The sequence below is a fragment of the Gorilla gorilla genome, chromosome 12 (genome assembly GCF_029281585.2).
Source record: "Gorilla gorilla gorilla isolate KB3781 chromosome 12, NHGRI_mGorGor1-v2.1_pri, whole genome shotgun sequence".
Lineage (NCBI taxonomy): Eukaryota > Metazoa > Chordata > Mammalia > Primates > Hominidae > Gorilla > Gorilla gorilla.
This window is the reverse complement of record NC_073236.2, coordinates 140639680-140711768: the sequence shown is the minus strand read 5'-3', so window position 1 is coordinate 140711768 and position 72089 is coordinate 140639680. Positions and strand designations below refer to the sequence as shown.

Sequence of the window (72089 nt, the reverse complement as noted above, 5' to 3'; positions counted from 1 at the left end):
TCATATCCAACTGCTAACACATTATTTACTAGAGGATCTCATTGTACTTAATCGATATCTTTTATGTTTCTGGTCATCAGTGTTGTCTATCTCAGATTTAAAACTTAGGCTGGGTGCAGTAGCTCACACCTCTAATCCCAGCACTTTGGGAGGCCAAGGTGGGTGGATCACTTGAGGCCAGGAGTTAAAAACCAGCCTGGCCAACATGGCAAAACCTTGTCTCTAGTAAAAATACAAAAAAAATTAGCCAGGCATTTTGTCACATGCCTGTAATCCCAGCTACTCGGGAGGCTGAGGCATGAGAATTGCTTGAACCTAGGAGGCAGAGGTTGCAGTGAGCCGAGACTGCACCACTGCACTCCAGCCTGGGCAACACAGCAAGACTTCATCTCCAAAACAAAACAAAACAAAACAAAACAACCTCTAGAAGGAATCATACCTGCTTAACCCACTTTACCCAGAATATAAGGGAGAAAAGCTGCTGAAGCCTAATAAATACTTTTTAATGCAGCTGCTGCTGATGATCTTCAAGCAGATCCTGAGGCAAAGATGTAAATTTCCAACCTTACCTTGAACTACGGTCAACATTTTCCTGGAAGTCTTAAGTTAAAGCCAGGACTGCTTCTTTCAGAGTTTTACTAAATAGTAGTGATATTCAACGTCAAAATTACAGACGTATTGGGTTGAAATTAATTCTGCTTATCTGATGTTATCTACCACCTTGGGGGTAATACAGGTCTCTCTCCCTACCCCCACCCTTACCCCCACACCAACCCACACGAATGACTTTCACTCAGAGTATAATCAGAACTTTTCCTGCCCTCACAAATAAGGAATAGTGAAGAGATTATGAGGCTTGAACCAGATAATCTGGTACCAATATTGACTAATTTATTCTGTGTGACCTTGGGCAATTACTTAACATCTCATCATCATATTTTTCTGTAAATACAATGTCAATAATAGTGCCTGCCTCAAATACTTCTGAAGGTTTGTATGACAATCAAACAACATACTATATAACATAGTGGTCCCCAACCTTTTTGGCACCAGGGACCGGTTTCGTGGAAGACAATTTTTCCACAGACTGGGGGAGGGGGATGATTTGGGGATGATTCGAGAACATTCCATTTATTGTGCACTTTATTTCTATTATTATTACGTTGTAATATATACTGAAATAATTATACAACACACCATAATGTAGAATCAGCGGGAGCCCTGAGCTTGTTTTCCTGAAACTAGATGGTTCCCATCTGGAGATGATGGGAGACAGTGACAGATCATCAGGCATTAGATTCTCATAAGGAGCATGCAACCTAGACTCCTCACATGCACAGTTCACAGTAGGATTTGCTCTCCTATGAGAATCTAATGCTGCCACCGATCTGACAGGAGGTGGCACTCATGCAGTAATGCTCACTCACCTGCTATGTGGCCTGGGGTTGGGGATCTCTGCTGTAATAGAGTTCACTTGTAAATAAAAATGCTTTGCTGAGCACACAAAACTTTCAGGCAGCATCTTGATTCACCCTGCACATGTGTCTTAGATACTATCTTTCCCTCAGCATGACAGGTAAAGTGAAATCAGTGATATTTAGCAAGCATTTAAGCAGTATTTCAATAGACCCAGCTCAACACTACCCTAGAAAGTTGAAGCTGAAATCCATTTTAAAACTTTTTTGGTGGGGAGAGCTACAAAATACATTTTGAAATATAAATATAAATATAAATATAAATATAAAGCACACACAAGAACTGCAATGCTCTTTCACTCCAGAAGTGCCTTCAGGCCTAAGATGACTTAACATTATCCTCCTTCATTTTCAAACGTTGTCAAGCACCAAACTTCTCTGGTGGCTTGACAGAGCATATGATTGAGAGTTAGGCCGGGCTAAACTACCTTCCTTATATCTTTTATATCACCAATAAATTTGACTAATGACTGATATCTGAGAACCTCCAACTGTGTAAGTTATGTCTTTTCCAAAGACAAGATTGCAGGCCATATATTTATGTCCTGGTTCAAACAAAAAGGAAAGCAGTAAACAGTGATTCCAGAGACAATTCAACTCACCTGAACCTAACCAATGTTTATTGGTGGTCTAGTAAATACAAACCTCTATGCTGGGAACTAGAGTCATTCAAAGAGAGCAATGATTCTTGCCCCTAGTCAGAAAAGAAGTTCCAAGAGAGATGCTTTGTTTTATTTTTAAATAAATAGAGTTTGATTATTTTTATCACCTTTATCAAGGTATAGTTTATATAAAATAAAATTCATTACTTCTTTTTTTATTTTTTTGAGAAGGAGTCTCACTCTGTCACCTAGGCTGGAGTGCAGTGGCAGGATCTCAGCTCACTGCAAGCTCTGCCTCCCAGGTTTAAGCGATTCTCATGCCTCAGCCTCCCAAGTAGCTGGGATTACAAGCCTGAGCCACCACACTCAGCTAATTTTTGCATTTTTAGTAGAGACAGGGGCTTCGCCATGTTAGCCAGGCTGGTCTTGAACTCCTGATCTCAAGTGATCCTCCTGCCTCAGCTTCCCAAAGTGCTGGGATTACAGGTGTGAGCCACCGCGCCCAGCCAAAATTCATCACTTCTAAGTGTACAGTTTCATGAGCCTTGACAAATACACACACACACACACACACACACACACACACACACACACATATAGCTGTGTAACTACCACTGTAATCAAGATATGGAACATTTTTATCAGCTCAAAACATATACCTCATGCCTCTTTGCAGTAATCAATGGGATTGATTTTTAAATTGAATAAATATTTTAAGTCACAAGGAATAAAAGAGAGAGGTTATTTAACCAAATGTAGCCTCGGAAGACCAAAATTGAGATTACAAAGGCAGGCCATGAAGTTAATGTTCCCGTTGGAGAACAACAGCACGCCACATGTTCGAGACTGGGTGGCACTGAGACTGGATGGCATTGAAACCCCAGTTTAAAGTAGCCTTGAATCCCTAATCAGACAGGGCGATTCTAAGGAGCTTCTTTCAGTATTGGATCCATCCACCACTGGTCAAAGTGACTTGTTTAGACCAAGAAGGGCCACATCGGTGGGAGGGCTGAAAATAGGCTGCTGGACACCCTAAATAATGACAATGCCCTTCCCGAGACAGAATCTGAGTATCAAAGAGTCCTCACAAATACAGCAGATAAAAGAGAGCTGACTTCCAAAAAAGGTTCGTCTTTCAGTTCTCATGGGAGAGTGATGACGACTATATATTTTAGCACTTGGGTTACTTAACATTCATCTAAGTGTTTTTCTGACTAACTCAGATAGCAGAAACCCAAGATGGCTCAGAAAAATTGAATAAAAGATGATGCATCCAGCATTTCCAAGAGGATTTAGCCACTATCTCCAAATCTCCTACAGTTTATAGTCTTAAGTGTTAACAATTTATTCCTCTCACTCTAGCCAGTTAACACATAAATGCTTTTTACTAACTACAGGCCTGAGATCACTTTCCCATTAGACACCAACTCTTAGAAACACACAATTACAGACTTGAACCAGTCTCAGCATCCTTTCCAGTAGGTCAACACACAAACCATAAAGGAAGGCCACCTTATGCATCTTGTAAATGCCTTGGTAATGAATCCAGTCCTCATTCAATTTGCCAGGGCAGGGAATAAACAACCTTGCGCTTAAGTTCAGGCTGTGGGGAGTTTTTCATTATCGACTAGGAAATAACTACAATGCAGTTGCTTCCTTCCATCTCACATTGATTAAGCTGTATTTGCTAAGAGCGTCAGTACCCACATATCATTACTAAAAATCCAACTCATTACAAACTCACCTAAATGTAAATGAAAACCACAAATCAGGCATAGTTTTATTATATCCAAAGGAGATTGGGTCATTATGCACCATTCATTTTCTTCTTATTAGTCGGGTATATTTTTCTTTGCAATCAACAGATAGTATCACCAGATGTCTCTCTGTACCAAAGTCAAAAGAAGCATGTTGATAGCTCATAGTAGTTAACTTTTTGAAATATCTGTTGGGGTGGAGGGAACATGGTATCAAAGGACTTACTGAGAAGGAGATGCTTGACTCAAGCCATAAAAGATAAAGAAGAACAAAGTGGAATGAGGTGGGGCAAAGGGAACACATTTCAGGGACAGAAGTGCATGCAAAGGCACAGAAATGTGAGGGCATCGAATTTGGGGAACTGTAAGCAGCATGACATGTTTAGAGTGTAGGATAAGAATGTCTGCAGGAGTGAAGTGTTCATAATCAGGAGATTATGCATGTTCTATAATCAGGAGATTATGCATGTTGTATAATCAGGAGACGGAATCTCCTGCAGGCATTCAAAGCCCACCAACCCATTTTAAACAAGGGAAGAAAATGCACGACTTTCTGCTTTAGAACAACTGCCCTTGGGACAGTACAGAAGAGGAAATGAAGAAGAGGAAGTCTAGAGGAAGTGGGAACGGTTTATTGACTATTACAATAGTCCAAGCAAAAGATAATGAGAACGTAAAGTAGGAAAGGAAAAGTAGGAATGGAGAAGAAATAATGATTTAAAAACATTTAAGGGATCCTTCTAACAAAACCCAGTGATTAGTGGTACATCTGGAATGAGGGATTATTCCAAGGTTTATTATTTAGATAATAGGTGACTCATGCAGAGACTAAACACAGGAAAAACAATTTTCAGGAAAAATTAGAAAAGTTGCTATTTATACATGTTAAATTTGAGTTGTCTATAACAGATCTGTCTACTGATATCAATTTGGCTATCAAACTCAGGAGTAAAATTTTGTCTAAAGATAAAAGATGAAAATTAGAAGTGCCTAAAACTGACAGCGGGTCTAGTATCTAGATCATCCAAGGAACTTCTGCAAATTCATCAGACTAAAAAGAAGAACCCTAAATAGAAAAAAAAAATGGTCAAAGGACAGGAATAGGCAATTAATAGAAAAGGAAACTCCCAAATTTCTCAAGCATATGAAGAGATGCTTAAGCTCATTAGTAATGTGAGACATGAAAAATTAAAATTGCAATGGTATGTTACTCTCTATCTAGTCTACTGGATAAAAATTAGAAAGTTAGACAACATGAAGTGTTGGCCTGGATTTGAAGATGCAGGAACTTAGAGACTGGTTGGAGAAGCAGGCAAGAGATGGGCATTCTGGAGTGCAATCTGACAGTATTTGGTTAAAATTGACTAAATTAAGTATAGACACCCCCTCTGGCCCAATAATTCTGCTTCTGAATACACGTGTTGAACAGATTCTCACACATATCCACAGGGTGCCTGTGCAGCAGTATTCACTGTGATAGGAAGTGAGAAGCAGTCTGAGTGTTCATTGCTGAGGGAATCAAGGGCAAAATATCATGGATGCACTCATGGACAAATAAGCAGCAGTTTGAAGCAACACCCTAGATGGATGTACAGCCATCAAGAGGATCTTAAAGTGTGGTCTTTAGTGGAAAAAAAGGTAAGAAATCAAATACAATCTCTTATATAGTACTAGTCACATTAAGTAAAAATATATGCAAAAAATATATACACAAAACCCAATAAACACATTTTTTGTGGTTGTCTATGGTGGGGCAGTCAAACAGACAGAAAAGAAATGCATTATCATTTTTAAAGTAATAAGAAATGAGCCTTCAATCAGACCAATTATTAAAGGATTGTTCAATGATGAGTATGATTAACTCAACTCTCTATGCCTGAAGTCCAAAAAAGAGGGAAGAGGGTGAGACTAGGAGATGAGCAAGTAGAAATAAGCAAAAAGATGGGCCATTGTGCCATTTATGCTGGTGGCTTTTTGTCCCCTTCTACCCCGAAGTCCCCACTTCATCAAATGCCCTGTTCTCTTCCCCGGGAGGCAGAACTCCATAGGCTGCCCTCTGGCTTCCAGTGCCGTTTGGTTATAGGAGGCACCAGCAGGAGGTTGGAGGGTGAGAAGAGACAAGTTGGGGCATTTCTCCCCCCTGCCAAGTTCAGCTCTTGTCTGACAACCCACTTTTCACAACTCCAGACCTCACTAGGCTGTGGTCACCCTGACCTCTCCCCTGGACCCTTCTTAGTCCTAGGGGTGTTAACAGCTTCCTGCTATTGCTGATGCTAAGGTACCTCCCCATTCCTTCTTGTGTTTTTTGGTTTCCTTAACCTCATCCATTCCTTAGACCAGGTTATTAAGTTACAATTACTAAATTCTCTTTAGTAAGACCTTTTTGAGGGTGACATCTCTTTCCTGCCTTGATCCTAACTGAATCAGCTATACAGAGTTTCAGGGCAATAACTTACAAGATAAAGGGCTTTCTTCTTTTTTTCTTTTATGTTAATATAGGTTACATTTGAACATACTTATCTGCTAAAGCAAAATAATTCCCATCATTCTATAGCAGAAGCAATGTATGGGGGACTGAGTAATTACATATGAGCTCACATCACTATCTCTTCCACCACTGTCATCCATCATGACTGATCTGGGAGATGAAACAGCACAGATCTAAAGGACATGGTAAGAATCGAGATCACCAGAGATCAGTAGATACTTGCATACTTGCAGGATTAACACTGTCTGGATTCCAATGATCAGCTGAGTATGTTCAAGATAAAGTTATAGTACATATTTTAGATTGGGGATTGGCAACAAATAGCTGTAGACTACCTTCTGAGGAATAAGTGTTTTCACATGTGTGGGTGTCATTTCTAATCCCAGCATCACAGTCAGGTCCAGATACCTGTTTCTGATCTTTGGTCCTATGCCTAATCTCATCCAAGAGTCCTTCCCTGGATCTCCTATCTAAGCAAGATGCTCGATGCCCACCAATGAGTACTGCACCAAGTTCATTTCCACTAGCCTGTGTTACAATTTGTGTTTCTGTATGTTTCCCTTACTTGTTATTCTTTGTCTTCCCCATTAGACTGAAAGCACCGCCATGGGGACCATGTCTAGGATATAGGAGGTCCTTAATAAATATTTCTTGAGTGGATAAATGATGAACCATAGGGGTGGCATAAGAGCAAATAGAGGGTAGATGAGCACTAATCCATTCACCACCCTGTTTATGGGTGGTGGACCTTCGATGGCCTTTTTCATAGTCAAAACATACTTTTTAGATCTGGCTTCTTGGGATGTATTCAAGGATGCTAGCCGTGTTTGAGACTGTAAATATGTCTAGTGAATAGGGCTTCAGGCTGTGTGTGTTTGCCTTGTTTTGCACAGAATTTGGCACAGCCCCAAGCACAGATGGGTGCTTCATAAATATTGTTGAAGGATGATGACACAAAGGATTATTTAATACCTCTACACGGGGTGGAGACGGACCTCAGGCCACAAACATACTTTCAATGTGTTTTACTTCTGAAATCATTTGAACCAAAATGTTTCAGCAACACAGATTCATCTGCAACCACAAATCAGACACATTCAGAATGACAAAGCCCCAAAAGAATGCCATTTTCAAGGCTGAAACTGTATTATTCTGGGCTAAATGGAATCCTTGTTTTAGTGACACTGTAAGAGTAGAAATTAAAGACACTGAAAATCTTCCCTTGGGGAACCACAATTATCTGTGAACAATGAAAGTTTCTCTGAATAATTCATCAGCCTCAAGGGTACAGGCCTCCCCTTATTCTGGAATCCCAGGAGTTTAGGCAAGTGTGTCATTTAATGGATCTCAACAGTGTCCTCAGTTGTTATTATTCCAGGGCCTGGCATTTACGGGCACATTCCTATAATTTTACTAATTAAAGAAAAAATAAGCTATATGGGAAACCACTGTCAAGGTCGAAATTTTGAAGCTGCATTGATTTTACCTAGGAATAAAGAAGCTTATAAAGTGTCCATCATGAGAATCCACCTGGGACCTACACAACAGATCAAATACCCAGAACAAATCACCACGTCAGAGCCCCACAGAATTCTGATTCCCAACCAGCAAGCATGAATAATCCTTTTAAATGGTCACTTACATATCAGAACAGGTCCTTTGTGAAATTTCTAAGCAAGGCCTCTGGTTTCTGACTGAAACAGAGATTTATTGAGAAGGAGGGGTAAAGTGAAATCAAGAACTGCTGGGAAATTTCCACAAGAAACAAGGACAAATGGTTTTTGTTGTCAGAGTAAAACCAGCCTCCCCTAGCCATGGTTTGGAAAGTTATTTGCTAGCCCACAGGGGACAATGTTCTCAACTGGTTTACCAGGGACCCTTTTGATCCAATTATAGTTATTGGGCAGATACAGTAGTACCCTATTATCAGAAGACCTAGTTTCAAATCCTGAGTCAATTTCTAATTCACTGTGTGACCTTGTACAAGTCACTTAAGCTCTCTGATCATTGGTTCAACATCTTTAATAAGAGGAGAGTAATGCCTATCTCAATTACCTCATAAAATTATTGCAAAGATCAAGTGAGTTGATATGTTACAAATTATTTCTAAATTATAAGATTCTGTATAAGTGGAAGGGTTAAATATACTCCCATATTATTAAATACCCTACATATCACTCAGGATCCTATATGACTCTGAGTTCTCAATTTCTAGAAATGGTCCCATTTTTGCTTTGTTCCCTACAATTCTACGGAGTCTTTTTTTTTTTAAAGGAAGGGTGTAGGCAAAGGTAAATGGGAGAAAACATGGAATCACATACCACTCTTTGGTGCTGCTAGGCAAGAATTTTAAACTGAGTTTAGTTCACCATCATGGACTTAAGGTCCATATCACCTCAGGGAGACAAGTAGAGTGGGAGGCATCCAAAAGGTAGGTGATTCTTCTCCCCTCTAGTGAAGAATACAAGGTCAATTTACAAAAAGGCACCAGCAGCAAATAATTGGAAAATTAAATTCATAAAACATTTATAATAGCATCAAAATAAAGAAAATACTCAGAAATAAATTTAACAAAAATTGTATAAGATCTCTACATTAAAAATTATGAAATACATGTAAGAGAAATTAAAGAAAACCTAAATAGAGAGATATACCACATTCATGGATTGAAAGATTCAAGATTATTAAAATACTATTCTCCCCAAATGGCTCTATAGATTCAACATAATCCCAATCAAAATCCCAGTAGGTTTTGGTAGAAATTGAGATGTTGGTTCTAAAATGAAATAAAATGCAGAGGACCTAGAATATATAATTTCCCTTTAATTTGACAAAAAAGAAAAACATGTTGGGGAGCTCACCTAATTTCAGTGTAATATTTACATACGAATCAACAAATGGATCAGTGGTATAGAATAGAGAATCCTGAAATAGATCTACATATATATGGTCAACAGATTTTTAACAATGGTGCCAAGGCTATTCAGGGGAAAGAAAATTCTTTTTTAAAAATGGGATTGGAAAAGCTGGATAAGGGAAATAAGTGAACCTCGACCCCTACCTTATACCGTGCTCAAAAATTAATTCAAAATCATTCTAGACATAAATGTAAAAGTTGAAACTGCAATGACTCTAGAAGAAAATATAGAGAAAATATCTCTCTGACCTTGGAGGAAGCAAAAATTTCTTGTAGTTGACAAAGACATATATAATAATCATATAATCCATTAATTATAAGAAAAATAAACTAGACTTCATCAAAATTTAAAACTTCTGCTCATCAAAAGATACTAATAAGAAGATTAAAAGTAGCCAGGTTCAGTGGCTCATGCCCATAATCCCAGCACTTTGGGAGGCTGAAGCAGGGGGATCACTTCAGGCCGGGAATTTGAGACCAGCCTAGGCAACATAGCAAGATCTCATTTCTACAAAAAATGTTTTTAAAATTAACTGGGTATGATGGCGCATGTGTAGTCCTAGCTACTCAGGAGGCTGAGTTGGGAGGATTGCTTGAGCCCAGCAGTTGAAGGTTACAGTGAACTATGATCGTACCACTGCACTCCAGCCTGGGCAACAGAGTGAGACCCTTTCTCTAAAATAAACAAATAAATAATTTTTATGTCATCTGAAACTAAGATCATACTGAAATTTTCCCTCAGTGTCTCCAGAATGTCTTTTTTGAATGGTTTGCCCAATGTAGTATCTCATTTAGAACCACGTGTTATGGCCCTTCAGTATTTTGTTGTTGTTGTTGTTGAGACAGAGTTTCACTCTTGTTCTCTTGTTGCCCAGGCTGGAGTGCAATGGCATGGTATCGGCTCACTGCAACCTCTGTCTCCTGGGTTCAAGCGATTTTCCTGCCTCAGCCTCCCAAGTAGCTGGGATTACAGGCATGCGTCATCATACCTAGCTAATTTGTCCCATGGAATCTCATCTTCTGGATTTTGTGGCTATTTTTTCATGGTGTTGATTCATTCATAAGGTAAAATTTATATACAGTGAAATGCATCTTATGGGTACAATTCAATGAGTTTTGAAAAGTGTGCACATCCATGTAACCACCACCCAGATTAAGACACAGAACATTCCCGTCACCTCAGAATGTTTCCCGGTGCCTTCTTCCTACCCCTCATACAGTAACATTGTAATAATTTCTATTGCCACATATATGTTTACCTGTTCTGAAACTTCACAGAAATGGAATTATATATTATGTATTTGTTTATTACTGGCTTTTTATCATTTAATTTTTTTATTCATCCACACCCACTGCACGTGTCAGTATTTCATTCCTTCTTGTTATTGTGTAGTATATGAATATATAAATATATCACAATTTATTTTTGCAATCTCCTGTTGATGGACATTTGTACTGTTTCCAGTTATTAGCTATTATGAATCATGCAACTATGTATATTATTATACAGGTCTTTTGTGGACACATCTCCATTATTTTTGGGTAAATATTTAGGAATGGAATGTTGGTCAGCTGTAGGCTCCATTTTACAAGAAACTGCCAAACTGTCTTCCATTCTACACTTTTGTTTGCAATGTATGAAAGTTCTGGTTGCTTCCTATCCTAATCAACATTTGGTGTGGGACTACAGGAACATGCCACTACACCTGGTTGATTAAAGAAAATTTTTTGTAGAGACAGGGTTTTGCTCTATTGCCCAGGCTGGTCTTGAATTCCTGGCCTCAAGTGATCCTCCCACCTCAGCCACTCAAAGCTCTAGGATTACAGGTGTGAGTCACCACGCCCAGCCAAAATTTATTAATTGGTAGTTGGCAATTGTGGATGGAAAAGAAAAAGCAGGTTACAAGCAATGTACTTTTTGATGTCTTTGGTATTATCACAGGCAAATAAATTATATATGTATATATATTATGTATATTATATTATGTATTTTAATTATATGTGTATAACGTATATGTATAGAAAGAGATACAGTAAGGAATATAAGTTTTTCTATTAACATAGGTAACCCAAGGTAGGGGATATGATGTTTACATTCTCTTATTTGTGTTTTCCAACTTTCCACCAGGCACATACACTGTTTCTATAATAACACGTGCTGGTTGAAAATGTCAGACTCTGAAATTCAATGTTTTATAATATAGGGTGATAGACAAGAGGGATGGATAGAGCAAGAAGAATGAAACCTAATAGGGTTAGTTAGAGCCCTACTGAGTGAACCTCTTGTTGGGTATTTTCCATGCACTGTCTCGTTTCATTCTTACAATAAACTTATGAAGTATCATTTTTCTATTTGTACAGCACTAATAAGGCTATAAGTTAGCATTTGAACATAATATAATCTGACCTCAAAACCCATGCTTTTTTTCCCTCACTTATACATACATACTTTCAGGTTAATAAGTTCTGTTGCTAAATATTTATGTAGTATTTACTATGTACCAGGCACCATGTTAAATGTTCTACATGAAGCACCTCATTTGTACTTCATGACAATCCATATAAAGATACCACTATTATTATCCACATTTTACAGATAAGAAAACTGAGGCACAGAGACTAAATAAGTCTAAATTCCCACAGCTAGTAAGTGGCAGAACCAAGAATTAAGCTCAGGTCACCTGATTCTCCAGCTTCTACCCAGTACACTATACCGTGTTCCCATGCTTTCAACGCATTCCCTAATGGAGCAGGGGAGAATAAGCGCCAGCAGCCAACAAAGGAGACATCAACGCCAAAGGTCTACCATAAAGTTTTTCACGGTGACATCCTTGCTTACCTGTCCAGGGCCATGCTGGTTGGCATACTCGTCCCAAACCCGCGGACCCCCATCTGACGCAGGAGAGGTTGGCAGCAATGATGGCCAGGGAGTCAGAAGGGCTCACAAAGAAGCCATTTTGGCCTAGGATCATATAACGGTCCTGTAGGAAGGAATGCATAAAAATGATCGGACAGAAGCATCTGCTAGCAGCCCATTCCCATAATCATCACAATCCACTTTACTGCCATCTTATATTTAACAATCTAACAACTTGAATGAGGCCAAAGAGAACATGGGAAACATTCTTCGAAATCTCTGAGTACCAAGGGCCCAGAATCTTGACACACCAGGAATATGTTCCACCTGTTGAAATGTGGCTCAAGCTTTAGAAGCCCCCAAATACCTAACTCTTTCTTTCTCCCAAACATAATAGAGAACACTGGTTCTTGCAGAAATAGCTGATTTCTTAACTTGGTGCTTTCAACAACACCAGCCATAAATAAAGATTTATTGAATAATATATATTTTTAAATAAACAACCTTTGTATGCCATAACATAAATCTGGAACTAAGAAAAGTAATCGCTATTTAATTGCAATACTTAGTCATTAAACAGAAGGGCAGATGCAGAGCCAGTTAGGGCACATATGCCTCATACATGTTAGCTCCAGATGTGTTCATTAATTCTCTGCTTTCCAGTGCATGGCTCATTATATGATCAAAGGGTCAGCAGACAGAGAGCTTTCCTACTTACCCCATCAGCATCAAATGCAACTCCAAATCCATATTCTCCTCCTTTCATTGCTTCCAGAAGAGTCGTTGCATATGTCAGGTTTGGGTCAGGGTGCTGCCTTCCAAAGTCTTCCAGGGGAACACAGTTTATTGCAGAATTGGCTGGGGCCCCCAGCTCATCACACAGAACTTTTCTCACATAAGGTCCCATAACTAAAAATAGATACACAGCAATATTAAATATTTGCAGAACCTTCTCCCCAGAGTATTTTGTTCTGAATAGTACAGGAAACACGATTTAATAACCCAGAAGAAAAATGTAAATTTACAATCGTTTTAAAGATACAATATAGAACAATATTTGCTTGAACTACTATTTATTGAGCATCTACTATGTGCCAGTTACTGTGGTAGGAATACAGAAGATGTATTCAATCATCTAGTTACATACATTTTTTCACCTGAAATTTTTCTAAAAGGTTGCCAGAAAGAAATCAGCTACATAATAATGATTCATTGCCTGTTGCTTTTCATGTATTAAAAGCTTTAGCTGAATATATGCAAAAGCATTAAAGGGCTCTAGCAATGTTCTTTGTCTCTGCAATCATTTGGACTCTGCCAAGTATATAATTTAACACTATAAACCACTGAAGCATATAAAAACAAGCACATTTTACCAAAATACATGCCAAGGAATAGTATTTTCCAGTTCAATGAACATTATGGAGTATGCAATATGGAGCTGCTCTGCTAGGAAATGAAGGGATCATATTGAAGGGATGCAAAGCACATAGTTTCCACATTCCTGGGCTTGTAATCTAGTAGTGGGATGAGTCAAAGCTGCAAATGAATGACTGCAGTGGTAAGACTAAACAATGCACATTGATGAAATAATTATATCCAACGGCTTCAGAGAAGCAATAACCACACATAAGGCTTCAAAGAAGAAGCAGCATTTCTGGTGGAACTTGACGGAATAATATAAAGTTGGCAAGTGTTTGGGTTTGGAGTGGGAAGCCCATCTAAATCGAAGGAACATTATGAGCAAGGGAACAGAGCCTGAGGTAGAACATAAGGCACATTTGTGGAACAGCATGTAATCCTCCTAGCTGAAATATCTGAAAGATATTGCTTTCCACTTATTTTCCACCAATACAACACACAATCCTCCAATAGTGAACATCTCTTGATTGTGCCTGCCCAGCACACATTTCCTCTTCCTCTGGATACAGCATTTGGGATTTCTATTGGAGAAAAACTCCCTTCCCCATCTCAGTTCATGGGGTCTGGGTATGGCTAAATCCCACCTCCCCAAGGCTAAGGAGGTGACCTAGGTCTGCGCAGTCAGCGTCCTCCATCTTCTAGCCAGAGCAATTGATTCAAAGATGGACATACAGTATAAACCAGGCAATGAGGCTGAAACCCAGAAACATTGCTCATACTATTTGGAAAAAAAGCAAAGCTGTCTTCCCTGTAGGCCAGATAATGCTAAGGCAAGAACCTGAAAGTTCTTTTCCTGAGGAATACGATCAGCCCAACAAGAAAGAACAGAACAGCCTAGCCAGAAGCCCTTAGAGTAAGGCCCATGGAGAAGACCCACAGCAGGCTCAGAGCTCCCAGCAGATTTTTAGTGCCTCATTCTTAAATATACCAGAAAGCCAAGGATCACCAAAATTTTGAGGAATGTATTTGAGATGAGGTGAAAATAAACAAAAAGTAAAGAGAAACCTGGAGGAAACAAAAATTATACAGGGAGAAGAAAACTTTTTAAAATATATCAGTAATATCCTAATAGAGATTAACAAGATAGAGTAGAATGGCTAAAATGGAAAAGACTGACAGTACCAAGTATTGGTGAAGATACAGATAAACTGGAGCCCTCATACATTGCCAGTGGTGCAAATGGAACAGGCATTTTGGAAAATGATTTGGCCATTGCTTATAAAGGTAAACATACACGTATCATATGACTCAGCAATCCCATTCCTAGCTGTTTACCCAAGACAAATGAAAACATACAGACTTGTTCACGAATGTTCACAGTATCTTTCTTTACAATAGCCAACAACTAGAAGAAAAAGAAATCTAATTTTCATTAACCAGTGAATGGATAAACAAATGGTGATATATCGACAACACAATAAAATTGTACTCAGCAGTAAAAGGAACAACTTACTGATACATGCAACACCAAGAATGTATATCAAAATTATTATGCTGAGTGAAAGAAGCTTGAAGCAAAAGGTGACATATTGTATGCTTCCATTTATATAACTTTCTGGAAAATGCAAAACTATGGGAGCAGAAAGCAGATGAGTGGTTGCCAGGGGCTGGGGATAAGGGAAGAGGTTTGACTACAAAGGGCTGCAAAAAACTCTTTGGGGTGATGGAAATATTCAGTCTTGATTGTGATAGTGGTTACATGACTGTATATATTCGTCAAATCTTATCAAACTGTATATCTACCAGGAGTGAGTTTTACTGTGTATAAATTATACCTCAGTAAACCTAAGTTTAAAAAGCTATGGTATCCATGAAACATAACTAGGATGTGTTTTTACAAGAGAGAATCTTTGGAAAATACAAACAAAAGTTTTGGGAAATTAAAAATATAATGGTAGAACTAAAGGACTGGAAGATAAAGTTAAGGAAATTTCCCAGAAAGTAGAACAAAATAAAGAGATGAAAAACTGGGGAGGAGAAGGGGAAATAGAATAATTAAAGGATCGATTCAGTAGTAAAAATAACCAGAATGGTTACTAAATAGTAATTCAAAAACTTTTCCAGAATTAAAGGACACAAGTGTTCAGACTGAAAGGGTCCATCAGGTGTCCGATATAATAAAGATAGAGTCCCACACTAAGATCCATTATTGTAAAACAGAGGAACACTGAAGATAAGTCAAAGGTCCTAAAAGCTTCCAGAGAAGAAAAAGGAAAGACAATGGATTAAAAATCAAAATAGCACTGGATTTCTCAAGTTTAATATAATAGCTATAACACAGTAGAGCAATGCGCCCTCAAACTTCTGAAGAAAAATAATATCCAACTTAGATTTCCATATCAGTCAAATATTAATCAAGGGCAAGTGTAGAATAAAAGGCCTTTTCAGATATACAATACACAAAATATTTACCTACCATGAGCTTTCTCTCACTGAGTTCCTGGAGAATGTGTTCCTCCAAAATGTACGAGTAAATCAAGGTGTCAGACAAAGAAACCAGGGGACAGGACATTTAACATAGGAGATGTGTAAAAAGAATTACTACCATGGTGATAAAGGGAGATTTCATGATGACAGCATGCTCAGAGAGCAACCAGGGCAGAGTGGGGCAGATCAAAGTCTCCAGGAAAATGAAGTGAAGGAAGATTTAGACACTAGTGGAGAGCTTGAGGATTAAGAGTGGTAAACATACTTGATTAAAAGCAAGCAATGAGAAAACAAGATAACTGCTGTTTCCAAGGAAATCAAAAAGTTGTACTGTAAAGGGAATATAATTATAGCATATTGCATGGCTCAGCAGTGTTGTGGTAATGTAAACACTAGACAATGATCTTACCAAACTGATGATATAATGAGGGAAGCATGCTAGGATTCCCTAACTGGTGGGTGGAAAGGGTGGGTGGAGAGGTGGGTGGTGGGTGGAGAGGGTGAAAAAGAGCTGCAGCTCCAGTTCCTGTAGTATGAATTCAGTAATACTCAAAACTGAAAAATCAACAAGGGTCTGTATATTCATAATATTTAATGATAGGGAGATAAATACAAAAAGAAACAGCTGAAAAAATGGAAAAATTTAACTCTGGAAGGTAACAAATTGGGGGAAGATAGGAGTTGGGTACAGATTTTTTTCACAATAAATCTTGAACTATTTATTTGACTGTTTAAACTATGCCATGCATATGATCAAATAAATAAGTTTTACTATACTCCACACTTGAACATGCATAGCCTCAAACTCATTTGTTCAACTTTTGTTTTCATTTACATCCAAACACAGAAATAAGGGTCCTGAAGTTTTCCAGAGCATTCCAAATATCTGAACATACACATGTTGTGTGAATATCTATGAATCCAACTTTCCTCTTAACCTCTGAAACCCAACAGGGGTAGAGGTCTCAATATTTCCTGCCCACTGATTTGGAGAAAATCACAAGCTTACCTCCATGCATTGCGTCAACGCGAATCTTCAGTTGGCTGGGCCCAGTCAGCAAACTCTTGATGGCATGAAAGTCAAAGATGGTCCGAAGGAGGTTAAGATAGATATCTACTGGGTCCACTATCTCCACTAAAGATAGAAAAACAAAGGAAAATGTCATTGACTGTACCCATGAAAGATACTTGGAAGCATAAAAAGAATCACTACCTTAACAGCATGAAATTCTGGTCACAAGCCCATCATATCCCTACACATGATGTGGGAAGCGAAGTGCCCATTTGTTGACAAAAATCACAAATCAGGGCACAATCAAGATACTACAAGCTTTTCAGGTGCTCAATGGGTATAAATGATACCAAGTTATAAATTCTTCTTTGCAAGGAAAATATCAACCACAAGAATAAATTAAGATAAAAATGTGCCCTGTTACTCCTGCTCCCACTTCCCCTCCCAAAAAAATGCACACAGCACACATCTCAATGTTTAGAGGCATTTTGGCATATCCAGTTGCCTTTCTTGTGGGGGCTGGCCAAAGACTGACTCAGCTGGTATGAAACAAATCAGCAAGTGACCACAGTAGTGACCCCTATTTTCCTAATGCCATTGTGCCTACCAGATTCGAGTGCAGAATTGGGGATGAATATATTCCTGGGTTTGCGTGAAATCTCATTCATGCCCAATCTAGCACCCAATTTCCAAGTGAATGGCAAATATCTAGAAGTTCTCATTAAACACAAATGCTTTCCAGTATCTAGCACCACCCAGTAACCAAGAATCCAAAAAGTTTTATTCATTTATGTGACATACCAAAAAGCTCAGAATACATTTTTCATACTTGTCAATCAGTGTATAATTAATGCTCAGAAAGTACTTTTCCAAGAAGTAGTAAATCAATTCTTTAGGTGCTAAAATTTGTCCAGGAGCCCTGCTTTTTTAAATTCTTAGCTAAATTTTGAAACTTATGTATATTGTTTTCAGATTTTTCAAATACATACTACTTTGAAACCCTGAAATACTTTTAAACTTGCACTGAAGATATTACCAACCCACTTTCAATAATTTTTAGTAAATCCAGGTGTGATATTTAATGGATGAGATCTTAATATGCCATATAATATTATCCCTTCATCTGATCAAATACATATCTAAAAATATTTTTTCTTACACTTAAGTCAATGTAATCTATGTGTTCATTCAAATATAATTATATTTGTAACATGGATACTTTTAAATTATCTTTTTACATGAGGAGCATAATAATCTATGAAGTAATTAAAAATTAACCTGTATAAAGTGTACACCTGACAATGGTTAGAATGGTAAATTTGGTTATGTATATTTTACCGCCATAAAAAAATTAATCTGTAAGACAAAAGGTTATGCCCTGAGTACTTTGGAAGTTTTACTCACTCTACATTATAGGATAATGTTTTTGACAATTTCATTCTGGCTCTTCAATTCTTGAACCACTTGCCTAAATACATTTGGTATTTACAATAGGTAACACACAGTACCAAACAAATGTGAAAAACGAGGGAACAAGAAGTCAGTAAAAATTGAAAGTTCACATCATATAGTTCATGCTCTTGACACTTTAAAGTGAAATGCAAAGAAATTATTTGTTCCTAATTAACTCAAGCTTTGCTCAACACTTGAACCAGCAAGAATACAGCACATAAATTATCCCAAACGATTATCTCCAAATTCTTGGAAGCCAGGGAATCCCTCTACCTATCTCCTGGTATCAGTAACATTTTTAGAAAACTCGTTCAACTAGCAATGTGGCTGCAGCAATGAGCCTGAATGAGAGCCCACGAAGATTCGGGTCTCTTGGACAACTATAAAAATTGTGAAGATGCCAAAAATAAGCCTAGTCCTTCCAACCATATGTAATCAGCGTATTGAAATCATTTTGCTTAATATAATGTACCCCTTGCCTTTAATTGTCCAGCCATCCCATGCGTGTGCACACATATGCCTATGCATTCTCCCAGCTAGATTAGCAAAAGCAGGCCCTGCTGCTTCCAGTGAGTATCATGGCTCTCTGTAAATTTCTGCTCATTACCTAAGCAAACAACTGACTCAAAACTTCTCAAGAAAGATTTGGTAACATTGGGCAAATACTGTGACCCCCACACAATCCATTTTAATCTTTTCTCTATTCCTAAAATATCACATGGACACAAACCAGGTATTTCCTCTTTTGGGCTAAGTTAAATTACTTCTAAAATGAGGATACCATCTTAACACAAACTGCATTCAAGCTTATAGAAGCACTAAAAAAGTAAAACATGTTAGATCTATTGCTATTCTATGCCTTCTAGGAAAAAGCAATATGATAAAATATAGGGGGAAAATGTTGTATACATACATGTTATTAATGTTGTTGTCATATGGTCTAAAATTAATCTATAAAACAAAAAGCTATCTTCTGAATACTGTAGAAGTTATATTTGCTTTACAATATAAGATAATATTTTTGACAATCTCATTTTGGTTCTTTAATTTTTGAATCACTTGCCTAAATATATTTGGTAGTTACTGAATTCCTTTGTAAAATCTCCTAACACGGTGCTTGGTATAGGGCAGGTGATCAATAATTATGCATTCAATAAGCTGATGCGTAATTATTCCAAGCTTGATTATGTCTTGGAAAAGAAACTCCTACCTTTCATGAGAAATTTAATAACCCATTGACTTGTTAGGTTTCTTCTTAACTAAGGCATTCCAGCATCTTCACCTTAATTGCTTAGACAAGTTTTGGCAATTCACAACCTATTTTTGGAATGCTATAATGAAGTCAACCATAAAACTTTTCCTATGTTGAAAATGATATCGAATTTGGGAAGTGGTTTTTGAAAGTTTCCAGTTCTGAATATCTTGGCTGCTCTCATGTCTTCTCTCTACACCATATTAAGTTTACACACATTTATCGAGTCACCCCTGAGATTAACAATGCAATAATTTTCATGAGTTTACTTCCCTACAGAAACCAGTCAGCCCCATCCACATAGTTACTCTGACTTCTTCAAAATAAAATCTCTGTTACCTCTGAATGGTTTGAATTTGTTCTCTAGGTCAAATTCTTGTCTTCCTAGTCGAGATAGGTCGATTCAGAGATCAGGACATATAGCATATTCCTCAATCGTTTTGCTGATTTGGTAGATTTTGTCTGAGACAACATCGGGTGCAGGACCTAAAATTTGAACACCAAAAATACATGTTTTTAAAAGTCTCGTGAGTTTCAAGCAGTGAAATGTTACCATCCTCCTCCACCAGGCAGAGAAAGATTCATTTGTTCTCTAAACAATGATCAATGATTCACAGTTCAATTAGCCTTGATATTTCTTATACTGTACTCATCCACTATGGGGGAAATTTGATCAGCCTCACCTGTTCTATGTAGACTAACAACCCATATGTTTGTTTGTTTGTTTTAATCCACTTCTAAGCAATGACACATCTTTCCTAAAAATAGTTTCACACCTGCCAGGGAAACCTGGTTACTCAATCAGCTTTATTCAGGTTATAAGACACAAACAGGATATGCATTTGACAGAAGTGAGGGATTCCAGATTTCCATGCAGCTTCCCCAGTGCATCTAGAAGAGGAAACTATGCTTTCTATTCCCAGCTCTGCTACCTAATTGATGTGTGAGCTTAGCAGGGTAAGTTAATTATTTTCCCCAACTCACAATCTCTAGTCACTTCTAAAATGAAGCTCAACTAAAAATATATGATACATTTCCTCGGAAGGCCAAATTGACAAGTAGTATTAGACTTTAAATAAATTGAACATGAAATCAATACTTGTTCACCTTTTGGGGTTTTGCTTTTTTTTTTTTTTTTTTACCCTGTATATCTTAATGCAAGCCATTTCAGATTTTTTTTTTTTTGCAACAAGGTTGAGAAACAAATAAGCAGATTGAAAGATCTAAAGTATAAGTGATTGCTAGATGTATAGATAGCTTTCTGTATGAATCTTACTTGTCAACTATACTGTAACTTTCTACTGAACAAAAATTGTTTCTTGATTTTTAAAATATCTCAATCCTTAGAACTGCATTGTCCAATACAATTGTTACTAGTCACATTTAGCTGTTGAGCACTTAAAATGTGGCTAGTCAAGTTGAGGTGTGCTGCAATTGTAAACGCACACCAAATTTTGAAGAGTTAGTAGAAAATGCAATCGATTGCATTAATAATTTTTATATTGATGACATGGTATAATAATATTTTAGATATAGTAGTTTAAATAAAACACAATGTGAATTTCACTTGTTTCTTTTCACTTTTTTAATGTGGCTACTAAAAATGTACAGTATGTATGTGACTCACAATATTTTTCTGTTGGACAACGCTGCCTTAGAGTGTAGCACCATCACTTTATTCCAATAAATGCTCATAAAAAAGAATAGCAATAGTCCTATTCTAGTAAGTGGGAGAGAAGACAGCCCAGAAGATTTTACCAACAATTTTCTTGTTGTGTGGGAAAAGTGAAGACCTCAAAGAAATAAACATAGCCCTTTGCTTCACTCCTTACCATTTTTTACCCTTCACAAAACTTAAAGAATAGGTAGTCTTGTTTCGTTTTTGCATTATTTTATGCTTGCCAGATTATAGAATGCATGAATATCTCCCTCCACTCCCTACACCCCAGGCACCATACTATATTCTTTGGCTGTGTCCGTCATTTTCAAGTCCCTGAGTTTTAATGCCGGCACACTGATTTCCAAAAGTAAAGCAAGTACTGTCTCTCTAGATAGTTGTCTGTGATGCCATTCAACCATCCATGCTGATAACTTCAGAGTTCATCAACAACTTCTGAATTCCTTTTCAATTTCCAAGCTCCTTGATATCTTCCACTCCAATGACTTTCACCATATGCACACTGAAAATATGTACAATTATAATATATATTAAAATAATTGTTTTTTAAAGGATACGGCAAATCTACAGGCACTCATATAAAAATAAATTTTAAGATGCTAAAAAAGAATGCCCAGAGATTTTAAAGTGTATAAAATAAATAAATGAAAAATGGAAAAGCTAAAAAGCTTTTTAATTTGAGGTAGTCCCATTTATTTGTTTTTGCTTTTGTAGCCCGAGCTTTTGATGTGATATCCAAAAAATCATTGCCAAGGCCAATGTCAAATAACTTTTTCCCTATGTTCTTTTCTAGGATTTTTATGGTTTCAGATCTTATATTTAGTTCTTTTATTCATTTTGAGTTTATTTCTCTGTATAGTGTAAGATAAGGGTCCAATTTCATTCTTTTACATTTTTGTTTTCCCAGGCACCATTTATTGAAGAGGTTTTTTTCTTTCTCCATTGTGTCCTCTTGGTGCCCTGCTCCAAAATTAGTTGACTTTATATGTCTTGATTTATTTCTGGGCTCTCTATTCTGTTCCATTGGTCTACGTTTCTGTTTTTATGCCAGTATCATACTGTTTTGGTTTTACTTTAGCTTTGTAATATAATTTTAAATCAGCAAGTGTGGTACCTCCAACTTTTTTTCCCTCAACATTGCTTTGGTTTTTTGTGGCTCCATACAAATTTTAGTATTGCTTTTCTATTTCCATGAAGAATGTTATTGAAATTTTGATAGGGGTTGTGTTAAATCTGTATATTGTTTTTGGTAGTATGAATGTTTTAATAATATTAATGTTTTTGATCCATGATCAGTGAGCACAGGATATCTATTTATTTGTGTCTTATTCAATCAATGTTTTATAGTTTTCAGTATACTTTCACCCCTTGGTTAAATTTATTCCTAAGTATTTTTTTGATGCTATCATAAATGGCATTGTTTTCTTGATTATTTTCACCTGGGTCATTATTTATGTATAGAAATGCTACTGATGTTTGTATGTTGATTTTGTATCCTGCAACTTATTGAATTCATTTATTAGTTCTAAAAATTTGTGTGTGTGTTTGTGTGTGTGTGTGTGCATGTGTAGAATCTTTAGAATTTTCTATATATAGGATCATATCATCTGTAAATAGAGATTATTTTACTTTCTCCTTTCCAATTTGGATGACTTTTATTTATTTTTCTTGTCTGATTGCTCTTGCTAGTACTTCCAAAACTATGTTGAATAGAAATAGCAAGAGTGAGCATCCCTGCCATGTGCTAAATTGTGGAAAAGTTTTCAGTTGTCCCCAATGGATTATGATGTTAGCTGTGGGTTTCTTATAAACGGCCTTTATTATGTTGAGAAACTTTCCTTCTATACCTAAAGTGTTAAGAGTTTTTGTTAAGAAAGAATGCTGAACTTTGTAAAATGCCTTTCCTGCACCAATTGAGATGATCATGTGGTTTTTATCTTTCATTCTGTTTAGCCAGTCTTGCATGTCAGGGATAAATCCCACTTGGCCATGATTCATATTTCTTTAATGTGTTGTTGAATTTGGTTTTCATCAATATTTATCAGAGATATTGGCCTGTGGTTTTATTTTCTTACAATATGTTTGTCTGGCTTTAGGTATCAAGGTGATGCTGGCCTCACAAAATGTGTTTGGAAGTATTCCCTGTAGCTCTAATTTTTGGAAGAGTCTAAGAAGTGTTGGTAATAATTATTCTTTGAATGTTTGATAAAATTCAGCCATGAAGCCATTTGGTCCTAGGCTTTTCTATTTTGGAAAGTTTTTAATCACTTCTTCAATTTCTTTATTTGTTGTTGGAGTGTTCAAACTTTTTGTTTCTTCCCAATTCAATCTTGATGGGTTAGTTTTTCGAGAAATTTATCCATTTCTTCTAGGTCCTCCAATTTGTTGGCATAAAATTGTTCATAATAATCCCTTATGACCATTTTTATTTCTGAGGTGTCTATTGCAATGTCTCCACTTTCATTTCTGATTTTATTTATTTGAGTCTGCTTTTTTTAGTGAATCTAGCTAGGAGTTTGTAGATTTTATTTTTTCAAAGAACCAACTTTTGATTTTATTTATATTTTCTATAGTTTTACTATACTACATTTTATTTGCTTCTGTTCTGATCTTCATTATTTCCTTCCTTTTGCTCACTTTGGGTTTAGTTTGTTCTTTCTTTAGCTCCTTGAGGCATAATGTTAGTCTACTTATTTAGATCTTTTTCCTTTTTTAATCTAGGCATTTATTGCTATAAAATTCTCTCTTAGAACTGACTTTGCTGCATACTGTAGGTTTTGATACATTGTGTTTCCATTGTCATTAATCTCAAAATATTTTTTAATTTCCCTCTTGATTTCTTCTTTGACCCATTAGTTCATCATAAGCATGTTGTTTAATTTCCACATATTGGTAAATTTTCCAAGATTCCTCCTGTTATTGATTTTTAGCTTCACACCATTGTGGTTGGAAACAATACTAGACATGATTTCAATCTTTTTGAATTTGTTAAGGTTTATTTTGTGGCCTAACATATGGTCTATCCTGGAGAATGTTCTATGTATGCTAGAGAAGAATGTATATTCTGCTGTTGTTGGATGAATGTAGGTCTGGTAGGTCCATTTGGTCTGAAGTATAGTTCAAATTTAGTGTTGTCTTGTTAATTTTTTGTCTGGTTGATCTCTCCATTGTTGCAAGTGGAGTACTGAAGTCCCCTATTAGTGTTATATTGCTGTATATTTCTTCCTTCATGTCCACTAATATTTGCTTTACATATTTAAGTGCTTCAATTTTGGATGCATATATGTTTACAATTGTTATGTCCTCTTGATAAGATGACCTCTTTATCATTAAATCATGACCTTCTTTGTCTCTTGGAACAGCTTTTTACTGGAAGTCTGTTTTATCTGATATAAGTATAGGCATCCCTGCTCTCTTTTGGTAACTGTCTGTTTTCATGGAATAGCTCCTTCTATCCCTTTACTTTCAGTATATGCCTATTCTTAAAGTTTAAAAATGGGTCTCTTGTAGGCAGCATCTAGTTGGATCTTGTTGTTGATCCACTCAGCCATTCTGTATCTTTTGATTGGACAGTTTAACCCATGTACCAGCAAGGTTATTATTGATAGTAAAAGACTTACTCCTGCCATTTTGCTAATTGTTTTCTGGTTACTTTGTAGATAATTTGTTCTCTTCTTCCTCTATTGTTGTCTACCTTTGTGGTTTGGTAGTTTAGTTTTCTGCTTTGTGGTTACAATATTGTTTTTTAAATATTCAACATGAATACACTTTCTTGTTTGGATAACGTGTAAAACGTCTACAAGGAGGGATAGATAATAAGTTTTCCCTTCAGAATGCACTGCTTTGCCTGGGATGAGGAATAATTTATCATGGTAACTGTTGCTGGTTAAAATTTGGCTCCTACCCACATTCATGCAAACTCAGTGTTCTAGATTAAAAGAGATTTAAGAGACTTGCCAAGCAAATGCATGGCATCCTTAGATGTATCCTGATTTGAATAAAACAGCTATAAATAATATTTTGGGGATTATTGAAAAATTTGACTATAGATTAGTTTTCAGGTGATATTGGAGAATTAATGTTATTATTGTTAGGTATGTTAGCACGGTCATGCAGCAATGTGTCTTTCTTTTTAAGAGATGCATACAAAAATATTTGGGTGCGAAATGTTCTTGTGCTATAATTTGCTTTAAAATTCTTCAGAAAAAAAAGATAAGCAAAATAGAAAAACAAGATAATGGGTACATGTTATCTATTTCTTATTCTCCCTATTTTTTTGTGTGTTCAATTTTTAAAAGAAATTTACTCCATACATATATCCCACCCCCTCCACTAAGGACCCCCAAACTATAAATTGCTGTGAATATAAGAAAAAGTGAAACAATTCTGTGATTTTGAGAGAAAGTCAACACTGTAGGAAAAAGAGAGCCCAGGATTTGGGCTAAAAATCATTAATCTGACCCTGATCAACCCTGTGGCCTTCAGCAATAACTCAGCCTCTCAGGCCTTTGATTTGTTCATGTGTAAAATGAGGGTAATTGTCATTTAGACAACGACCTTCAGGGTATGTTTTAATGTTAAAATTCAGAGTCCTTCCATATCAGATAAGCATCAACTATTCAATAGTTTATGCTGAAGAGTACAGGGGACCAAGAGACCACCCAAATGGGTTCATGAACCCATCATGCCACTTCTTTGTTGGATCACTTTGGGCACCTCACTAAATTTTTCTGAGCTAGGTCCTCTGCACCTTGCTTGTCTATCATCAAAGGGTCACTGTGAGACTATAATAATATAAGAGGAACGAAATCATGATTATTAAGGCATATACTGAACCACATACCTCCATTGGCAACATTAAACTTCACTCCAAACTCTCCCCCTGGTCCTCCAGGGCAGTGGCTGGCTGTTAGAATGATTCCACCAGCTGCCTTGATCTTCCTGATAATGCAGGAGACTGCAGGTGTCGACAAGATGCCATTCTGTCCAATAATCAGTCGTCCAATCTAAACCATCCAAAAAAAAAAAAAATCAATCCAGTTGCTTGGGATTAAAGGCATTTCAACAGGAAAGTGCCCTAGGCTCTGTTAACATACAGCCAATCACTTGATAAAAGAAACAGAGTAGGCTTTAGATTAGGGGAGGCAGGGTAGGGAGAGCACTGACATTGTCTCTCCTATCTAATGTCTCTAAGACCATTTGGTGCACCTGCATCTAGTAGTCAATTATTAACCTGTAAATAGGATATGCCTCATTGATCTTCAGTTGTTTGAAACATCTGCTTCTGATAATCGAGGGGTTAGCTTGAATCACACAAGAAGTTCTTAGTTTGCTACTGACTCAGAAACTACGCATGTGAACATGCTAGAGATTACAAGAAAAAAGAAATGGAGTGCTTCTCTGCTTCTTCTGCTTCCTGTAACTTAGAACAAGCTCAGAGAGCAAGGGGACTGATTTACTACAACCTCATCATCTGTGGGCATATTTTAACTGTAATCTTCAGGAATGACTTTTCTCCTGAAAGTAGGAATTCTCTTTCTGCTGTTAAGTGACAGCGTGTGCTGGAGACATTGGAGAAATAACCCAGTCATGCTAAGCGGAGATCTGGAGGTCATCCATGGATGCAGCCAGATTCTTTCTAGAGCTACAAAACTGACTTTCTAAAAAGTCAGCAACACAGTGCTGAAGAACATTTATTGCTACACCTTGTTTTAAAATTGGATTCAATATCATCCAATCTAGTAGTTCTCAATATTTCTACAAAATAGAATCACTTATGAAACTTTTTAAAATCCTAGTACTCAAACTGCATTCTAGACTGATGATATTGTAATCTCTGGGGTTGAGAGCCCAGCATTAGTAGTTTTAAAGCTCCACAGATGATTCCAATGTTCAGCCAAGCTCAGTAATAAAGCCCCCTTGTTACTCAAAGGGCTGGCAGCATGGGCATCACCTGCAAGCTTGATAGAAATGCAGAACCTCAGCTGGGCATGGTGGCTCCACCTGAAATCCCAGCACTTTGGGAGGCTGAGGTGCACAGATCACTTGAGCTCCAGAGTTCGAGACCAGCCTGGCCAACGTGGTGAAACCCTATTTCTACTAAAAATACAAAAATTAGCTGAGCATGGTGGTGCACACCTGTAGTCCCAGATACTCTGGAGGCTGAGGTGGGAGAATTGCTTGAACCTGGGAGGCAGAGGTTGCAGTGAGCTAAGATGGCACCACAGCACTCCAGCCTGGGCTACAGAGTGAGACTCTGTCTGAAGGAAGGAAGGAAGGAAGGAAGGAAGGAAGGAAGGAAGGAAGAAGGAAAGAAAGGAAAGGAAGGAAGGAAGGAAGGAAGAAAGAAAGAAAGAAAGAAAGAAAGAAAGGGAAGGAAGGAAGGAAGGAAGGAAGGAAGGAAGGAAGGAAGGAAGGAAGGAAAGGAAGGAAGGAAAGAAAGAAAGGAAGGAAGGAAAGAAAGAAATGAAGGAAAGAAAGAAAGGGAAAGAAAGAGAGAGAGAAAGAAAGAAAGAGAAAGAAAGAAAAAAGAAAAAGAAAGAGAAAGAAAAAAGAAAGAGAAAGAAATAGAAAAAGAAAGAAAGAGAAAGAAAGAAATGCAGAACCTCAAGGCCCACCCAAGGCCTACCGAATAAGAACCTGTATTTTAATAAGATCCTCTCCTCTCTTCCCAGATAATTCATTTGATAAGTACTGATATAACCAACAAGCCAAAACAAACTTTAACATACAGTTCAACAACAAAGTTGCCCTGGCACCATCATTGCTAGAGGTCAGTCACTGACCAAATATAACAATCAGCGAGATCAGGGGAAAAAAAGATACAGAAGAGATCAAAACACACACACACACACACACACACACACACACACACACACACACACACACAGCTCAAAAGCAAAGTGGCCTTGGGATGATTTAGTATGGAAATCCACAAGATCCCCAGGCTACATATTTTCAAGTAGAGGAGACAGATTATAAACAAATAAGCAATAATAATAATAGTTACTAGTGAGGTACATATTAGGAAGGAATTAGACTGCTGTAATAAAGGACGTCAATTTTAATAATAATATAATAATAATAGCTAAGGAGCTTAGATTTTATTCTAGGTACAACCAGAATCCATTGAAAGGTTTTAAACAGTGGAAGTGACCTGATTGCATTTTTAAACATCATGGGCTGAGCAGCGCAAATGGTCCTATTAAAAAGTAAGTCACATCAAGTCACTAAAACATTCCAATAGCTTTCCTTGTCCCCCACCAACCCAAAACAAAGCCAAAGTCTTCATTGTAGTCTACAAGGCCCTACATAATCTGACCTCCATCATGTACCATTCTCCATCACCCTCCCGCCCTCCTTCTTCTGCTCCAGCCACAACGGAACAGAACAGCTATTCCTCAAACATACCAAACATGATCCGGCCTCAGGGCCCTTGCATTTTCTTTTTCCTCTGCTTAGAATACTTGCCCAGATATTAACATACCAGCCCTCTACTGTCTTTTGGGTTTCTGTTTCAATGTAAGCTAATCAGAGATAGCACCCTTGACAGCCCTATATAATACTATAGCCAGAAGTCCCTAACTTTTCTATTGTTTCCTATTTCCTTCACCCTGCTATAATTTTCTGGATCACATATGTTGCCTTTAACATTTTCCATATTATTTATTTTCCCACTGTATGTAAAGCCCAAGGACTTTTTTTCACTGCTATATCCCAAGAACCTAAAATAAATCTGGCATGTGGTAAGTGTACAATAAATATTTGTTGAATTAATGAATGGAGAATAATGAATGCATGATGAATGGCTTCTCTGGGAGAAATACCTTGAAGGAGGGCAAGAGCAGAAAGAGGAATATCAGACGGGAGACTCTTCAAGTCGAGTGTTGATAGAATCTTGGACTAGGCTAGAGCCAACAGAAATGAAAATTAGTCATTTGGTTTGAGATACATTTTTGGAAGGAGGATGAACAGAATATGCAGGTGGACTGGAATATGGAAGAGAGGGGCTGTGGTAAATAGCCTCCAAAATGGCCCCAATGGTCCTTGCCTTTTGGCATTTGTGCCTTTTTGTGGTCCCCTCCCACACTGAACGATGCAGATCTGGGTAATCAGTATATATTGCAGAAGTGATTGTGTGTGACTTCCATGGTGAGGCCATAAATGACATGGACACTTCTGCCCTGCTCTCTTGGACAGCTTATTTTGGGAGAGGCCAGCCGCCATGTCATGAAGACACTCAAGAAGCCCTGTGAAGAGGAAGCAAGGCCTGCCAACAACAGCCAGCACCAACTTTCCAGCCAAGGGATTGAGCCATCTCACAGTGGATTCTCCAGCCTCCACGAAGCCTTCATATGACCAAACCAATACCAACATGTAACTGTGACCTCATGTGAGTCCCCAAGCCAGAATACCCATCTCCTGTCTCATAGAAATGATGAGAAATAATAAATATATGTGCTCACGCATATTACCATCTAATTTTCTACATTATATGTTTATTTCCCCACTGTATATAAGATCCAAGGACTGTTTTTTTTTCACTGCTATATTCCAAGAACCTAGAACAAATCTGGCATATGGTAAGTATACAATAAATATCTGTTGAATTAATTAATGGGAAAAAATAAATGAATGATGAACGGCTGCTCTGGAAAAAATACCTTGAAGAGTGGCAGGAGCGGAAAGAGGAGGATCAGATGGGAGGCTAACAGCCAGCACCACCTTGCCAGCCAAGTGACTGAGCCATCTTGCAGTGGATCCTCCAGCCCCCATCAAGCCCCAACTAAGCCACTAAGTTTCATGGTAATTTCTTACACTGCAATAAATAACTAATACTGGACCAGTGAGAAAAGGAGTCAAGAATAATCTCAGCTTTCTACCTTTAATAACTTAATGGATAGTGGTGCTATTAATCAAGTCAGGAAAGAGAAAGGACAATAATTACACCTATAGTATTACCCAAAGTCATGATAAATTATTTTCCATATGCTTTTGCTAAAATTTATGTAGTCATTCAACTCATTTTATTGAGTATCTACCATGAAACCAGCAATATGGAAGAACCTTCTGATATAGAACTGAATATAATTTAGTCACTGCCCTCAAGTAATAAGTCTGGAGAATCAAGAATCTGAAAAATGTTTGTAGCTTTTGTTCAAAATTTTCTCTCAGCCATTTAAAGGGAAAATTATGAAGATTGTATAGTGGGGACAGACTGGGATAGCAGTCCACAAAAACTTAGGAAGCCCTTCCATAGCACAGAGTCAATGCTGAGGAACAGCTGCCCAGCCAGGGGCTACATTTTCCAACCCACCCTTGCATCTAGGTGTGGCCACATGGTGCATTTGGACAATGGGTGATAAACTAGTATGAGAATAAGAACAGAAGTAATGTGTGTTTCTTCTAGGCTGAGGATATCAGAAAACAGACATATCGTCTCTACACTGCTTATTTCTCTTTCTACAGATTCAGTACAGGTAATCATGTGGCTCTAGGCAATGCCAGAGTCACAAGAGGGAAGGAAACTGAGTCCCCATCCCATTTGGTAGACAAGAGTCTTTGCCCACCAGGGACATCCTCATTGGACTATTGTGTGAGTGAGAAATAACATTCTATTGTTTTTAAGGCAATAAAAATTGCCTACATTTCAGTTTTATTTATTACAACCACCCACATTTTCTTAAGCAGTAGCGAAAGAAACATAAATAATAGTTTAATGCCAAATCAAAAATGTCAAATGCAAAATTATTTTATGCTATTACAGTATAAAATTATGTCCACTTTGGGGCAAGGACTTATAAAAATGCAGAAATAAACATGTAAAGTTATTAAGTAGGAACGATTATAGATACATTTTTATCTTATTAAATTTCAGTTATTTTTGAAAAGGTAATATACATTCTGTTTAAGAAGGTTAAAGTGAGTAATTACACTTGAATAAAGTTTCAACCTGAAATACTTTAGTTATAATTGGAGAATTAACAGAAGATTAAATTCTAGATATCTGGAAATTTTACCTATGTGAGATCTGCTCATTAACCCATCAATACCAGAGAGAAGAGGTATTGCTGGACATGGTCCTATCAACTGGGGGATAAGTACTGGAGGAGATGTGAAAGAGAGGGTGATGGGGCTTCTGAGGTAAGACATGGAAAATTGTGAAGATATTTGTGTCCCTTATGGACACTCACCAAATGGTGACCTGGGCAGAGGAGGATTTTAATAATAGGATGACCAGTTCTGTGGATGTCAATGAGTGGCTTTCCCCCAGCCATTCCTGTCATTGTCCAATGGGCTCATGAGCCAAGTGGCTGTTATGGTTTAGATGTTTGTCTCCTCCAAATCTCATATTGAAAAGTAATCCTCAGTGTTAGCGGTGGGGCCCAGTGAGAGGTGTTTGGATCATGGGGGCGAGTCCCTCATGAATGGTTTAGCACCATGTCCTTGATGATAAGTGTGTTCTCGCTCTGAGTTTACATGAGATCTGTTGTTTAAAAGTATGTGGCACCTTCTCTTTTGTTCTCTTGCTCCCACTCTTGCTGTGTGATATGCCTGCTCCCACTTTGTCATCCGCCATGTGTAAAAGCTCCTGAGGCCTCACCAGAAGCCAAGGAGATGCCAGCACCAGGCTTGTACAGCCTTCAGAACCATGAGCTAAGGAAACTTCTTTTCTTTGTAAATTACCCAGCCTCAGGTATTTCTTTATAGCAATGCAAGAATGCTGTAATACCATGGCCGTGATGGCAGGGATGAAGGCTATGCATGGGCTCAACAACATGGACATTCACTCACCAAGGCTGACCTGGCTATGGGCACTGCAGAGTGCCTACTCTACCAGCAGCAGGGACCAACACTGAGTCTCCTTATGGTACCATTCCCCAAATGATCAGCCAGCTACCTGGTGGTAGATTGGTTAATTTGGGCCACTTCCATCACGGAAGATGCAGCACTTTGTACTTACTAGAATAGACACAAAGAAGAGGAGATATGAAGACAGATGCAAAGATAGGAGTGATGCAGCCACACCCGGGAAGCCAAGGAATGTATTCTGCTGCCAGAAGCTGGAAGAAGCAGGGAACAGATTCTCCCTAGAGCATCTGCAGAGTGTGGCCATGCCGATACCTTGATTTTGACTTTTGGCCTCCAGAACTGTGAGAGAATAAATTTCTGTGATTTTAAACCACCAAATATGTGGTAATTTGTTATGAGAGTCCTAGGAAATGAATACGAAGTTTGTATTAGCTTCACAAGGCTGCTATAACAAATTGCCATAAACTTGGTGGCTAAAAGCAATTAAAATTTATTCCCTTATAGCTCTGGAGGCCAGAAGTTCAAAATCAAGGTGTCAGTGGGGGTCTGCCTCATCGAAAGGATCTAGGGAAGGATCCTCCCTTGCCTCTTCCAGTTTCTGTTGCCTCCACATATTTCCGAGCTTGTGTTCACATCACTCCAGTCTCTGCCTCTGTTTTCACGTCTTCTTCTCTGCGTGTCTGTGTCTTCTCTTCTGTTCACCCTCTCTCTACCAATTAGCTCAGGATAAATGCCATCAGAAAAGGTATGGCTTTCAAGATCTAGTCATTGATAAAAAGAAATACAACTTTTGGAAGCCCTTTTGTATAAAGAAAAAGCACTCAACTTGAAGTTAAAAGGCATAGGTATGAGTCTTGACTCTATCCCCTGACATAGGATCAATCATTTAACTTCTCTGAGGCTTTGCCTCTTTATCTGAAAAGCCAAGAAAGAAGAGGGTTGTTAAAATCCACCGAAGATCAGATTCTATAAACAAAAACTCTTTGTTAAATTAACCATGACACAAATTATTCTATTGTCTTCCCCGAATCCCACAACCCCTCCAACATTTACAATTCATCTTTAGATAGCAGATTATCCCTTAAAGTACCATTTTACTCTCTGAAAAAGTCCTAGAAATACTACCCTCTGTCAATGCAGCAGACCGCTACCTTGCAAGGAAAAGATGGTCTACTTACATAATTATCCTCAGTTATGTTTACAGCATTGAAGCAGGCAATATCTGACTTTCATTCCTGAGTGAAATCCAGACCACAGCCCAGGGAGGACCAAGCCATGGCATTCTGTTGCTCCCCACTGAACGTCCCACACCATAGGGTCTGGCTTTGGCTGGAAGAAGGGCAACCTCACCCAGTCCTCCAGAAGGTGCACACACCCAAGTGGATGCTACTGCCATTAAGGGGCATTTCCTTCAACTCCCACGTGGAAAAGGGGGCAAAGTGGACCCTAGTCCACTGTCACTCACACACATGTACAGATCCCAGGGTCCACACAGATACAGATCCCAGGGTCCACATCTATCACATATATGAACATTATCACACAGACCCCTGCAGACACATCTGTGAGGCATATGCATTCCCAAACACGCAGACAGACTCATGATAAATTTGTTCCTACCCAGCCGTGACTTCTAAATGCTTGGAGAAACCAAGACATAGTAGAAAGGAGTGTGCAATTATCATTTCCCATGATGCCGTTACTTAAGAACTCTTTGTGTCCGTCCTTCTAATGGCACCAATGCCTCCCATCAAGCCTTAAACCTCACCTAAATTATGTCATTGGGCTTTTTCATCCATAAATGAGCATACCAGGTGCCAAGGGAATCAATATGCCCTTTCACATGCCTTAGACCAGTGTCCAAAGAAAGATAAAATGTTATTCTATAAAAGCTTTCTCCCAGCATTTCTATTCCTTTACATTTTGTGCCATATACAACTATGGTTTTTTAATGATCTTATTTCTGACAGCTGTTTTTCTTCAGAACATCAACAGCTTCTTTCCTAAATTAGTTTTAGTATGAGTTCCATTTCTAATTAGCTCAAATTAAAGTCCTAGAGAGCAGCGAGGTAATATTTAAACCCTCAGGCTAAAATTTCGGAGTAGGTGCAGAATGTTGACTCTAAATGAGTTTTTCCTGTGACATAACACGCATGAAAGCAGGATTTCTTTCATGTGTGAAATGTCTTAAATCAGACTTACCCTTTGTGATTCTCTTTTAGCTTTAAATGTCATTTAAGAAAAAAAAAGAAAAGAAAATTAAGCATGACATTCCCCAATATCCTCTGCTCACTGTGTTATAATCCCTATCACTCCCCAAGTGAATTGGAGAGAGTGAAGACACAATGAACAGAAACTTCCCTGATGCTTCACAGAGGAGGTGTTCTCCGGGACCACACAGCCTCCACCATGTCCATCTACGAAGGGCTGTGGCAAGCCATATACACAAAGATGCCTGTTTCCTGTCTTCTCAGTTAAAAACAAAAACAAAACACTGGAAGGAACCCCAAAGCCAAGCTGCCATGGGTTGCAGATTGCCAGCCCTTAAGTAGTGTTGTCCATGGGTAAACAGGTGACGGATAAGGGCAATTTCAAGAAATAACAAACTCGAGGCATGAATGTGGTTATCCAAACATCAAGGGACTCCTTCATTTGCATTTGGATAATTGTGCAGTTATACGATTTGTTACATGGAGACCAGATGGAAGTAAGAGAGCTCATCCTCAACTTCCTGTACCTCTGGAAGTCTTTACACACATGCTGGAGAGATAGATGAGAGTTCATTAGCATCAAACCACCATGGATTTCATAATCAATTCCTAATATCTGAATAAGTGCAGAAAAGTCACAGGCATCTAGAAGTGTGGCCCAAGTCCTGTTCTTCAATCGGCCCACCCATTTCTCAAGATTTCATTGAGAAGATCAAGAAATCTAATCTTCCTTGGATGCAAAATGGAGGTGGTGAAAATTGGAAGTATGTCCTTCCTGGTAATGAGGCAATTTCAGTACATAGGAAGTGCTCTGAAATCTTTAAGGTATACAGTCTGACTCACTAGAACAAGAAAGGGCCCCACTTGTTGCCATTTTATGAGGTGACCACCCCAGCTGGATAAGAGCTACAAGTGTCCATTGGGTCTACCTGGGTGTGGGTCAAGAAAGCAGAGTTAAGTGCCCTGAGGTAAGCTGAGATTTTGGTGTTCAATAGGAAAGAATGTAAGAATTGACTTTGCCACCTACTGCCTGGGTGACTTTGCGCAAGATCCCAAATCCCTGTGTATCTCGATTTTGTTATCTAAAAGATCACATGATGGAGGATGTAAGCAAGTAACACAGCCAAGACCCAGTTTACAGTGTCTAGTACCTAACAGACTCTTGACACGTTTCACTTGCCCTTGAGTCAATCTTTCCATGTCACTGAATATTCTTCCACAACACGATTTTAATGGATATAGTCATCCATTGTTTAAATGTACCATTATTGACCAATGTAAAAATGTTCTTTTACCTCAAATTTTTATATGTAAAACAAAAACATGTTTGAGGACTAAACCCACACTGTAGTATAAATTAAACTGGATGTAGGCCAGGCATGGTGAGTCACACCTGTAGTTCCAGCACTTTGGGAAACCAAGACAGGAGGATGGCTTGAAGCCAGGAGCTCAAGAGCAGCCTGGGCAACACAGCAAGACCTCATCTCTACAAAAAAATAAGAAAAATTAGCTGGCCATGGTGGTGTGCGCCTGTAGTCCCAGCTTCTTGGGAAGCTGAGGTGGGAGGATCCACTGAGCCCAGGAGTTTAAGGCTGCAGTGAGCTTGGATAACGACTGCACTCCAGCCTGGATGACAGAATAAGAACATGTCTCAAAAAAGAAAAAAGGAAAAAAAAACCTAAAAACTAAAAACTGGATGTAGTTTGCTAATAACTAAACAGCAAATTAATTGTAACATGCTTACATATCAATGATGTCTTTCTTCTTTAATCATAAACCTGCTCACTAAGAAGCTGCTGAAGTCCATGGCAGTGACAGGTACATGTCTGCATCCTTGTCCTGACCTGCATCTTCTTTGATTGTCCCCATCTGTGTCTCCGACTGGCACTGCCGAACCGGCTTGCTACCTGATCAATGTTGTACTGAACCGGACTGCTAACTGATCAATGTTGTTGAGCTCACTGCACAAAGCTGTTCTTACAAGGTAGATTTCTGCCTGGAATAGTCATACTTACACTGTTTATATTCCTTACTCCTGACCCATCCAACGCAGCACAAGTTCTATTTATTGCCATAGAAACATAGGTCATTTGGAAACACCTCCTTCATTTCTATGGAATGTTCAAACATTTCTGACATTTTGGACTCTGTTCTAGCCTCTTGTTAAATATATCCAGAAAAGAGATAAAGCTTTATAGGGGTGCTATATGCACACATATGCTATAGAATAAACTATCTAAATGCTTAAAAATACTTTCCATCTGGCACCGCACCTTAATAGGTAGACAGAAATTAAGTATGTGTATATCTATCTGTATAGATACGTATAAATATATATCCCCAAAACAAAAACTCATTCTCTTACTTATACATAGGTAGAATATAGGTGAATATACATATACATTTATAGGTAGAACAAAAAAACCCCTCAGCCTCTTTAGGGCCATGTGTTTTCTCTGAGTAATTGTCACAATTAATTAAAATACATGTGTATGCCTTTTTAGATAAATTCCATCAGACCAGTTTCTGTCTGGTTGGAAAATAATAACTGCCTATTTGCTAAGTGCCCCTGCCCCCATACTATGTTCCAGTGAACTAAAGACCTCTGGCAATCATAGATTTACAGCTCAGCAAGATTAAACAATTTATTGTTATTTATGACATCCAAGCTGGATCTTCTGTATTATATTCCACATTAGCATCTATCACTTTACATTTGGGAGATCCTGTCCAAAAAAAGATTATGCCTCCTAACCAAACATTCAGCAGGGCTGCAGGAACAGGCCCCCTGAACAAACATCCTGCCAAAGTACTTTAAAGCACCGTGAGCTCCCACAGCTGTGCATTTTCAGATGACTCAGCAGATTAGCGTGGAGTCTTTTAGCCTCTGCTTGGTCTGTTCCTTTCAGTAATCTCTCACATGGCCCAGTCCATTCGGTTTGAAAATCCTCATGAAATGAGCAGATTAAGATCTGGCTTCAGTAGAGGGCCATGGGGTGGGCATGGAGGGGAGAGGGTTTGCTCTTAACACAGCCTGAGCCTCAGAAAGGTTTCATATGGAAAAGCATGGCACTGACTCAGCTCATGCTTAACAGGAAATAATGCACAGACCACACCAAAAAAGCCCTTTATGTTGTGTGAAAGTCTATGCTGGAGCAGCTGCTGCCACCTCATGTACTGTGATAGAGTGTGCATGTGTGTGTTTGTGTGTGCATGAGTGTGAGTACGCACACAAATGTGTGCTGGGAGGGGGAGGAGCTCACACCTTCAACAGTCGCCACCTCAGCCTTAGCTAGCAGCATGGAGAAATGCCAAAAGTCAAGAGGAAGCTGCACCAAAGCAACTGTGATCACCACATCAGCAGGCGCTTTCTGGTTAGTAAAGCTACTGGGACAAAAAAACACACTATCTCATCCTTCTTTTATTTTAATCAGAGCAAAATATTTTTATAATAATTGTGTTACATGAATAAATAATTCATAATGCTGTAACCCATGATCACATTCAATCTTCCCAACAACCCTAGAAGATATGTAGACAAGTATTATTACTTTCCCTATTTTTATAAATGAGGAAATAAACCCCAGGAGGCTAGGCGACTTCCCCACGGTCATAGAAGTTGCAAACAGTAGTATCATGATTCAAATCCAAAGCTTCTCCTTTTGTCTTTATCATTTTAATTTTGAAGGTAATGCATATGCATGTATGATCTTTTAAATCCAGAGATGTATATGGAATAGATAGGAAAAGGGACTCTCCTTCCCCATTATACAGCCCCTCCACCCAAGCTATATCCACTGTTGACTAGAGTATGTCCTTTCAATCCTATTTTCTATGCCTACATTATATACAGAAAAGCAGGATTACGTTACACACAATATTCCAGTCATTGCTGTTTTTCACCAACAAGCTATCATTCACATCTTTTTCATACTATATATAAATTTAAATCCTTTATTTTAGTGGTGTATATTGTGCAGTTGTGTCATAAATTATGTACCTGTTCTCTGTTGAACATATAGATTTTTTCTGAGTTTTTCCTTAGCAAAATGCTGCAGTGAGTACCCTTGTACATAGATGTTTGTACATTTGTTCTAGAAAAATCTACAGTAAAGATTCTTAGATTAAGAGATTCCCAGGTTACTAGAAAACTACTCTATTAATTTAGATATATACTTCCAAATTGCCTGACCAAAAAGTTATGTCAATTTAACTTCTAAGAACAGTATACAAACATGACAATTTTCCATCACCTACACCAACTCTGGGTAATTTCATCTTTTTTACAAGTTGATGGATTGTTTTAATTTGTATTTCTCTGGTTATTAATAAGGTTGGCCACCTGTTCATGTGTTATTATTGATGATATTTGTATTGAATTGTTTGAATTTTCTTGATTTGGAAAACCTTTTTACAAGTCATAGACATTAAATATTTGTTGTAAAACTCTCCTTCCAGTATTTTGTATGTGTTTGGTCAAGTAGAATAAACTCTTGTCCTCTGATTTCAGATTCCTTTCTCTTTCCATTAGAAATCCCTAAATGTAAAACCACATATTGATAGCTAAAAACCAGGATGTTTACTAGAGAAAAAGAATACAAAGGCAATAATTAAATATTATATTTATACAAAATACCTACTAGTACAAACTTAAAAAGAGAAAGTAAAAGTCAAATGCTTCTACGACTTCAGACTAAGAAAAAGAACTTTTGAGGTTGAATGTTCCTGAAATTTTTCTTTTCATACAACTACGGACATGACTTCAAAAGTTGATGTTACTAAAAATGTAAGATATGAAAGATATTTGAAGACTCAGAGAAGTTGGATTTTCATTTTAACAAGTCACATATATATTCTAGATATCCTCTTATTTGTAACTAAGAGAGTCAAATCAGATGAAAGAATCTAAAAATTTCCCTTTGACTGTGTTAAGTAGAAGTAGTAGAGGCATATTGGCCAAATCTTGAGTGTTTGCAAATTGACTCTTAAGGCTATAGGCTGGCACAGGTCACTGAAGCCCTAGCTTTCTATCTTTAATTTTAAAATCCCCAAACAATTTATACTAATTTTTCTTGTCCATTATTTCCAAATAATCTTGTTTAAATGTTATTACAGTGCTTGCTCTTGTTACTGTTGTCTAACAGAAGGGTATCCGGGGCCTTAAAACTGAGAGGGTTAGGATTAATGATTCCAATACCTATGCTTGGACATCTCCAAAAGTGGGTTCCAACTTCTTGTCCTCAAGTCTGTACAGAAACTAGCAAACTTCCAGAGTTCACAAAAGGCTCAAAGAGAACAGATGTTTTATAGAAAATTCTTAGAGCAAGTTTCACGCATAATGTTGCTGACGTGTGTCTGCCTTTTCAATAAACATCACTATGCTTTATCACAAGATTTAATAAAGCAGCTTAGTTAAAAATGCCATCTGGGTCTCTGGACACATTAAACAAAGCTTAAAATAACCACCCCAGCAACTGGGAGGACCCAGCTGTTCTCATAATCTGTCCCACTCCTTTTACTTCCCCATAAAAAGAGTGAATGAAGACCACAGACTAAAAGCATCCAGAATGAACTGACACAAACAGGGAGATAGATGGAGCCAAGGGCTCCTGTAAGTTTGCTATTGCTCACATAATAGATTTGCTAATTCCACAACCTGGGGATGGTGATTCAGAAAGGGAAGCAGAAAGAGGGAAGAGAGAATCATAGAAGGGCTCATTCAAGTTTTCTAATGTATCACAAACCTGTCCTCCCTAATGTCTGGATCATAGCAGCCCATTCCATTCACCTATTCTGTAGTGAACTCCAGTAGAAAATACAAAGCCATCACCACCCAGTTCTTTCTCCCTTCTAGAGATGAGATATTAGCCACCCAATCCCAGATTCTCAGATCCATTCCAGGAAAGAAGCCCTAGGTATTGAAGCACAGCTTTCCCTCCCTCCCTTCTTTCTTCCACCCCAAGATTTGTTCCCCAGATAGTTCTAGAAAATGCAAAACCAAGTATATTCTCATTCTTTAGAGCAACCAGCTTTTCATGGCCAACTGGAATCAAATACAACCTGTACAAACATCTATCTGGAGGACACTCCCAAGGCTCCTACTGAGCCAGCCTTCTGCATACCACTGCATTTCAGCTTCCTAGTTCACAAGACACTGAGACATTCTTGAATTCTGCAAGGTGCACTGTGTGTTAATATCATTGCTGCTCATCATGTGGCCAATAAAGGGCATGACTAGTCAACAAATAAATTTTCTCTTGGCTAAAACTTGCAACAAAACTGTAAGCTGTTTACCAAGGGGCCCACTACGGGTTATATTCAATACATACAGTCAAATCATAATTATCTGAGATATATTCAGTTGACCATACACCTTTATATTTCAGTAAAAGGTCTTTACATTTCCCAGTGCTATCGATGTTACAAAGTGCTTTCATATGCAGTGCTTCATCTGATTTCCAGGATAATTAAATGATCCTGTCATACCTGATTTTTAGATGAGGAAACAAGTGGTTTCTGGGTGTTTCAAGAGGCTAACGCATCTGCCCTCCAACTTGTATGTGAAAACCAAAAACAAAATTCCAAGGCCCCTCAACCATCTGAATGGACTTTGACTCTTTTGGTCAACATATGGCAGAGCTAGGAAAAGAAGGTGAGTCTTCCAGCTGCTGATACAGGATTTTTTCTGCCATACTCCATTACCTCCAAGGCTAAAGTCAAAAGAGGGTGTGGTTATCACATGAAAAAATCTGATTTGGATTTCCCAAATGTGTATGTAGTATTTGGTGATTTACCTTAATTTAACCTACAGTTCTTTTGGGTTGTAACAGTCTGACTCCATTTTTGAAAACAAAACAAAATCGATTTTAAATGCTGAATTATAGATCTTTGCTGTCCAGTATGGTAGCTACTAACCACTTATGGTTATTTGCATTTCTATTTTAATTAATTAAAATTAAGTAAAATGCAAAATTCAGTTCTTCAGTTGCTCTAGCCACATTTCAAGTGTTACAGTAGTCACATATGGCTAGTGGCTGGGACAATGCAGATTATAGAACAGCTCCATCATCAAAGAAACTTCTATTGAACAGTGCTATTACATAATGTCATCTCCAGAGAAAGAAGACTTTAGAAAAAGTCAGAAACGGCCGGGCGCAGTGGCTCACATGTGTAATCCCAGCACTTTGGGAGGCCAAGGCAGGCAGATCCCTTGAGGTCAGGAGTTCAAGACCAGCCTGGCCAACATGGTGAAACCCCGTCTCTAGTAAAAATACAAAAAATTAGCTAGGCGTGGTGGTGCATGCCTGTAACCCCAGCTACTCAGGAGGCTGAGTTGGGAGAATCACTGGAACCCAGGAGGCAGAAGTTGTAGTGAGCCAAGATTGTGCCACTGCACTCTAGCCTGGGTGACAGAGCAAGACTCCATCTCAAAAAAAAAAAAAAAAGAGAAAGAAAAAGTCAGAAACATCTTGAGGCAGGCATAGTGCTGTCATCTGTCCAATATTGAAGATGATTTAAGAATAAGAAAGAAGAAAAGAACAAAGAAGAGAAAAAGAAGTTGCCTTAGGTGTACCCACCCAGAAAAGGACAAAGGCATTCTTGTAGTCATTGTGTTGTATTTTAGCTCTTAAACTTTTTAAGAGATTAGAATAATTTGACACATAGAAGATCTAAACCACTGAAGAGGCTCTGAAGCAGATAAAAGTAGAAAGAAAATAAAAAACTAATTAGTTACAAACTAAGCTTAACCACAATTCATTTAAACGATACTATTTACTCTTTACATGATTGGTTTTTCTTTTGCTTTATAGTATGACATAGTTTATATCTTTAAAGGGGAATTAAAATATTTCTGGGAATTTTTAAATGTAAGTTCACATAGCCACATAAAAACTACAGAAACAGATAAAACCTATCTTCTCATTTATTCCCTAATCCATTCAAATTAAATATAAAAATCCAAGCAGCCACAGTGATATTCAAAAAAGCAAAAGTGAGACAAAACAAAATTCATTTGTCACCTGTGGAGGTAGTTAACTCGCCTAATCTTCACTCCAAACAACAGTAATTTTTAAAAGACAGAAATAAACATATGTTCTGCCTTCCCGGAAGGAACTATGTTTCAGGGTAGCCAAATAACCCAGTTGTGAAGAAAATGGTCTGCTTATAGAAAAATGCCAGCTAAAACATGTTGATAGAATTAGAGAATTAGAAATTCACCATTTTGAAACCCCTAATGAAATAATCAACTCAAGCAAGGATCATTAATAAATGCTAAAACAATCAAGTAAATATTGATACAGAATATAACTGAATATACACATGGTACAAAGTTCACATCCCCACTTGGCTTGACCCAAGGGGGAATATAGCAGAGGAGATAGGCAGTGATCGCCCTAACCTTCCGATCATCTCACCATCACTAATGATGGGATGTGAATACACATTATTGCCTATGAAATAGTCTTTAAAAAAAGAAGTTGAACCTGAATCTAACTAAACCTTGCAATGGGCTGAACGTGTATGTCTTCCCAAAATTAATATGTTGACATCCTAACCCCAAAGGTGCTGGTATCAAAAGGTGGGGCCTTTAGGGGTCATTAGATCATAAGGACAGAGCCCTCACGATTGGAATTAGTGCCCTTATAAAAGAGGCCCCAGAGAGCTAGCTAGTCTCTCCCACTATGTGAGGGCCCAGCAAGAAGGCCAATCTATGAACCAGAAAGTTGGTCCTAACCAGATATCAAAACCGCATGCTCCTTGATCTTAAACTTGCTAGTCTCTAGAACTGTGAGAAATAAATTTCTGTTCTTTATAAGTCATCCAGTTTTTGGTATTTTGTTATACCAGGCCTAAAAGCCTTTAGAACTAACTTCCAGCTAACCAGGAAAAAACAGAGTGAAAAGTTAAATGACACCATAAAAAGCAACCAGAAAATTCCAGAAGGGGAAATATTCTACAGGACCACTGACTAGTTTTTCAACAAGCCAATTTCATTAAATAAATACATAAACAAAGAGTGAGGGTATTTTCCAGGTTAAAAAAGTCTTGAGCTAAATAATCAAATGCAATGTGTGTCCCTTGATTAGAAGAAACTAATTTGAACAAACCAGCCACAAAAGATATTTCAGGGAGACCAAGCTGGAAGGATCACTTGAGGCCAGGAGTTTGAGACCAGCCTGGGCAACGTAGTAAGACCTCCATCTCTACAAAAACAATAAATTAGCTGGGCATGGTGGTGTGCACCTATAGTCCTAGCTACTCAGGAAGCTGAGGCAGGAAGATCACTTGAGCCCAGGAGTTTGAGGCTGCAATGAGCTATGATTGTTTCACTGCACTTCAGGCTGTGTGAAAGAGCAAGACTTTGTCTCAAAAAATAAAAGGACATTTCATAATAATTGAGGAAATCTGAATGTGGACTGGGTAATAAAAGATATAAAAAAACTATTTTTTATTTTGTTTGAAAAGATGATTTTGTAACTATACAGGAAAATGTTCTTATTTTTTAGAAATCTGCACTAAAGAATTTAGGGGTAAAATATCATTTTCTTTAATATACTTTCAAACACAAGCAAAAAATAATCATGACACAAATATAGCAAAATGTTTACAATCTATATTCTATGTTTGCCTATGAGTGCCATTAATCTCATCTCTCTGCTTTTCTGAAAGTTTGAAAATTTCAAAGTTTTATAATAAATTTTTTTACATCCCATAATTTTATAATAAATTTTTTAAAGTTTGAAGCAAATCAACAACTATAGCTTCAAAAATATCCTGACCCACAATAAACATTGAACAGGGTATATTTCTCCCATTTCCTAAAAAAGTTGGCCCAGGAAGGAGTATGAGAGCTGCCATAGCTCTCCCAAGGCTCATTATTCTCCATCACTCCATGGGAAATCCCAAAATAAATTTTTTAAAAAGTTGTTTAAATTTATAATGTTTTTCATTCTATACTAATTTTATAATAAAATAATTTTATGTTTTTGATTTTATATTTTTAATTTATAAAAATTTTTATACATGTTTATGTTTGAAATGTCTATTTCAAACTTTATGAGATATTAAAATATAAGTAATATAGTTCATCATTTTAGAAATGCCATGCTTTTCTTCTCCAGCAATTACATAATCAAAGAGTAACTGTAGTTTTTCCTAGAACATTGCTTTGTAGGCTGGGCATGGTGGTTCATGACACTTTAGGAGGCCAAGGCAGGCAGATCTCTTGAGATCAGGAGTTTGAGACTAGACTGGGCAACACAGAGAAACCCTATGAGTAGTAAAAACACAAAAATCAGCTGTGCGTAGTGGCGTGTACCTATAGCCCCAGCTACTCAGGAGGCTGAGGTGGGAAGATCACCTGAATCTGGGGAGGTCAAGGCTACAGTGAGCCAAGACTGTGCCATTGCACTCCAGCCTGGGCAACAAAGTGAGACCCCGTCTCAAAAAAAAAAATGAAATTTAATTTAAAAAAAGAAAATTGCTTTGTAAAATTAACTTTTTCCATCAAAACCAAGATTTTTCAGATATAGAGAATGCAGCCCACTGGTCAGATTTGTCAGTTCAAAGAGAATAAATTCTAGTTTCCTATTTTTCTAGCCTGCTTATGATTATCCAATAGGATATCAAAAAAGACCAAAGCCTTTGGGATCCAAGTTCAGTATTCCTGAGTCTAACTCAGGATGCCAAATCAGGAGACAAGCACATTCTCATCAATTTTCAATCATTCAAGACCAATTTTGCTTATAATTATCCAGTTCTTTTAGACCGTCTTTCTCCTGAAGCCAGCCTTATGGCTGTTCACTTCACTTTAGCACAAGCCCCCAAGAAGGTGAACAAAATGAGGAAAAGATTGGTTAAAGTTGGCTGTTTGAAATTCTGAAACATGTCCACCATTCCCCTCACCCATGCCCACCCCTCTTAGAAGTAGTACTTTCAGATTATTTAAGAGTCGATGCTTCTATGTGGATTTTGTCATCTGTCCTTTATAACAGCTAGTAGGTTTAATTTGACTCTATTTTAAGCATATATTGACCTATGCTAATTATCTGTTAAAATAAATTCCACTCTTAGAGTTAATAAAGTGTGTTTGTCATGGAAGACCCATTGAAGTAAGAAGCTGAGGAGCCCTTATGGTAAAGTGGGACAAGAAATAATAAGACATAATAATTTTCCCATGCAAATCAACAACCGTAGCTTCAAAAATATCCTGACCCACAACAAGTATTGGACAGGCCATGTTTCTCTCACTCCCTAAAAAATTGGCTCGGGAAGGAGTATGAGAGCTCCCATAGCTCTCCCAAGGCTCATTATTCTCCATCACTCCACAGGAACAGCCTGTCAGAGAAGAGTGAAAGACCATTTGTCAACCTCTCTTCAACTCCCTGATTCTAGCCAAACTTCATCAATCCCAAGTGAGGAGCCAGAGAGAAACCAAACCCCATATATCCAGCATCATTGTCTACTGGAGTCAAAAATCACAACTCCACTACCCACCCCAACACCACTGGCCCTGTTTCTCCCAATTGCTTTTGATTGTGTTTTTTAAAAAATCCTCTTTCCCCATCCCTGCAACACCGAGAAGGAGGAATTATAGTAGATAAATATGAAGCACGGAGATCCTTTAAAAATGTTTTTAATAATAAATGAGAAAATGAAAAGGAGAGGGTTGGGAAGGAAGGAGGGAATTCAAATGCCAGGGAATTGTTCAGTTTCGCTTTTAAAGATGTTAACACTCATTTATACATCTGCAAGACACTCCCCTTAAAGAAAAGTTCTATGAGTGTGGGTCTGGTTGCATGAATAAGGATAAAATTACTTTTTTAGACGATGTTTCCCACATATAATTCGGAGACCCCTGAAATTAGGTATCCCTCTTGTAGATGTCCTTGAGATGCTGCTGGACCTGGGAAAGAGGAAACTGGGATATGGGTCTATGCCCAAAGGTGCTTCTAGTTATAGGACAGAGAGGAAAGGGGCAGAGGGAGAAAAACCCGAAGTCTGAGAATCTGGATTGCAGAAGACTACCGAGGTCGTGGGAGAAGGGAGAGAAAACAAGGATGAAAACCGAAAGGGGAAGAGGCATGAAATGTTGTCAAATGTCAAAAGGCATTTGGAGAGAAGTTGGGAATTGCATTAAGAAAACCACTGCAAATCTCATTTCAGACCATTTAGAGATATGCCCCCTGGGAACTGCGAGCTCAGGCTGTTTAGCATCAAGCAAATGGATCCACTCCATCCCTACCCTAATTAAATAAATCATTCAGTAATTCCACTGGGTTAAAGAACCAAAATATTAAAAACCTTCAGGGCCTACTCTTGCCAAATATGTCAGGGATCGTGTGTGTGTGTGTGTGTGTGTGTGTGTGTGTGTGTGTGTTCTGAGACACCACTACTGTTAAATAGGCAGAGCTAAGACTTAGGGGACTGGCAGATTATTGCAAAAAGGGCACGGGGCAGAGGGACTATGTTGTGAGCCTGCGAAAGAAGTTTGTGTGGGGACTGTGGGCAGTGAACGCGTTGGGAACAATATGGAAAACTGGGAGCTGCCTTGGAATCCACAGGGCCGGGTAAGAGAATGTCCGAAAGAAAAATGAGCAGGTGCGGGATGTGCGCAGAGTCGGAGAAGAGTCCGGGGCGCCCGGAGTGGCTCCAGGAACGACGGAAACCCCTCAAGGCTTTTGGGGGCGGTGGGTACTAATAGAACCCAGTGTCCGGGGTGCGCCGGGGAGGCTGCGAGCGCGGCGGGAGTGGGGCGCTGGAGGGTGAGGAAGCGGGAGCGAGGTAGCAAAGCCGGTGCTGGGCAGGGGCCTCCCAGCTGGGCCCGGAGGCAGCAGGGGGACAAGGGCTAGGAGAGGGCATGGCGGCGGCGCGGCGGGAAGCGAGGGGCATCCGGACACTCACCCCGTTGGCCGCGGCCATCTGCACCACGATCTCGATGGCCGTCCTGCTAAAGCACCTGCCGTCGCTGCCCACCACCATGGTGCAGCCCCGACGGTCGCGCAGGTCGATGGACGACAGCACGCTCTGGATAAAGTCGGGCAGGTAGCTGCGCTGGCCCTCGAAGAGGCCGGGGGGTCGCCGCAGACCCCCGCCGCCGGCCGGCCGCTGGTCCTCGTAGGGCGCGGTGGGCACTGTCAGCACCGGGATGGGGCTCCCCTCCATGGCGCCTCCTGGCCGGTCCTGCTGCGGCTCCCGGGGCCGGAGGGAATCTGCAGCCTGCCGGGGGCCTCCACCAGCCTGGCTGCGCGCCGGGACTCAGCCTCGCGCCCGGGCCCCCTCTCCGGCAGGTCGGCGCCCTGCGCCCTGCGCCCGCCCGCCTGGGGACCGCCCGCCCCTCCTCTCCGCGCAGCCGCTCGCTGACTCCCTCGGCAGAGATTGCTCCTGCCTTCCTGTAAAGTTTTCTCCCGCCCACCTTCTCCGCGGCCAGACCGCCCGAGGTGCCCTCAGTTTCTCCCCAAGTTGGACTCACTTTCGGGGTGTCCCAAAAGCCTGATTCCAGGGCCTGCTAGCCCGACCCCGGTGACGCCTCCACCCGCGCCTGGCCCCAGCCTTCACCCACGATCGCCGCCCTCCGGGGCTCACCCTCCGCCAGAAAACAGCCGGCGGGCGGCGAGACTTTGGGCAGAGTCCGGGTTCCTCTCCGGCGCCCGGCCCGTCTCCCTGTCTCCCTGGGAGTGCGCAGCCTACACGCACAAGTTTCTCTTTAGAACAAGGACGGGGAGGGATTTGGGAGGGGGCTGAAACCTTTTGCCATCAGCCAACAGCCTCAGCCAAAAACAACCCTGGAAAGGCGAGCTAAGAATGGTTATCTCCTGCCAGCGCTGAAATCGGAGGCTGGGCGCTGCGTGTGGGGTGTGTGTGTGTGTGTGTGTAGCCTCCCACCCCGACCATTTGTTGAAGGGAATCACCACTGTCAGACTTCAATCCAACAGGACCCACTCGAGCCATCCACACTTTCCCCAGCCTCCTCCAAAACAGCACACTTTCCGGTATGGACAATTCTTTTTTTTTTTTTTTTCACTTGTTTGTTTGTTGTGGTGGTTGCAACAGCAGCGACACAGACGACACATATTTCCCTATTCTTCTCGCCCTTCTCACCCTCCCTACCCAGCTCCTGCCTTAGAAACAGGCTTGTCCTACACTGTATCTGTCCACACTGTCTGAACTCTTCCCTGAATTAATCGTTTTCAATAGGAGGGGGCTAAATCCCTTATTAATGCCCTACCAGGAGTGAATGAATAAAGCCAAGTGAAAGGAGAACTGGGTACCAGATACTGTGCTAGGTTCCTTTGCATGTATCCTTTCATTCTGCTGGAGCTAAAGATGTTCTGCCTCCTCTCCATAAAACGCACCCAAACTCCAAAACCAGGAAATTCTCCATAGAAAATAGGAGTGAAGAGAGAAAAGACTAGCAGGATAAACCCCAAAGCAGGAAGAAAGTTCTGTCTCCCATTTCTCTCAAGGAATTTTTGGACCCACCAAGGCTACTGTCCTGAAATATCCTGCTGCTTCTCCTTCCCCAAATATTGTCCACTTCCTGAGAGTAAGGCTGACTTGCCGCAGGCTTATAAAGTGTTTGGTCACAGTAAGACAACTGTGAGTAATAACACACATTGTATACTGTTTTGCAATTGTTAAAAGGCTTTGCATCTGTTTTTTCTTTGGAGGCTGAAGAAAAGAAGAATGGTATTCACGCAGTTCCCATTTTACAGATGAAAACAAGAGGACTTTTCCTGTGAAGTCGAGAAAGTGGTTACAATGGTACTTTCAGCCTGTCCGAATTATGTATTGCCCCTCCCCTTTTTATTAATAACGTTGAGGTGTGATGGCAAAACCACTGAAGCCGCCAGTTGAAACCTGCTGGGACTTTTCAGCCATTCTCTTCAACATAAAGAATGGGTGTTTTTGGAGGGGGTGAGAGGAATGGGGAAATGTTGTCAAAGAGTGCAATGTTTTAGTTGAGACAGGAAGAATATATTTTGTTGAGATCTACAGCACAGCATGGTGACTGTAGTTAACAATGAAGTATTGTGTATTTCAAAATTGCTAAGACAATAAATTTCAAATGTTCTCACCACAAAAAAGATAGGTTTTGAGGTGATGAATCTATTAATTCTCTGGATTTAATTATTCCACTATGTATACATATATCATAACATCACATTATACCTCCGTAAATACATACAATTTTAATTTGTCAATTAACATTTTTTTAAAAGAATAGTGTGGCCAGTCAGGGAGGTAGTTTTTTTTTCCTCTAGTCTCTACTCAGTCTCCAAGATCCCATTCCCCATAAAGTTCCTGTCACCCAGGTAGAGTGCAGTGGCACAATCATGGCTCACTGCACCCTCTCCCTCTTGGGCTCAAGCAATCCTCCCGCCTACAGGTACATGCCACCACGCCCAGCTAATTTTTGTAGTTTTTGTAGACATGGGGTTTCACCATGTTGCCTAGGCTGGTCTCGAACTCCTCAGCTCAATCAATCTGCCCACTTTAGCCTCCCACAGTGCTGGGATTACAGGTGGGAGCCACCAAGCCCAACCCATAAAGTTCCTAACTTTTTATCTCCCTGGGAGTGCACAGCCTACACACACCAGTTTCTCTTTAGAACATACTTAAGAGTCTTGGCTTAGCATCCAACAGACAGAACTTTAACACTTCTAGGGATCTATGCACCTGTCTATGGTGTGGGGTTTTTAAGATCTCTTTCTAATGACACTTTATGTTGCAAAGCAAGACGGTTTCATTCCCAGAAGAGCAGGTATGGTAAATCCTTTGTTCCAGTAACGAAGACAATGATCCAAACCCTAAGCCTCAGAGAAGCCCAGAAACCCTCCAGGCCTCCATCTCTCTGCTCCTAGCACCTGCCTCTCTCTTGACATCAACATCATTGTCCCCTCTCACAGGCCAGCTCCTTCCACAGACCCAGGGATTAGGCACCAGCACCTCAGACTAGATTTTAGAGAATTACCATTCAAGAGGCAATCCTCTTCCCTTGGTTCCAATTTCAAGGTTCTCAAAGACTGGAACAGGGCTAGTTTGAGGCAATGTGCCCCACCGCATAGCCAGAAAGAACCTTACAGTGAAAAGGAAAACAATTCTTCCAAAGTAAGGGTGTGCTGATGCCCAGAGGGAGGACAGATGGGCAACCAAACAGTAACCGGGCCACCACGTGCTTCACACTCACTGATCAAGGATTTCTAAAACCACTTTTCTTTTCTCTGAATTTATATAGGACTTTGTATCACTCATAAAGGAATGTCTTATAGGCTGATAACACCTTTCTATTCATGCTTATACTTAACATTTAGGCTAGGATAATTTCCTAACCTCAGTGTCCTCACTATAAGATGGGAATTATTATAATCCCTACCTCATAAATTGTTGGGAGGATTAAAATACTTAGTAAAGTGCCTAATAGAAAGGCATTAAATAAATGTTAGCTATTCATGGTGTCATCATCATTATATTTACCATTATTACTAATCTCCTGTATTGCAAGAATTACAGTTTATATTTTTGTAGACCATCACTGTAGCTAAAGGGTCTTTGGGCCATAGGTGATATTCCATAAAGGTTGGTTAAATTGATCTGTGGTTTTTGACTATGGAAACTCAGAACTCCCTCAAAATGTACAAAACAGATTTACCTGCTAAATAAATCTCTTCAAAGCTGACCCCAGGTTTAATTGAATTAATTCCAATGAATTTGTCACAATGATGGAGAAAGGAAACTTAGAGGGCTCCACAGTTGTTTGCTGGTAAAATGAGAAGTTTGGATTAGATCAATGTTTCCCAAAATATTTTCCTCAGAATGTTAGTGCCCCTTGAATCCTGCACAAAGCAAGAGTTTCATGACCAAGCAGCTTTTAAAACTCCTGTACACTCTACTCCCATTCTTCACAACGCACACTTTCATATTAAAAGCTCTGAGAGGTCCTCAACAGAAGACATCACTTAACTTTTTTTTTTTAAGACAGATTCTCACTCTGTCACCCAGGCTGGAGTACAGTGGCCACCACTCCTGGCCTAAAAGGTTTTCAACCTGGTGCTTCCCAATCTAAACTCACAGGGACCAGTTTTCTTAATGAAAGAGAATCAGACTAGCTTGTAACCATAGCTGGTGACACTCCCCTGCCCCATTCCTTGTATGTCCTCAGTGGACTAGGTCAGGAATAAATAAATTTTCCTGATTCTCAAGGGCTGGTCACTCCTTTGCACTGAGCTCAAAGCTTCTCTGTAGCATGTGTCACAATGAATGGTAGCCCTGATAGCCTAGAGTAGCCTTTCAGCCTTCTCTGAGCCTCTAAAGACTGAGGATCCTTGGCATGAAATAGGAGCAACTGATATACCCTTGCTTCCCCTGGGGACTCTCTTGCTCTCAAAAAGGCATCAGCCATCATCTCCATCTAGAGAATATACTAGCTGACTCAGCTTGACCAGCCTGTCCCAAAATGAGAATCTGGGTAAAATAAGTATTGAAACACTTCATTCCTTGTAGATTCACAAAACACATTAGCATATTAAAGACTATGAAGTTCTGCAGGAAAAAAAACCTATTTAACTTTAATCCAACATTGCCAAGTTTTATTTGACCATGGAAGATTTTTCCAAAACACTTACAAACAGATCAAGGACATTAATCTTTCATGAAACACTTTAGATCCCCAGGGTCCTCTCCAGCTACATCATTCTGTGATTTTCTTTTTTATTTATGATGCATTAAAAGATTAATCTCTATCAGACTTCCATTTAGAAATTCACCAGAATGTGCAAAGGCAGCAGGTAAAATTGCCGAAGGGTATTATAAAAATACCCTCCAGTGATTTTTGAAACTTAAACTGAAATATTTATATAACTATATATTTCAGTTTGTATATTATATATATGTATATACACACATATATATGTGTGTATATATATTTGTGTATGTCTATCTATATCTATGTATATATGGCATTATATCCATTTTACAGATGCAGAAACTGAGCTTTAGAGGGGGTGAGCAATTGGTCCAAAGCCACACAGCACACAGGTAGTCATTGATAAAGGTAAAAACAAGAGTTGAAGCCTGAGGTGTAAGGACACAGAGACAAGTACACAAATGTTTACAAGTTACACATATGACGCGTGCCTTTAACATGAATTTCTTGAACATTCATTTAGAGGCCTTACAATGAAGACATCAGAGTGGCAGCAAGTTCTGTTGGAATCAGGGGAGCGTGTTCTTCTATAATCCCCTGGCTGACAGGAAAGCACACTGATTTGGCCCATGGTAGTTATACACTCCCATTGAGTCAGGGGCCACTTCTATGCACAAAGGAGGTGCTAAAAATATGCTGTTGACTCATTGCCTCTAAGAGCAGAAGAAATGCCAAAAGTATAGGACAAGAGGCAGAAAAGCACACGGAAAAATGTCGTAGGGCAGTCCTCTAGGGAAGTGTTAGATCCCTTTGAAATCTGTCCAAACACTTTCTTGTGCTGGGGAAAGTCAATTACATATTTCAAGCAACCCCACATGTCATACGAGTATCTTGTACATGTTTGCGTACTCGTGTCTGTGAACTTACATCTCAGACTTCAACTTCTCGCTTCCCACCCTTATCAATGACTGCCTGCACGGCCTTGGGCAAGTTGCTTTCCCTCTTCAAAGCTCAGTTTCTGCATCTATAAAGTGGACATAATGCTACCTACCTCATGGGGTTAGTAATCGCATTTAAGGAGTTAATATGTGGAAATTGCTTACACAGTACCTGTCACATAATAAGGGTTTAATAAGTGTTTGATGTAGTTGTTTTGATTATTACTACTATTACTAAAATAATAATTACTACAATAATAATGATTCTTATTCTCTATATTAGTATTATCTTTGAAAATGGGCATGGATTAAGTCTATGTAACCGTTTTGGCACAATATCTGGCATTATATCACATACAAATTAGAGAATTCATGTTATTAAGGATGAAAAAATATTTTTACTAACCCTTAAATTCTTCGTAAGTAACTGCAAAAGAAGCCATTAACCCAACACATGAAATAAAAAAAAAATTCAGTTCCTCTGGAGTTTCTTTTTGGAGGTAGCCACAGGATACCTAAATTTTTTTTTCTTTTCAGAGAGACCGACGGGCTCACTAGGTTGACCAGGCTGGTCTTGAACTCCTGGCCTCAAGCCATCCTCCCACCTCAGCCTCCCAAAGTGCTGGGATTACATGTATGAGCCACCACATCCAGCCTACCTAAAATATTGAATGCTGTTAATAAATCTCCTGAGGCCAGCATAAGAAGGTGATGGGCGAAACTAATGCAGGTATGTTTTTCTGGCTTTTTCATGTATTGGGCCCAACTTTGAAAAGCACTTACTATTAATGGCTAACTTGCAAAATTTGTAATTTATTAAAAGAAGATTTTAATTGTTTTACCTAAAAATAATAGGCCTCTGATCTGCCAAAGATGAAGATTTAATTTCTAGGTGTTCCCCACAATACCTAGAAACATCAGTGTAATCGATTACTAAACACTTTAGAACTATTCTCATCAAAGTTCTTTATTATATAATACAGCAAAAGAAAAGTTTCTTTTCTAAAGGCTTCTCTATACTTTTTTTAATAGTTGAATTTCATTTCTGAAGGCTCCTAAAAAGAATAGAATTTAGATCTTTATTAAAGAGGAAATATATTTTCCTTGTTTAATTTAAATTACATTCCATCAGTCATTTGCAATCTTAGCCTACACGGAATTTTTTTTTTTTTTTGGTAGTTTTTATGTTTGGGCTTTAGGAGGGGATTCCCAATAATCTCTATATAAATATTTTAACATTTCAATGTAAATTAGTTTTTTAAAGCTATTTTACCCATAAAAATAATGAATTTGCATGGCTGAGGGTGAAATAATCTGTTATCAGGACCCCTCAGTTTTGGGGATTGTGAGTAGATCCCATCTTCATGTTCCTCCAGCCCAGCCCAAGCCTGGCTCAGGTCCTCCTCCCCCATTTGTCAGAAACCACCATCCCCAGGGATTCTATGTGCCCTGCCTGACCAGTGTTCTCCATCAGAGTTTACCAATCTTTTGTTCATTCCCTCAGAGCACAGCTAAGCAAGAGTACACTAATTTGAAAATTAACTCAAGCAAATAGAGGAACAATATCCCCAACACATTGCATTTTAACATAGGGTTTCCTGGACACACTGTTTCAACCCAAGAGTTGGGCTAATAGTAGGAGTTCCATCTGCTAAAATACGGCTGTCAGCTTCAGAGGGAAATTCATGAACGTCTTCGTAGTTTGTTTTTACGTTTCACTTGGCACTGTTTCGAAAATTTCCTCTGAAGCCAAAAAATAAGTTATTTCCCAGCACACTGGTCACTTTTCATTTATCATTGGATTGATTTTTCTAACTTGCAGTAGGAGCTGAAATCAACCAGGGGGTTCTTATCCAACAGACAGCAGCAAAACTCTTTGTGTATCTGCGTTCCTTTCAACAAGTGTGACTTCCTCAATGGCATCATTCGTGAGCATAACACAGAGCTCAGCAATAACGTTTCTTCACTAACCCTACCAGGTATCCAACATAGGATGTTACTTCCTTTCACTGTTTTCCGACTCCTGGCAGATATTAATCATTGGGATTTGGGAACAAGGAAATAGAATTTCTGAGAATGCTTGGGAATTCCCAAATTCATATGATTTTCATAACACTTCACTTACAAGTGTTTGAAAAATAATAAATGACTATAATAACAAGCAAATAGTCGTTTTTTTCTGTAACAGGATTACATGAAAAGTTTTAGTAGTCTTCTGTTTTAAAAAGATATGATAACAAATGATGATTTATTATTATTATGAGCCAACATATTGTAACAAGATTATAAAATCCAATAGCATTAATAGAGAAAACATTAAAAAGAAATGAATATTATCACAAAATAAATGCTAAAGAAAAGTCCTTTAAAGATTGAAAGGTAACACCACAAATACTTAATGCTTTAATCATTGTTTACATGACATTGTTAAACAAGGCATCAATCATCCCCTCCAATACCATTTAAATAACATAACATTCTGATCTCCTGGCAAGATGAACAGCACTAGAAAGAAGCAACTGTCAAAATTGCCGATTTAAGGGCATATTTTGTTTCTAAAACTTGGCATTTCTTAGAAAACCTCTCATGGGATTTGTAAAACATATACTATGCCTATGAACACATTAATATTAATTTGCAGAAATGATTCACTCTTAGCAGTGGACAAGGCCATGAACACACACTTGTAACACAGCAACAGATACAAGAAAGTCTGACTGAGGCTCCTTTACTGCTCCTGTCCTGTTCACCTTAACTTTCATCTCCACATGTCAGCGCTTCCTCATCTTGCTTGACTTTAAGTCAGTGCATTTCTTCAAGCCAGTAAGTTCTCTATACTGACTATGAAGCTGTAATTCTCACAGGAAAATTAGAATGTTCCTTCCCATTTTCCTAATTTCTCAACTGATTTTTCTCAGAATTCAGAATCCATAAATATTGAAATGCCAGGAGAGAATTTCCAAATGGAAATGCTGTTCCCTTCGTCCATTTTCAGAAGAAACTGTAGGATAGTGTTATCCTTCTCTTCTCCAATTTTTTTTTCCTGCAAACTTATGGTTATCACCTCTTTAAGTGCGTAGCTCACAATTTTGCCTCCCCTGCAAATGGTCCCAAAACAGCGAAGTGGGTCCTCTTTAGCTGTGTCTTTAGTACATAATCCTGCATTTCTGACCGTAGGCAGGGAGGGTGACCCAGGGAAGGATCCCTGACTCAATGGGATTTCTCTTGCTGTCTCTAGAATTTGAACACCGGAACCCAGACGTACAGAGGCTGGGAGCCATTGTGGTGTGCTATATTGATGACGGCAGCAGTGGGTGGTGTGGGGGCAGTTAATTGACAGCTACCTGTTGCTGACATCCCAGGAACTGCCTGAACCTCCTCTTTCCCAGTCATAAGATATCTAAGATTCTGCAGTATTCTTCATTAAATCCTAGCATGGTTTAAGCTAGCCAGAATTAGGTTCTGTTGCTTTCAATCAACAGAACCTTAGCTAATACATTGTTATTTCCTGGTCCTTGTTCCTTTAATTTTCCAGGAAAAGAAGGGAAAATGGCTTACTGGTTTTAAAAAGAGACAAGGGACAACATACCATTTATGCAAAATTTAGAAGCACTCAAAGGAAACTCTGGAAAGCTCCTGAGACATATATAGGTAGGATCAGCATAAAACTTGAACAGTGTATCTAGATCATGGTTGCCATGGTTGCCTTGACACAATGAACATCTGTATCAAGATCATATTTTCTTGGTGGGACAGAGAGAAGCACAAGGCAGGACTCACATTTACAGTAATCCTTGTTTTCCAGGGACCATACAACCCAATTTGTCCAGAGCTGTTCATCTTAAGTTTGTTATCCCACCATAATTATAAATAGAACCTCCTTTTTCTCTCAAGAATATCCCACTTTGGATGATAATTTCTATGACTACCCATTAAGAATATTTAATAACTATAGAAAACTGCTTCTCTATATTTTTTGTATGTTTGAAACATTTTATAACAAAAATATCTTTAAAGTTATCACCTACACAGAATATAGCTGCCAAATGCTCCTACTCTGCTATTCTAACCATGAATCCCTCTGGGGCCCCTTCCTCCTACGACGCTTGTGAGGATGAAATGAAATAAGCTCTATAAAGTGTCCAACAGTGACCAACACTGAATAAAATACAGCCACCATAGGCGGCCTTCCCTTATGTTCACCAAACTCCTGATAAGTTATTCGGTGATGTTTTAATCTTAATATTTTATGTAGATTATACATTCATCTGATTCAAAATGCAAAAGGTACAAAAGCGTATACAGTTAAAAGTTTCCCAACCCACTACCATTTATCTCCGTGGAGGCAACTGTTTCCAGATTTTTGAATATCCTTAAAGAATATCATATGTATGGAAAAGAAAGATTATATATTTATATGCATCTGTGTATGCATTTTCCTATGAGAGGCTCACAAAGTCTCCTTGAAGAGATATCATTATTACAAATACCCCTCAATTTACAATGGGGTTATATTCCAATAAACTTATGAAAATATTGTAAGCTGAAAATGCATTTAATACACTTAACCTACTAAACATCATAGCTTAGCTCGGCCTACCTTAAACACTCACATTAACCTACAGTTAGGCAACATCATCTAACAGAAAGCCCATTTTATAATAAAGTGGGCTTTGAATATCTCATGTAATATAATGAATACTGTACTGAAAGTGGAAAACAGAATGGTTGTATGGGTACTCAAAGTACAGCTTCTGCTGAATGTGTATTGCTTTCAAACTATCTTAAAGTTGAAAAATCATAAGTCAAAATATTGTAAGTCAGGGATTGTTTGTACTTCCACTTTACACGATGAAATTGAGCCTTGAAAAGATTAAGTGACTCGCCCAAGGTCACACTGGCAGTTAAATAGTGAAACTTGGATCCAAATTGTTCAGTCACTACATGTATTGTCTTGAAATTTGAAAAAGAGGAAGAGGAATTAAACTACTAAACTGAAGGAATATTTTAGGCATAGAAGAAGCAGATGCCTTCATGTCCAAGTGATTGTGAAAAGCCCACTTGCCCCAAAATATGTCTCCTGGTCATATGAAATTCCACCATTTCAGATTTTTACCTGGGGATTTAGAGTAATCCGCTGTTTTCCTAGAGCTCCCCTAAAATAGAAATAGAAAATTTTGGAAGGCTAAATATATGCTAACATTGGAAAACTCATTTTCTCCCTTTCGTAAGGCAAGGTACTGAAGGAGGGGGCCCTACGGGCTGTGCAGGGACATCCTGGAGGCATGGGGAGAAGAAACTGAAAGGCAAGGTTGTATGGAACAAAGAATACCGATCTCAGGATTCTCCCTTGAACCTGCCCTAACTGTGTTCAAATAGACTTAGCCACTGACCTGCTGTCAAAAGACCGCAGCCAATCTGACTTGTTTTCAACATAATGATGAATATTGATTTGGTCCCTTCATCCAACATTCTCAGCTGGATCTTTTTTTGACCAAGGATATACATTACTAGGCGAGTACAGGCAGTTAATTCATCCACACGGGACTTTGGAGTTTCTGAGTTAACCAGAATCACCCACCTTAACATCTGCCAGTTTATACCCCAAGTCCTGACCAGTGCCCCCTACCTGCTATGCCTCATGTTTTCAATATAGCATAAAACCTGAAATGAAAGATGAAACATCATAGCCAATATCACAGAAATACAAAGGATCCTAAGAAACTCCTAGGTATAATTACACACTAACCAATTGGATCATCTAGAAGAAATGGATAAATTCCCAGACACATAAAACCTACCAAGATTGACTCATGAAGAAATTAAAAAATCTGAACAGACTAATAGCAAGCAAGGAGGTTGAATCAGTAAGAAAATGTCTCCTATCAATGAAAAACCCAAAACCAGATGGCTTCCCAGATTAATTCTACCAAATATTTTAAGAAGAACTAATACCAGTCCTTCTCAAACTCTTCCAAAAAGCTGAAGTGGAGGGAATACTTCCAAACTCATCTTACAGGGCCAGCATTACCCTGATTCCAAAGCCAGACAAGAACACTACAAGAAAGGAAAATGACAGGCCAATATCCTTGATCTACATAGATGCAAAAATCCTCAACAAAATCCTAGCAAACCAAATTCAATAGCACATTGAAAGAATCATTCACCATGATCATGTCATGGTTCAACATAAGCAAATCAATACATATAATATACCATATTAGAAAAATAAAGGATAGAAACTATATGGCCATCTCAATAGATATAGAAAAAGCTTTTGACAAAATTCAAAACCCTTTCATGGTGAAAAAAAAACACCCAACAGATCACGTATTGAGGGACTGTATCCCAACAAAATAAAGGCCATATATGACAAACCCATAGCTAACACCATAATCAATGGTGAAAAGTTGAAACTTTTCCTCTACCATCAGGAACAAGACAAGGATGCCCACAGACACCACTTCTCAGGGTAATTAGGCAATAGAAAGAAATAAAAGGCATCCTAATAGGAAAGGAAGAAGTGAAATTGTCTCTACTGACAGCATGATCTTGTTATATATAGAAAACCCTACAAACTTCACTAAAAAAAGGTTAGAACTCAACACAAAGAAGGGAACAATAGACACTGGGGGACTCCAAAGGTGGGAGGGAAGGATGGTGGGAGCAAGGGTTGAAAAACTGCCTATCGATTACTATGCTCACTGCTTGGGTGGTGGGATCATTAGAAGCCCAAACCTCAGCACCATGCAATATACCTGTGTAAGAAACCTGTACATCTACCCTCCTGACTCTAAAATGAAACATACAATATTTAAAAAACAAAAACAAATAAATAAAATTTGAAAACTGTTAGAACTGAACTGATAGGTGAAATCAGTAAAGTTGTAGGATACAAAATCAACATATAGAGCCTTGAACACAGCAACATCCAGCTGTCTGACACGAAAGTCTCAGGGGCAAGAAAACCTCTATAGGAACTCAGAAACAATGAGCTAAGTTGTATTTATGTCTGAAAGGATGTTAAGAACTTCATTCATGTTACATCAGAGCCAACAGAAAGAACCAACAGGAAACCTGTACCCAACAAACAGAAATGACAAGATGAAGGGAAAGCAGAGGTAAGGGCTTACCTTAGAAAGGGCAAGTGATTAGCTCACTATGCAATACAACGTTTGCTCCTGAGCCAAAAATTTGTACAATAATTTGGATATTACTTGCACAACCAGAAAAATCAGCCACTCATTAGGAAAATGTGTTTCTGTATAAGTCTTAGGACTCAGCTATCTATAATAACATGAAAAGACAATATTTTCATCCAAAATGAGTATTTTTGTTTGTCTTGGCTTGTTATTCTAATGTCAACAGCCTCTAAATAAACTGTTGAAGTACATGATATAACCACCTCTTTCTCCATCTTTCCCATTGCTCCCATAGGGTTTCAGTTGTGCAATTTCACCATTAGCAAAGCTTTTTGCTGAAATCTGGCTTTTCAAAGGAAGAGTATCCAGAAACAGAAGATGCTGATCTGGGAGGCTCTTCCTAATAGAACTGCTGCTTCAGTTTAGCTTGAAAAAGCCCACACCCAGTTCCTAATGACAAACATCTGAACACCGGGTCTTCCCACGAGCAAGACCATGCTATGTCTCCTGCTCGCTCTGTTCTATAAGCAACCCACAGATTGCTCCCTGTGAAGAGGAGCCTGCCAGGTGAGCAGCATTCCACCAGACCCTGATTTAGCAAGATATTTCCGTATCATTCCCCCAACCAGCTGGAAGTCCTCCACTGCTCTTGTGTAAAAATCTAACTCATCTCGCTGAATTTCCTGATTTAAAAGTCTAATTCATTTCACCAAAAGTGTGACAGAAGGAAACCAAGTACACCATCTCTGTCTTACCAAACCAAAGCTATTTCATGTGCATTCTGGGGGAAAAAAATGGTCCAAATATGTTACGGAGGGGGTGCCAGCCCAGTGTCATCCTCTTACTATTGCCATAGGATCTTGGCTGATGGCATCAGAGGAAAAACAAGTTTATCGATTACTTTCAACCATTAAGCTCACTCCTCCATGAAAAATAAGTCACAATTCCAATGTCTCTTATTAAAATAAGCACTGCAAAATATAAAGGAGTCACAGTTTTAAAATGGGACACACGTTCTCTAAGCGGTGAACCACGTTAGAGGTGCACTGTTGACATTGTATAAAGTCCCCTGGAGCCAGGGTGAGGAAGCGCATCTGTTCTTTGGTGTTCTGGGATGAAGGAGAAAGGAAAATGTGCTGCCAGAAGTGAGTGGGAAGGAGCCCATGAGATAAAGGAAGTAAATCCATTTGCTGATTGCAATAATAATGGTAATACACGAAGCTATACATACATACATACATGCAAACTTTCACATTTTTTACAAAAAAGAACTTAAGGCTTCCACACATGTAATCAGCCCTTATGAACTCTCCTGATTAGCTGCAAGGAAAATCTTCCTTCCTCCTTTTTCCTGCACCATCCTGGGCCCCCTTTTGACTTTTTTTTTTTTGTTTTACTTATAAACGATCAGCTCATATTCTGAAGTTTGTAGTCCCCTCCCGCCCCCTCTCTCTCTATACCGCTCATTTACATTGGCAGCTGTCGTGCTGCTGGGCATCCTCAAACCCACCAGTTTCCCTTTTATGTTTGAGCAGACAAACATGATCATGCACTAGGCATCACTGTGCCACTCAAAATGCTTTTTTGTTTTTTTATTGCATCTGAGAGAAATCTCAAGGCTGCAAACCTGGAGTCAGAATTGTCTCCATGTGTCTCAGTGGGAAGAGTATCGTGTGAAGAAATAAGTTGATTCTACTAATCAAAAGGAATTTTTTTTGATATCAGGTCATCCTCCGAATGAATTTATATTACCGAGCGGAGGGTCACATGAAGAAAATGGTCAAACAGCACCACCTACAGCAAGAGCTGAGAAGTGCAGCGGAGCCGGGCTGAGTCAGGAAAGAAAAGCAAGCTGGGGCCTGGCTCAGCGCTCTCCCCTCTGCTCCTGTCTGCACGGAAAGATTAGGATGACAGTGGCAGGAAGCCTGTGCACCTAGTATGCATCACTTGAAGGGAACACACAGATTCCAGTAAACAGTTGGAAGGAAATGTTAATACCAGCCTCTGCTATACAATATGAAATGACTCCTAGATGAGACAAGCGACTTTCATCAAAGTTTCCTGATACCTGAAAAGACAGCCCAGGGGATCCTGCACTACATCTGGTGTATGTAAATTAAGCGGGTTTTTTCCCCTTTGTCATCAAGGCTCATACACAAACAAAATCACACTTTAGAAACGGCCTATTTCAACTTGTAACTAGCTTGCTTTCAGGGGCTCCAGGTCAAAAAGAAATAGAGCACAAAGACGCTTTCTCCTTAGGGATCCTACACAAATTCACTCTGTCCGTTTCTTTCCCACATGGAGCAACAAAGCCATCTCACCTCTCCATCCACCCATCGGGTCCTTCCTGATTAAAGTGAGATAAATCACAGCCCTCTGTCTCCAGATGGCAGGCGACAAGAGGGGGATGCTTGCCTCAAGAAGTCCTCCCCATCCCTCTGCATTCATGCAAGCCCGAGCGGAGAGATGCAAGAAATTATGGATGCATTTTAATTCCCCAGACCCTGCAATTAAAAATGGAAATTTTTTGGCCACGCGTATTGGCTCACGCCTGTAATCCAAGCACTTTCAGAGGCCGAGGTCGGCGGATCACCTGGGGTCAGGAGTTCGAGACCAGCCTGGCCAATATGGTGAAACCCTGTCTCTACTAAAAATACAAAAATTAGCTAGGAATGGTGGTGGGCGCCTGTAGTCCCAGCTACTCAGGAGGATGAGGCAGGAGAATCACTTGAACCCGGGAGGCAAAGTTTGCAGTGAGCCAAGATCGCACCACTGCACTCCACTCTGGGTGACAAAGCAAGACTTCATCTCAAAAAATGTTTTTAAAAAATGGAAGTGTTGTTCTTTCATTTGTAAATGTGTTTTGGTAAAAGAGGGGCAGTTTAAGCAACCCTTTTTATTGTCTACATTGTTAAAATTCATCAGACATGGACTCTTGACTCCGTTTTGCCTGGGCAGACCCAATTCAAGCATTTACAACAGCTATAACCTCCTCAAATCAAAAAGAGGAATCAGCATTATTGCTAAGTTCAAATAAGGTCTTGTTTTATTTCATTTTTATTTTTGAATGCAGCCATTCCTCCAGGTGCTATCATCAGGTAAGATTGTCAGTCCTGATTAGGTAAAGGTATTATTACAAAATGCAATTCTTAAAAATTCAGTGTCTAACTACACTTTTAATAAGCCTTTCCCCCTCCCCTATGCATTCTCCCTTAGACACCCCTTCTCAAATTTAAAATCACAGAAACTAAAATATGATGCCTAAAGAGAGCCTAGCGACTGCCCAGTCCTCTAATTTGATGAGTGGGAGTACTGAAGCCCAGAGGAGGTCAAGTAATTTGTTCCCAATGTCTTAGATAAGAAGAAAATGACCAGCTGGGAAATCCCACTCATGTCAAGGCAGAGGCACAGGGCCACAGACTGTGGTTGAATTGTGCCACACTCCTACATCCTTCTTTAGGAATCACAGAACATTCCTGTGTTGAGTCGGAGTCACTGACTTCCTTTTCAGGCTGATTGAGTTCTGTCCTTACGGGCTGCGACAAGAAGTTTTGGTATTATGCTACACCAAGACCATTTATCTAGTTCGAGAAATGAGCACAGTCCTTAGAGCCCAGCAACTTTCCCCATGTCCAGTAAATGTAGCTTCTCCATTAGAAGCTGTCAGAATGGAGCCTTCTGGCTCATCTTGATTTTGATTTGTGCAAGAATGAATGGTTGTGCTAAGACAGCTTTCCTAGCTGATAGTGAGCAAAACTTTTTTCTCATAATCTATAAAAAAATTAAATTAGAACTTTTTTCTCATAATCTGTAAAAAAATATTAAATTAAATCTGGCTCATCTTGATTTTTATTTGTGCAAGAATGAATGGTTGTGCTAAGACAGCTTTCCTAGCTGATAGTGAGCAAAACTTTTTTCTCATAATCTATAAAAAAATATTAAATTAGAAGCACAGAGTTTATTTCATGACTTTTATCTTCCTGCAATTTTCTTGTGGGCATAAATGATTTGTTTTTATCCTGCCTGCCCCCCCAATCCCTTTTCCAAGAGACTAAAAGAGTATCTAGTGCAAAGTAGAGACTCAAATATTTTTTAATAAACAGTGATCCCAGCCACCCAGTGCATGTTGCCAAATGCCAACCCCATAAATGATCAAACACATCATCACATTCAGCCAATCAAAATCAAGTGCTACCTATTTTTTTAAGTTTTCATAGCCCTTGGGCATCTGCTTTCTCAGCATTTCCCAAACTTGAGTCATTCTCATCCTGCCTTCATAATTTTGCTCTGTCAATTACCTCTACTATATTTATTTCATTTATTTTTAAATAGCCCCACTTTTGAAACTTAAATACATGCCTTTTAAAAGGAAGCTTTCTTACTACTATACATCAAAAGCCATTATTACTTGTTCTAAGTACTCATAACAACATGTTCACAACTATTAAAATTTAGTAATGTGCATCCACGTACTCTCTAAATTCATGGAGCATCTGCACACACTTTAAGAAACAATTCTGCATTACTCACTCAATTTTCTTGACATCCTTCTGAGGCAGGACAAACCTTGGGCCCAAAGAATTGAGGTAGGAGTCCAAGCAAGTTGCCAGCCACATAAAGGCAAACGTTGGCTCGGAAGTCAGGACTACCAGCCCCTAGGTTATGGTTCATGCTCTTTCCTCTGCTCTCCAGAACCTCCTATCTCCAAGTGTAATTAGCAGCCCAGATGCAGCAGCATCCCCTAGAGACTTGTTAAAAACGCAGAAGCTCAGGCTCCACCCCAGACCTATGCAGACTGAATCTGCATTTTAACAAGGTCCAGGTAATTCACGTGCACATTAAGTTTGAAAAGGCCTGGTCTAGATCAGCGGTTCTCTAACTTAGCAGCACATTAGAACCATCTGTAGAGACTTTAAAAATACCAGTGCCTGGGCTTCACCTCCCAGAGAATCTGATTTAAGTGTCTGGGATTTGCCCTGAGTCTAGGTATTTTTAAAAACTCCTCAGCTTATACAAAGCTGGCAGGGCCGGGCACAGTGGCTCATGCCTATAATCCCAGCACTTCGTGAGGCCAAAGTGGGCAGATTGCTTGAGTCCAGGAGTTTGAGACTAGCCTGGGCTAAAACCCCATCCCTACAAAAAAAAAAATACAAAAAGTAGTTGGGCATGGTGGTGGCACATACCTGTAGTCCCAGCTACTCAGGAGGCTGAGTCCTCGCTTGAACCCAGGAGGTCACGGTCTGGTCAACAGAGCAAGACCCTGTATCAAAACAAACAAACAAACAAAAAATGCTAGCAGCTTACCAGCTAGGGAGGCCTGTACAGCCAAGTTTTCCAAATGGGGCTACATTAGTTGTTCCAGAACTTTAGCTGCATCAAAACCACCTGGATGGCTTGTTCAGCTACAGAGGGTCTGGCCATGCCCCTAGAGTTTCCAGCTGAGGGTCTGGAATGAGGCCCAATGATTTGCATTTCTAACAATCTCCAGGCGATGCTGATGCTGTGGGTCCAGGGACCACATTTTGAGAATCTATGTTAAATGAACCGGACAAGATCAAAGCTCGAACTTATTCCAAGAACTTTTCAAGGCCCACCTGCAAGTTGTAGTGGAAGTAAGCATCTAAGGGTGCAAAAAAGTTTCACTGTAGACTAAGGCCTTTTACCTGAGCTCTCAAATGTTCACATTTCTCTTATCAACCTAAATAACAAACAGAGAGAGGCTCTCCACAAGAAAAAGATATTCGTTTGGAAACAGAGCCTTGCAATAGAAATAGGCAAGCCAGAGTAAACTATATGCATATTCACGGAGGTAAAGGAAGACAAAAGAAAAAATGAGGAAGATTATATGATCATTTGGAAATGATTATCCTTGGCTACAAAGATCAATAACAAAGGTGATGCCAGTCCCAGGTTCGACAGGCAGTTGTTGGGCAAATATCCTTCAGAAGCATTGTTGTGTGCAAAGTTGCAATGGGCTTTGTGCAAGATTGTGTTTTTTGCAGTCTTCTGTGATAAGTTTTTGTTCTCAGGCATACAAGCCCAAGAATCCTTTTTTGCATGGCCTTCCCTGGCTCTATTTGTCAGGGTTTTGGTTAGGGGAGGGGTATTTTTAACACTCTCAATGTAAAAAATGCCATAAGGTAGGTACCCCAATTGCTTGTTTCGTCTTCATAAGATAACTTTTCCACCCGAACAAACTCTACACATAAATTGTAAAAATACCCTGGCATGCAGTCCCTGGAAAAGTCTGGAGTCATTCTCGGGGTTCCCACCCAGGTGGGCAAGCGTAGCCACCACAGATAAACACAAAGTAGGGGCGCCCGCTGGGGTTTGGCGGCAGGCAGTGGCCCTGGTTCTGATATTTGGCTGAAAACACAGCTCCTCTTTGTCACCCTCAGGAAGCCATCCCAAACCGCTCGAGGAGTCCTTGAAGCCAATGTTACCACTAGGACAGCAAGTGTGCCTGAAAGCTATTTGCCTTTGCAGCAGATTCATTAAGCCAGAACAAAGAGAAGACCGATGACTAGAAGATTTCTCTCCTTTTAAAAATCATGCTCTTTAACTCATAGCACATTTTCATTGTCCATCTGGACAAAGCCGCTGTCTTATTTTGCTTTTTCCCTTGTCTGTGATGCTCACACTCATCCTCCCTATTCCATCAGCAACCTCTCTAGTACGTTTGATATGTGTCCTTAAACTTTCTATCTTGGCCAGGGGCACGGTGGCTGTCATCTCAGCACTTTGGGAGATGGAGGTGGGTCTATCACTTGAGCCCAGGAGTTTGAGATCGGCCTGGGCAACATAGTAAGATTTCATCTTTACTAAAAATAAAAAACAAAAAAATTTAGCCAGGTATGGTGGCCTGTGCCTGTAATCCTAGCTACTCGGGAGGCTGAGGCAGGAGGATCACTTGGGCCTGGGAGGTCAAGACTGCAGTAAGCTGAGATGGCACCACTGCAGTCCAGGCTGGGAAACAGAGTGAGACCCTGTCACAAGAAAAGAAAAAAGAAAAAACAACTATCTCTGTAGAAATAGGCAAGGTTGTTTGATATGCAAATGTGGCTTTAAATTACATAATAACATTATATCAGTAAGCCCATTTTTTTCTTATAGTTGCACTCAACATCATGATTTTAAGACCTAGGCATGTTGCTTTATATTTTACCTCATGAGAAGTCACCTTTACACATCTGTTTCTCACACTGAAATCAACATGCCTTTGAGTCAGTATTTAGGACTGAGTGAGGCTGTTCGCTGGAGTTAATCTGACACCAGATGCATTTATCCCTCTTTAGGACTGTAACGAATTCCTTTCCACTCTGTTCCCCCATGCTCACTAGTTGGCATCACAGGTGTCATCTTTGAAAAAGAAAAACATCTCATCCCTTGGTTTCCTGACAACCACCCCCACCCCCTGCCTTGGCTCTTTTTCATGGAATTTGCACCAAACAGCACAGAGACAAACGTCTCTCTAATGTCTATGATTTATCCTTGCTTACACAAGATCACTCCAGCCTATTAAAAAGTATTTTTAAAAAATATGAAAAGTTACCCCAGTCTTGGATTACAGAGTTTCAGATAAAAATGAAAACATAGTAAAATTGCTTATCAGAGACTTTCCTGTTCTTATTCGCCCTTACTCCTTTCACAGATGTGAGTCATAAATCCACAACCAAATCCTCCCTCCTTCGAGGTCAACTTCTACTAACACCCATGAGGAGGGAATTTGGCTCATATAATAACACTTAATTAAAATGTATAATGTCCACATGTACATGAGAGATAAAAAGAATGCTTCTTCGGGTATGTTTCCAGCCCAATCTTTCAAAATACGTGAAGTATTTCTTAACCTACTATACCCTATAAATGATAAATATAAGATACTAAGATTTAAAATACTTTCAATAACACTTTCCTAGGCCTCCAGATGAGCACTACATAAGTTTATAATAAAATATTTTAAATAGCTACCATGTATTATGTGTTTATAATGTGCCAGGCACTGGAGTAATGTGTTTTCACATTTTAATCTTCATAAGCCAAAGACATAGATTTTTTATCTTCGTTTTAAAGTTGAAAGACCTAAGGCTCAGAGATAAATTTTTTAAAAAATCTTTAATCCCTTTATACAAGATTAGCTCATTCTCACAAGCCAAAAATAAAAACCAAAACTCCCATATCTCCCCATATAAAAAAATACTCTTTAACTTCTTTCTCCCTCCAGAACCCCTCCTCCCTCTCCTTTCTATCTTCAGCCAACATCTGGAAGGTTCTGTCTACATTCACTCCTCCATGTTAACGCCTCCCTCTTCCCCTCCTTTCCTTGCAACCTGGTTGCCTCTCACAGCAGTGAAACAGAAAGCTGTTTCCTCAGCCCATAACCAACTGTAACTTTGAATCACTGTGCACCCTTGGCCGCGGCCACCTCCTCCTTCAATTTAACTCCCTGCCTTGATCTGCCATCTCTGGCATGCTCTACTTACATTCACTCCTCCTCTTCATGTGTTTCTGGGCTGCTTTGCCAACTCTTCTTCCTCTGCTGCCCTCATACATCCAGGCAGAGGAGCACAGCTTCTGCCTTGGCCTCCTGCCTTAGTTCTAACTGGTGTCCCCCTGAGCATCTCAAGCCCCCAGACTGGAGCCTGTGTTCTGGGGTTAATTCCCTTCCCCACCTATGGAGGCTTAGCTCCTGCCCACCAGTGGGGTTATCACAAGTGCCCGCCTTTTCCTCACACTCTGCCTCTTACAGGGTTTCCGTAGGCTGGCCATTTGTGAGTTGTGTGACCCTGGACCTCAGTGTCCTCCCATAGAAAACAAGGAGCATGAACTAGATTTATCTCTAGTGTCCTTTCTAGGTGTTTCTTTCTTTATTTATTTTTAAACAAGATCTCACTCTGTCACCCAGGCTGGAGTGCAATGGCACTAACATGGCTCACTGCAGCCTCAACCTCCTGGGCTCAAATGATTCTCTTGCCTCAGCCTCCCAAGTAGCTGGGACCACCACTCCCAGCTAATTTTTTTATTCTTTGTAGAGATGGGGTTGCAATGTTTCCCAGGCTAGTCTCAAAATCCTGGGCTCCTAAGAATTTTAACATTTGAGTTTTCTTCCAACAAAGAGGTGGAGGAAAATATAACTTTATATAAACATGTATAAACCCTGCTTCCCACTTTAATTAAGCCATAAATTCCTGCGGCAGCTAGGGATGTGAAGAGGCAAGTGAGAAGAGGAAATGTGCATAAGAGTCTCAGCAGCTTGGAAGTAAACAGGGAGGACTGAAGTGACACTGTTGCTCCGAAGGTGGCTGTTCATTAGCCTCCTTCTGTCCTTAGACCCAGCTGAAGCATTGCATGCACTGGCTCCCAGGTTGCAGGGGATGTCAGCAGCTCCAGCTCATCCGATTGAAGGAGGCCATGTGGCTTTCCCTGGACTTTCTGCTTGAACAGTGAATCCCTGTAGGGCCTGGATCCATTGCCCTCTTCTCCTCCCACCCCACCCAAGCACTCTTCTTCATGAGTTTGCTTTCTCCTATCTTTTTTTCCTCCACTTTTCCTTCAAAAATTGTTGATTAAGCACCTGCTATGGGCCAGACATTTTTCTAGAGTAACATCTCAATGAGCAGACAGGTTCTTGTTCTCATAGATCTTCCATTTTAGAGAGAAAGCTGAATGATAAACAAATAATACAGCAGGTGGTGAGGGGTGCTATAAAGAAGGATGAGCAGGGTAAGTGGGTGAGAAAATGTGCTACTTTGTCCTCTAGAGGCCAGGGAAAGCCTCTCTGTTTAGGTGATATTTGACAGAGATTTGAAGACACTGAAGGAGTGAGCCATTTGGATCTCTAGGGAAAGAGCATTCTTCCCCAGACAGAGAACAGCAAGTGCAAAGGCCATGATGAAGAAGGGAGCTTGGCCAGAGTGAGGGACACAAACGGCAGCCTACGGTGCATGCACGCCTTAAGAGATGAGGTTCCTGGTGCCCTTTGACTGCCTAAGAGATCCCGTGCTCACAACACACAGCCCCAATCATCCTAAAATACATCTATGCTATAGAAACTTGTCCCAAAATATCCTTGCATAATGATTTACCTTCTGGTATCCCACCCATGAAAGCAGAAATTTCCTGCTTTCTCCTAATAATTACTAATAATTCTCCTAATAATTACTAATCTGTCTCCTCCCCCAAAATGTAAGGCCAAGAAGAGCAGGGACTTGGCCTATTCATTCACTGCTCTATGTTCGGCTCCTATTTCAGTGCTAAAAACCAAGTGGGCCCTCAATAAATATTTTTGTGAATTTATTTATTTATTTATTTATTTTTTGAGACGGAATCTCTCTCTTCCGCCCAGGCTGGAGTGCAGTGGTGCGATCTTGGCTCGCTGCAACCTCCGTCTCCTGGGTTCAAGGAATTTCTGGCTAACTTTTGTATTTTTAGTAGAAACAGGGTTTCACCATGTTGGCCAGGCTGGTCTCGAACTCCTGACCTCAAATGATCCATCCACCTTGGCCTCCCAAAATGTGGGGATTACAGGCGTGAGCCACCGCACTTGGCCAGCCCTCAATAAATATTTATTTTCTAGGTGAAATGGAGAATCTAACTATGCTACATGGTAATGAGGCAGCTGACTTTCTTGGAAGCAGAAGACCTAATTCTAGATGTGGTGACATAAAAGCAATAAAGGAAGGACCTCTATAAATCACTCGTGGAGCTGAGCCTCAGCTCTCAAAGTGTTGGATTACAACTAGGGATGGCAAAATCCTATTAAAGGCACAACAACTCACCCCCTCCCTTCCATGCCCACTAGACTCTCTAATGAAGCGTGGCTGTCTCTCTCTGGAAAAAACTACGGAATTCTTCCCACCCAGTGCTCCTAGCAGCCACAACCAAAGGGTCAGAGGTGACCCTTACAATGAACCCAATTTGCCATCCCTCAATTAGATGTTTAAGATTCCTTTCCACTTTAATATCCTGTGGTGCAAATCTAAGCAAGCCTGCTTCTTTGGCCACATGGAGGTACATGTTCCTGCAAAATCAACCCCAAAAAATCCTATTGCTCACAGGTAAGCAGGTAACCCCTGCTTCCATAGCAGAGGCAGTCACTAGTAGTACTTGCTTCAATTGGGACAAATATTTTTCACCCGGAAACTAATTCAAGGCTACCTTTTTCAGACTCCTTCGAAGGCTGCTAGAATTGGTCCCTTGAGTAAGCTGAGTGTTGTGGTGCCCCTCAGTTCCCATGCCATAGAAGCTCGAACCTCATTCATTAATACACTAGCCCTAAGGCTTGAAACCAGTCTGGCCTGGCTTGGAGCCTTTAGATCACTCTCTAGCTTCTGGCCAATAAGAATGAGCTTCTAGGCCAGGCATGGCGGCTCACGCCTGTAATCCCAGCACTTTGGGAGGCCGAGGCAAGTGGATCACTTGCATCCAGGAGTTCAAGACCAGTCTAGGCAACATAGTGAAACCCCATCTCTACAAAAAAAATACAAAAAATTAACCGGGCATGGTGGCACGGGCCTGTAGTCTCAACTATTCAGGAGGCTGAAGTGGGAGGATCGCTTGTGTGGGGAGGTCAAGGCTGCAATAAGCTGTGATGACACCACTGTACTCCAGCCTGCATGACAGACTAAGGCTGGAGTGCAGTCTCCAAAAACAAAACAAAACAAAACAAAACAAAACAAAACCAAAAACCTGCAGCCTGCACCACTCCTACTGGTAGGCTTGCTCTAATAGCAGCACTTCAAGCAGGTGATAACACTATGAGGTTTATTTTTAATTGCTAGGTGTGGTGGTTGTATTTCCTCAGAGTAAAAATGCACTTCCTTCCTCCCTTTGAAGTGAGATGTGGACCTGTGATTTGATCTAGCCAAGAAAGTGTGACCGAAAATGACCTGGACACTTCCAATGGGAGCTTTAAAAGCCAGTGCACAATTTATCACTGATCCTTTTTCTGCTTCAGTCATCGTAGAAGCCCAGGTCAGGATGGAACTCCCACCAGCCTGGA

The 72089-nt window shown here is 39.5% G+C and overlaps 1 pseudogene; it reads right to left on the bottom strand.

Annotated features, from left to right (window-relative positions):
• Positions 1-12074: 12074 nt before the first annotated feature.
• Positions 12075-47697, bottom strand: LOC134756826 (phosphoglucomutase-like protein 5; annotated as a pseudogene).
• Between the last annotated feature and the right edge of the window lie 24392 nt (positions 47698-72089).